Here is a 62554-nt window from a genome sequence, read left to right on the forward strand (position 1 = left end):
AACTTACTCTCCTTATAAATGGAAAGCCTATGAGTGAGCTTTGCCCGCTCGTTACATATAGTTCATGGCGAATTTATGATCGATTGTTTAAGTATGGAAGAGTTGCTTATTGCGTGAACTTTGGCATGAGTACATTCGTAAAAATAATCCCCGGGCTTGCCATGTCCCATTATTAGAAGTTAAACTGAAGTGATTGTGAGGTATGTTGTGGAGTTAAGGTCTTAAGGTCCGCCAGATTTTGCAAGTCTAGTCCCTTCTAAGCCAATCACACACGGATATACAAATTACGGGTTTTGGTTTAGCGCCGGTTTATTCACCAAACACCGAAACTTGTTCATCTATTGAAGAGACGATTCGTGTTTAAGATGCTATGACAACCTAAATTGATGAATCAATTTATTGAGCAGAATGTATTAGTGGAGGATCGCAAGAAAAGCTTACCTCTTCAAGACCGCATGAGAATTGTGCTATAAGAAGGCCACGGTTTTTCACTGAGGTAGCAACAGATCATACAACACACCCACTCTTGTTCGTTCCATTAGTCTTTATTATACTTCACACCTTGAAGCTCTTATTTACGCTGTCCATTAACATGGCTATCAAATACCTCGAAGAGCTCACCATCGACGGTATTCACGCCTCTTACCTGGAAAAGGCCTATACTGTCGAAGAACTCGTCGGCTCATATCTTGAGCGCATACAGAAGATAGATCGCGACGATAATGGTCCAAAGCTAAACGCGCTTGCTGCCATTAACAAGAATGCCATTGAGCAGGCAAAAGAAATTGATGCTGCCTTCGCAAAAGATGACAAGTTCGTTGGACCACTTCATGGAATTCCCATCATCATCAAAGACCATGTGATGACTCGAGGTCTTACCACGACTTTTGGCTCCGTTGTCGCAAAGGATTTCATACCCGAACAAGATGCGACTGTAGTGACAAGATTAAAGGAAGCTGGTGCAATCATTCTTGCCAAAGCATCGCTCCCTGGTGAGACATGTTTATATAAAACCTCTTGTACAAGGCGAATAAGCTAAGAAGTCAACTTCAGATTGGGGCACTGATTACTTCTCAAATTCATCCTTACTAGGAAGTGTTCGTAATCCATACGATCTTAAACGAGACGCCGGAGGATCCAGCGGTGGAACAGCGGCAGCTATTGCAGCGAATATGGCCGTTGTAGGCTTGGGCAGCGATTCCGCAGGATCGATACGTATTCCAGCTTCATTCTGCAATGTCGTTGGACTAAGACCAACAGTTGGCTTGATTAGTAAACATGGAACTTCTGCTGGTGTCTTGGGGCAGAGCACGCTAGGACCTTTGGGACGGACCGTCAAAGATGTGGCTTTGATGCTGGATGCTCTGGTTGGCTTCGATGAGAAAGACACACAAACAGGCATCCATACTCGAGCAAGTCCGATATTAGGAGGGAGCTACGCTGCAAATCTAGAGACACAACTTGAAAGCACCAATCCAAGAGTAGGGGCGATTCGATCAATTTTCGGCAGTCCAGAATCAGACGAAGGCAAAGCAGTGAACGAGGTCATCGAGGCGGCATTGAAGTCCTTTCAAACAGCAGGAGTAACGATCATCGATATCGAACTCCCAAAATTGAAAGAGTTTCTTGAAGGGTCTTCTCTCTTTCTATCACGATCCAAATTCGATCTTGATCAGTTCCTGACAGCTACGTTTGAAATCAGTGTGGCTGAACTAGTATCTAGTAGAAGGGTACCAAAGGGAAATGTTATGCTGCCGTTTGTTGCAAAGAATGGGTCTGTCAGCCCTTATGAGGACAAGGACTATGGAAAACAAGTCGATATCCGCGAGGAGTTTGAGCGGTCAGTGCTTTCCGAGATGTATAAGCATAATGTCTCGGCGCTCATATTCCCTTCGGTCAAGATCCCTCCCCCACGTTCCGCAGAAATTAACACAAGAATGTTGCGGGCATATTTGCCGTTAAACATAGGTATTGCTAGCCAGCTTCGTTGGCCAGCGATTTCCGTGCCTGCTGGATTTACTGAAGAGGATGTTCCGGTTGGATTGGAGATCGTGGGACCGCCATTGAAAGATCAAGCGTTGATAAAGTTGGCATACGCATTTGAGCAAGCGGTTAACGCCCGCCGAGCGCCAACATTTTGAAGGACCAGATAATTGAAGGCTTTGAAAAGTCAAGGTCTTTTACTAGATTACATCAAGCATATTGATTCGATATATCAGTTCGTTGAATGACAGAAATGAGGCTTACAGTCTCATGCTACAGTGCCTATGACAGATATTTGAGTTGATGTTTTCTTTTACTACTATAGTGCCCCATGGTATATGTTATGGGGGAAGGTTAATGTACTAGAAGGAAGTCGTGGAGACGATGTATGGGATATTCTCATCGAACGGTCCAGTGAGATGCCCAAAACCCATCGATGTTCAGCCGTCCAAGTTGGTCATGTTGCCAGTTGTTGTTATCAAAGGATATCTTAGTAGATCCAACTGTGAAATTCTCGATAATCAGACCCAGTCCGTCTGCAGAATTACTGCCAAGAGCAACAGCTTTGCCGCTCCCATCAGTGAAAATGCGAATGGTGCTTTCGCCAACTAGCAATGAGTGAAGCTTTTCAATCCTGATATTTTGGAAGAGCATCGTATCAATATTTTCAAGAGGGTTGAACGCCAAAATAGCAGGGCAAATTCCTTCACAGCGCCAATTAGTGAATTTGAAGTTCGATACACGCTGGGTAGTATCCGCAGTCTTGGTGGAATCCTGATCAACATAGGATGCGGCAGAGGCGACAAGCGCTCGAGGCCAGGGCGTTCCTTGAGAAATATAACGAGTATGAATTACATCAATTGCGTTGACAGTGAGATTGTCGATGGTCCGCGGATACCAACCGAATTGAACAATAGGGGCATTGTTAGTTTTCCAAATAGTCATTCTCTCACAGACTACGTTGCTGTAGTATGCCTTAATTCCATCATCTCCAACATGGTAGAAAGCATCCCGGACATATGATCCTGGATACATTTCCATGCCGTCTGTCTGCCCAAAAAAGGCGCCAACTTGTTTGTAGTCGGAAGCGTCTACACTGAAAGATGTGAGATCGGTGCCATAGAAGTCCATGCTGTTAAATGGCGGCGCATTAAGAGTCAACCCGTGAACAGTCCACTTTGCACCTTGAGAGGACTGCGCTCTCCACATTTTCACCGAGAAGTCGTCACTCTTGATGTTCTTGAAGCCTTGTTGAGTATTAGCTTGATAGACGTACTGTTCACCAGACAGTACACCGAAGCCTGTTGCTTGAAGTGTTCCGGAGTTGCTCATGTACTGAATAGCCCCTTTGACGTAAGCACCTGGAGCAATGTATACCCAGGTAGTTTTATCGCTAAGAATAGCTTGAGCAGAGCCTGTAAGCCAGTACACGCCTGGTGCAAAGTAGACGACAGAATCCTGAATCTGATCGAGACCACTGACTAAGCCTTGAGGAACAATGTAGGCGGAATTTAGATCCGGTATCTTATCGCTACTCGGAAAAGGGCTCATGAAAATCATGAGTGCATTGAGAGGTTCTACACCGACGATTGGGTTGTTTGTTGCATCATATGAAGGCACGTAATTGACGCCGCTTGGGTTTTTGTTCTGCACGTAATACGAGTCGGCATCTAGATTGGCCCTCCGGTATGCCCATAAATTATCTTGAAACTCAACAGAGAAGCGGTAGCCTCGGCTATTAAATGGCACGGTGACTAGCAATGCGTTATCACTAAGGCTCGTTTTGAATCCAAGGGAAGTTGGCCGGATGATGACATTTGAAGGGTCGACCAAGCCATTGTCACTACGAGTGATCCTCACGATGGTGTCTTTGCTAGTGAGATATTGAGTCCAGGCCATATCGGCCCCAATACTAGGCTCGATCGTGATTTGGTCGTCTGCGCTGCAGGGCGCGCCCTGTCCACAGAAATATCCTGGTTGATTAGGATCATAGAGGTTTCCGTTTCCGTTCCGTGGGATGGTCTCATATACAAATGAATCGTAATAATCATTCGGCGCCGAAGACGCTGCTATCTGCACATTGTACATGTGAGACTGGCGGACATTTCCGGGTTGCACAGCAGTTTCCGTGTTGATTTCTCCTGTCGAATGCCACCAAGTCTTCAGATCTGCTGAATCAGTCGTTTGATTGACCGCTTCACTAGTGTGAGTTATAACTGGTGGTATTACTCCGTGAGAGAAAACTAACCGCGCTTGAAGTAGAAGGAGTCAGAGTGCCCCTGAACTAATGACAGTCCAAAGAGTGAGAGGAGGCCAAAAGTTCGGCCAGATCTAGTAAACATGGTGGTTTGAAGACCGGTACGGCTATAGATCATGGAAAAAACGGGGCACTTCAGGGAAGGTCAGGAGACACGAGAACATAGAAACAGCCTCTCCTCAGTTATTACAAACATTCATCTCTAAATATCCAGGATCTCTACCCCATTCGATTATCTTCTTCCGAGCACAACTGCAACGGCCCATTGTCACCAGTTGGTCGGAGTTGGTGGTCACACAACTCCGTCATGGTCGACATATTAAACATATTGGCTTACCCCGCAATCTTCCCTCCAATCCTGTACTAAGCCTAGAGTAGTAATTGTCCATTCAATGTGAGGCGAATTGATGGGCTTGAAACATGCATGTGGCTCTGTCTCGACTAAGTGGGGACGTAATACAAGGCTTGGAGAAGTAGAGGCCACCTCTACTTCATCAAACTAGATGTACTACTCGCGCGCGCAGTCTCATATATCGAACGGAGGCAGTCGAAGCAAACAATGTCTTTTTCTTCATTCTTCCAATTTATCGTGAATATTTACAATCTTTTTAGGGTTCTTTTTTGCTCTCCTAAGTTTGCTTTCATCTGGGCCATTCTTTTTGGTTCATAGTCATGATGAGGACCTGCGCTGTGCACCCCTGTCGTATTTTCGGCCCGTTTGTCAACTGGCTTCCCATTTGCACACACCATCGCCCTGTTATAAATCACCGACATTGTGCCTAACCTGTGCTAGTAGGTACCTTCTCACATCAGCAAATGACTTCGATCCGAAGTCCGAGGCTTGGGGAAGACCTCTAAAAATACTATCGACCGACTGAAAAGGATAGCATCAAAGCAATGCCATCGAATATACCAATTGCTGTAGACTGGTATGAGCGTCACCGTCTGTCTATGGCTTAGATATAGGTTAAAGTGCTTCCTCCAGACACCTATGATTTTCCATCCCAGGGATTTTTGTGGTCGGCTGATAGCCATACGATCAGGCTTTGAGACATTCACATTTCACGCATACTGGTAAAGCATCACTATCACCTAAGAATCGTAGTCGTTTTGTATAAGTTTAATTAGCATTTGGTAGGTTTGTAGCTATCATGGAGATGCTAGCATTGGATTGTCTCATCTCTCCCAAGATGACATTAGACAGGTTTAGGAAGAAAAAGAACATTCGCAGCTCAGCTATCTCTTCCGACTGGAATTGCGGCACGAGCATATGACTAAGTCTTAGCCCAAGCGATGGTAGCTCCAAGTCGGTCACCCGCCTCGTAGAACAGATAGGTCTCTCCTCCGTACACAATAACATCTGGCGAGGCCACACGCCCTGTGTCATTACCAACTCCACTGGATTTGTGAAGCAAGATTGGCTTGGTGCCGACATTTCTCAGAGTCTTGTCGATAGTCCGAGCATAGCTCTTGCCGCTCGAGGCGTGGTACAGAACGTAGAGCTGTCCATCAAACTCCCACAAATTCGGACCGGATACATTGCCAGCTTCCTCAGATCCCGGCGCAACAACATATTTCGAATCCACTGTCCAATTTCTTCCATTCACCGATTCGGCAAGTCGTATACGGCGCTTGTTGTCCTTCTCATTTCCCATATATAACATGGCGTACTTGTAGTTTGAAGTGGTGTCGGGGTGGGTGAAAACACGCGCATAACTTGACTCTGTGACATTTACTCCTCCCATGGCATTAGTCACAGCTATGCCGCCGTATTCGAAATTCACGCCGTCATCAGTCTCTGCCCACCGTGTCTCAGCATTGGTGCCGTGGAAGTACACCCACAAACGGCCGGCTTCTGCATTCCAATAGGCGTCGGGGCTCGACACGTGTGGCACGCTATAGTATGGACTCCACACATTCTTGATGACTGGATTATTGGCGTACTCAGTCCAGGGGCCGTCGGGAGTACTAGCATACATGAGGGATATTCCACCAGGATTCTCATGCGGTGCGTAGTAAAGATACCACTTTCCCAAAGGCTTGGCTAACTTCCCCTCCGTGTGGAAGACGCTGGGAAAGATGAACTCGTCAGTCGGGTTGTATTTCAATTTAGTCTTGTCGGTGATGACACCCTGGTAATTGAACACTGGCCAGCCGCTCGGTGGACTAATTACCTGAGCGCTGGCGAGTGTTGCCATGATTGCGTATCCGAGTAGTCTGAACATCTTGTATGCTGTAGCTTTGATCACGAAATCCTAATGTAGAATATGCAATGTGAAGACTTCAAACCAATGTCTCTGGTGGACTTTAGGGTTCTGTGATATGATCAGTTCGGTGTGATGATTAAATATGTGAATAGGCTCCCACAAGCACTTCTGTTTCTGTGAGGAACATCGGTGATATTGACCAAAGAGACAATTTGATGAAGAGACGGGCCCAAACCGACACTCCCCGAAGATGCTTGTGGCTGAATACGCCCCCGCGTTATGTTGATCAACCGAGGATCCCCGCAGAATACCCCAGGTTTCGCCCAAGACGAACACATGGCTACGATTGTGGGGATGAATACGAAAGATTTGATATGACGAGAAGGCGGTGTGGGGGAGAGTAAAGATGTCCGCAGGACCAGGAACGAAAATCCCGCACCCATCACAATGACAGGTCGCAAGGTTTCCGAGATTTGACTCTCGTCCAACACAGATCACCAAGATTCAGACAGGAGCACTAGTTAAGTCTTGCTGTATATTCATCTCCGAACATTCTATGTATTTATTGTATCTAGCTTATACTTCTCGCCAAGTTTGGTAGCTCAACACCTCCGTGTTTAATATCCGGAGACATCTGGCCACGCTGTCTCGATTCCTTCACTAAGAAGCACATCATGAAATTTTGAAAACAACTGCGTATTCCCCTGAACCTCATGCGGCGTAAGCCCCGTCGTCAGACAATACGCCGCTAGCAAACCTGCTGCCTCTCCAATGTTCCATTCGACAGGATGCAATCTGTAACAGCCATTGGTGATGTGTGTAGTCCCAATATTCTTGCAACCTGCGAGCAGATTAGGACGACCAACTGGTATCAGGGCCCCGAGGGGGATCTGAAACGGGCAGCATGCAACATCAATGTAGTTGTCACCCCCGGTGGATGGATGCAAGTCGATGCGGTACATGCCTATGCCAACGCTGTCAGGATACCGCACTGCCCCTTTAGAGCCTCGGATTTCTAGGGATAGGTCCTGCTCAACGATTGTCGTGACAGCTTTGATACGTCGCGACTCGCGGATATAAGGCGCCATTGCCAGTCCATGTTCTGTCCCTGTGATATCACCCCGGAGTCTTAAGCCAGGATAACCTTTACCATTCCCATCTGCTCTTGGACACTCAGTCTGCAGATAGTACAACATGCTATACGATAGCGATGCTGCGGCGCTTAGGCGATCTTCAAGTTCGTGGTCTTCAACATCGATGATTGGCTTTTCAAAATAGTCAATCATTGGCCAATTGACAAGACAGATGTCGGATGGATACGCGTGAGGGGTGAAATTATCGCGGGCCGCAATGCGGCGGAAGGTCCACAGATTCATATCACCGCCCGATTTGCGTTGGTCCGCAATCACAAGCGCAGGGTCGTCATTTGGATTTGGTGTGAATTCTCGCTCGACAATCTCAAGTGTCCGAGGGTGCGGAGCTTTGAGGCCAAGGAGCGGCGCGCCCCAGAAATCTGGGTGACGACTACGCCAGAAATCGTAGCTTGCTGGCTTTGGAATGGTGTGATTCGCTCCCTCAATGTGATCTACCACGAAGCAGATAGACACGGCCTGAGAGTTCTGCGGCTGTGCTTCTTCTGGTGCACTTGGCTCTCCAGTAACCATTCGAGACTCGAAACCGGTCACATAAGGGGTGTTGCTGAGAGGCAAAAGGTCTCCTAGCTCGGTGGCATCAATAACGAAGCTGGCATGAACTGTAAAGTTCTCTCTTCCATCGTTACCCAGCTGGCGGAATTCGACGCTGCGAACAACTTGCTGCTCGTCCACCTGGCATGAGACCGGCTTCGTGCGCTTCTTCACTACGAGCTGCCCGCTTGCAAGATATGGCATAAGCATGCTGTCAATGACGGCGACAGCAACTCGAGGCTCGTGGCATAATTTGCTCACGTGGCCAGCGCCGGGATTGAGCTGAGGTCTCTGCCTGGCTTCTTCTGTCAGGGGGTAATGATCCCGGTAGTACTGGCGAATACCATCGCGCAAGGCCCGATATGAACGGGTAATTCCAAATTGCTCGACCCAGCAATGTTCGTCAGGAGGCACAGCTTGGCTTGTCAATTGGCCGCCGAGCCATTCGTATTCTTCAGTCATGAAGACACGATGGCCTCTGCGAAGCGCTCCTAACGCAGCACCCACTCCGCCTAGACCGCCACCTACAACCAAAATATCAGTCGTGAAAGTTCGAGGCAAGACCATCGAATGAGCCTGCTGCCATGAAGTTACATGGTTGTATCCATTGATGTGATTGTTGTTTGCAGCAGCTGCCATGTACGAATGAAGGCCCAAATCCCCCATGGTAACCAAGTGTCAAGAAGTCCTATCAGTACGAGACCTTTACAAATATGTTGAAAGACTCGAGTACGTGAAGTTGAAAAGAAACCGAACAGCGATTTGGGCAGAACTTAGGCATACCCCGTTTATGGTTATGCCAATTAGGCCACCCCGAGCTTCTATCTCCTTCGCGACATAACTGCTGCATGCTTTTTCCCGATGATCCCCGGGCACCACATTGAGGCGCAACGGCATTGATTCAATGCGAAGCTAGCGTCTATGAGACAGCCCAGTGAATTGCAAGCCAAGACTTTTAGTAAAAGGCGGAGTTCGTGTCGTCCCAGTCTTCAAGCTGGGGACTTGGGTCGAGACCAATCGTACCCCGCGTATTCAGCCGACCATCCCCGAACCCTGCTTCACCCATCACCTGAACATCACGTACTTGAGATTCATACTCACAGACTGTCCGCTGGCCCCGAGCATAATCTAACTCTAGTTTTGGTTCTCGAGAGATACCCGGGCCCGGGCGTAACGTAATCCCACTGCACCTGAATTTGTTGTCCCGCGCAGACTGCATGTCTCTGCAGACCAGAACGGCACCTGACGATGGGCCAGGGCCCCAGAAGCGACTTGCCAACTCGTCCTCGGAGGCGCGGTATCCCCGTAAGAGAAGCTCGAAGGCTTGCCACGTCTGCCGTGGGAGGAAGACGAAATGCGATAATGTACGGCCCACTTGTGGATTCTGTGCGTCCATCAACATCCATTGTTCGTATGACGATGTCGAGAAGGACCACTCTACGTAGGTTGCCTCAGACTATCACATTCAGGTATGCTTATGTCAGAGTCTCCACAGATTTGATCCTGCGACTCTCGAGATACTCCGGCAGTTAGGTCAAATAAGCAGCTCACAGAGTGACTTGCTCCGCATCGTGCTCTCTGTCGCCGAAGTCCAGTCACGAGGTACAACGACAACAATACTATCACCCTCTGCTACGACCCATCTAGACATACATACCACTGGTGAACCTTCTGGATTACCTTGCAATGGCAGCATACAGCAGCCCCAAGCCTTTACAGGCTATGACTGGGTAGGGCACCAGCAATCAGAGTCGGCATCTACATCTCCAGCCGCGTCTACGAGCGTTGCCGCTGCTCGATGGCTTGGGCTATTCGCTGGTGACACGTCGCGAGATTCTTATCTAGAAGCCGATGTGCCGCAAGGTATTGAGGGTGATCTGCTCGATTCATTCAACAAGGGCAAAGACGGAGAGATTGCGACGCCGCTGCAGCGTGCGACTGAAATCATCGATGGCCAACCCGTGAATGGTGCCTTAGCTCATGACAGTCTTCGTGAAGAAGACATGTGGCAGGCATCAGATAAGATCTCTTTACTCGATCAGGAGCAGGATTTGTTTGAGAACTTCTTGCGTCGGATATGCTCCTGGGTAGGCTTGCTAAAGCAACCAGATGATTCATGTGAAACAGTGGCTGACCAGATTTTATTGAAAGCTCGACCTCTTTGATCCAGCCCAGACCTTCTCAACCAGAGTACCTCATCTCGCTGCTAGAAATGCCGGTCTTCTCAACGCCATAATGGCACTTTCAAGCTATCACCAATCCCTTGACGAGAACACTCCCCTAGACGAACGGGCGAACCAGAACAGTGCCTTACAGTACTATTATCAGACCCTGCACTATGTCCAGAAGGCCATGCGCTACTCGACCTACCAGCACAGCCTGGAGTTGATGGCAACAACTCTCATCATATCTACCTATGAGATGCTTCGTGGGTCCCGTAATGATTGGCAGCAGCATTTGCAAGGAGTATTCTGGATCCTCCGGTCTCGTCAAATAGAGGTCGAGGCGTCCAGCCTTGAGAGCACCACCTGGTGGGCCTGGCTCCGGCAAGATATTTGGGCGGCATTCCGTGAGCGACGACGCACTTACAGCACCTGGATACCCAAAAAGACCTGTGCAGAACTCACCAGTTACGAGTTGGCGTCTCGGGCTGTCTGGATACTTGCACAGGTGGTGAACTTCTGCGCCATGGAGACGTCTGAAGAAGGGGAAATCACTATTTTACTGAGGAGACGTGAGTGGGCAAAGGCGCTCTGGAAAATGCTCCAAGAGTGGGAATCTCACTTGACCATGGAATTCTCCGAGCTGCCTACTAGAAGCTCGCAAAGTAGTGAAGTGTTCAGGCCGCGGCTAATCCATCCACAATGCTTCGGTACAACTCCATCCCAGCGTTTGCTCGCCCTCATTGAGCCCTGAGCTAACACCAGATCACAGGGCTCGCAATGCAGGTCTATCATGTCTCTAGGATTCTCATATATACCAACGAGCCCAACTCGGGTAGCATTGAGAGCTTTATCGATCGTCAGAAACAAATACAAGGCAGCATAGAGATCATTTGTGGTATCGGCTTGACGCTTATAGAGGATGTGTCAAGCATGCTTTCTTCGCAGTGTCTCTTCATTGGTGAGTCGTTCTATTTGTAACACCTATCAGCGCACCCTTGACAAGATGTCTATAGCTGGGATGTTCATGCAAGATCGCGCTCAAAGGAGTCTCGTTCTTGAAATGCTCGAGTCTTGTCGAAGCCGATGCAGGTGGCCGACGCCGTCCCTAGGGTCGGAGTTAGAGCAAATTTGGGCAAACTCGAAATAGTTGTTAAAGCCATCGCGGATGACGTTGTAATACATTGTAGTCACGCCGAATTGCACCAAGTAGTGTAGAAATAAAATTGTGACAAGCTTGATTAGAACGCCATGACTTAAAAAGTCATCAGGCCGAGCCATCGCTATGAGAACTCTAGCTTACGGCACGAAACACGGATGTTCGGTCAATATCAATCTCAGCTTCGGGAGGGTTGGCATAGTTTGAGAGCCATACCTGGTAAGCGAGGTGATATTGGCAACTGGGCCGATGCTCCCCGGCTAGCGTCTTGTCATTCAAAAATCGGTTATCAACCGACAGTCCCCGATGTCGCCTTACCCCAGACTTTCCCCACACATCCTCGGCTGGATGAGAGATGGGGTGATGGGGTTCCCGGCCCAACCACTTGGAACACTCAATTGCCCTGTCTTTTCGTTCATTCTTATATATACTCTGATTGAAGTCTGATTGAACCCCGTATCAGTCAAATGCCAACTCAATCTCGTCTTATTACTTGGAAACAAGGCACAAGATTGAACACCTCATCACATTGGCTCTTACTAACACTCAGTTGGCAATGACGATCCATGGACTTTTTCGGCGCATTGTACGCAACGATGCCATCCACATCGACCCTCCCGAAATCTATAACTGGCGTGTTCTTGCTTTGGCAGCCTCGGTACATTCAACAGCACCATCTCTAGCACAATTTTTTCTAATCGTCTCTTTTGTAGGCATGCTTCGCAGGCGCACTTTTCGGAGTAGACGCTGGCATTATTGGCGGCGTTCTTGCGATGCCCGATTTCAAGCGGTAATAACACTCTTCGATAATACCCAATATGTACCACCCAGAGACTGATCTCATTTTCTCATTCATAGAGAAATTGGACTCGACCATAAATCGGCCTCTGCTGCAGCCGACCTCTCTGGCAATCTGGTGACTACAATGCAAGCAGGAGCCGTCCTAGGAGCGATGCTTTCCAGCCCTCTTGCAGATCGGAAAGGAAGAAAGCCTGCTCTATTTGCTGTTGCTGTTACTGGGATTATTGGTGGCTTCATGCAAGCGTTCTTTTCAGGTCACTTGAGCGTCTTCTACATCGGAAGGTCAGCATCTTCAACCTTTGGTTTGAATCTGTGCAATTGCTGTGTCCGTCAAAGCTAAACTCAACGCCAGGTTTATCGAAGGTCTCGGTCTCGGCGGCGGAACCATGCTTGCACCAACTTATGTGTCTGAGAACTCGCCTCGAGCAATTCGTGGTTTTCTGGTCGGATTCTTCCAGCTTCTCCTCGTCATGGGTGGAATGATGGCGTACTTCATTAATTATGGATCTCTCCTACATCTCCCGGTAAGTAATCCAATCTGGGAAATTGGCAGTAGCTCATATTATTCTACTGTCAGGGTAAAACGTCATGGATGGTTCCATTGGGTTGCCAATGTATCTGCCCAGGCCTCTTACTGGTGAGCATGATTTTCTGTCCCGAATCCCCCCGATGGCTAGCTTCTCAAGATCGATGGGAGAAAGCTGCGGACGTATTGTCAGACGTAAGGCGTCTCCCGGTAGAGCATCCTTACGTCCAACAGGAGCTTCTTGAACTACGAACACAGCTTGATCAGGAGAAAGCTATCATGCAAGGGGCGGGCTTCTGGGCGTTGCAGAAGGAGTGTTGGACCGTTGCTTCAAATCGCAAGCGGGCACTTCTAAGCATTGGCATCATCACTTGTCAACAGTGGTCCGGGGTAAGTGGCGATTTGTGTTCTCGTGCATGCTCCAAATCTTTTCTTTACCCATGGCTGACACATATCATCAAAAAGACTGGTGCCATCAACTATTACGCCCCGCGAATTTTTGCAGATCTTGGCCTTTCAAGTACGACCACCGCCCTCTTTGCCCAAGGTGTCTACGGAATCGTTAAGGTGGTGACATGCGCGTTGTTCATGTTTTTCCTTGCCGACTCTCTGGGGCGCCGCATTTCTTTCATGTGGAGTGGCTTTTTGCAGTCGCTATGCATGTTCTATTTGGGTTTTGTAAGTCTATAAGATTCTCACGAAGCTATTGTGTAATGAGGCCGACTAATTGATATAGTACGTCCGCTTTGGACCCACGCCTGGAGAAAATAGCACACCTCCGCCCGCAGGCATTGCTGCCTTGGCTATGGTCTACATTTTCGCGGCAGCTTTCAACATGGGCTGGGGTCCTGTCTGTGAGTCTAACCTACTAAAGAAAGCCCCAACATGATACTACTTGACTTCTATGCTCCATACTGGACTGGTTTTATATACTAAATTGTCTTGTTAGCATGGGTCTATGTTTCTGAAATACCGTCGAATCGACTGAGAGCCTATAATGTGGCATTAGCCGCCTTCACGCATTGGGTTCAAAATCTAGCTGTGTCAAAAGCGACTCCAGTTATGCTGGTATCGGTACCATACGGTGTATATTTCATATTTGCATCTGTCAACTTCGTTATGGCAATCCTCGCATTTTGGATACCCGAGACTAAAGGTGTAAGTGAAGAAATGTCTCATAGCACTATCTATTTATGCACTCATTAACTTTTATCCCCATGAGTAGATTTCATTGGAGCGTATGGATGAACTTTTTGGAGGTGCCGACTTGTCTCACATAGAGGACGTTGGTGTCGTTGCGCAAAAAGCCGATGTTGAGGCGGACCTGGAGAAAAGCGAGACCGTCTATGCTTCCAAGCACTAACGAGTTCGTGGCGGGCACAAACTGCAAAGGAGTTTTGGCAACCTGAATATGCATCATTATTTCAAAGCACTATCAACATGTATATCGAACGAATTGTAGTGTAAAATCCCACACTGTACTTACAGAAAGATAGCGTTCGCCAATAGCTCAAGTCCTTCTATCGTCCACGGGAACAAAGGTCGCAAAGCATGCTTTTCATCCGTTTCCCGCCGATGACTTGTCTGGCTTACGCAAAATCTCAACGCTGCTTACATCAGACTAACTGAGAAACATTGTCTCAAAATAGGTGAAATCCTTTGAGGTAAGACAAATAGGAGAGGTGGAAACATTTATCTTCATCAGGCCACGCCCAATGGCGTGTCTAGATTTTAGATACTTTCCGTTTTTCGAGTGCTCCCCTTCTCAATCAAGAAGCAAGGCTGTCGATCTTGGGAAGATTGCTCTGCAAATAATGCTGGTGGTCACATTTCCCTACAGTAAACATGATTATTTTATTTGTTCGCCTTATAGAACGCTGTAATCGCCCAATTTCGTGGTCGGTGGAATGCTACACCTTTGCAATTTGCAGTGACTTGACACATACAGAGAGGGATTGGCATATGAGATGCCGATGCCAGGTCTGACGACTTAAATATTTCGTTTATCGCGATGTTCAACTGTCCACTAAGCAAACTTTTCCGTCTCGAGTTATACGATTGCTCTTAAGAAGACCACATGCCTCCATTGCACAGCAAGGCGACAGAGCTGAGAAGTTTTGGCCAACTTGTTGGTGCGAGGGGCCGCGCCTGACCGCCGGAACACGGTGGGCTATTTACCGTTGCGCATAACCGCGACTGGGCTCTTTTCCGCTAGTGACTTGGAGTATGTCCAATTGCTCATCATTATGACAGTGAAAAGAGTGAGAATAACTGGGATGTCTAAGACAATGACCTCCCAACCTAGTGAAAATGCAGCCTCGCTGGTCCCGTGGTCGACAACAAGGGATGTAGATGTAGGATTGAAGCTGAGCCTGCTAAGATCCTGCGAGTGGGTAGGTGGAGTCTTAAAGATGAAGAGGTAGCAGTAAAATGAGCGAGGTTGGGGCTGCACGGTCATCCCTCCGCGTTCTCGTCGTCTCGAGATGCCACAGATGGGACCATGAATGTGGGCAGAATGTGCCATGTCAACGTCATGTATACTTAGCTTCAGTGGACCTAAGGCTTATAAAGAGGGTCCTTGCAGCTGTAGATATGTTTCACGATGGTGAAAAGCAAGCGGCGAGAGGTCAGGCTCCTCAGGGGTGGTAGCTCCCGTTTTGTCAACTGGGGCCGTTCCGCCACACGGAAAAGCTATCCAGGCGGCCCGAGAATTCTGGTTGGGATACTACTGTTGGCTTTTGTAAGCCATAACTCAACAGCTCTGCCTGTTTGGATTTCAAAAGGGACTCACATTTAGTGCTGATCATGATTGATCGCCCTATCACATTCCAGTCACCCTTGATGGAAGTGGCTCAACCTCATTGGTGCCCCAATCATTTTAAAGATCCATATATCATTCCAGAGTACAAAGTATGAGGACATCTAGATAATCAGTGAATATATTTGAAGAACATGCCTGCTATATCAAATCTCAGGCTTCATCATCAGCATATATATGTCCAAATCGAATTGGCAGCTTTATAAACATCTCTATTATCCAAAATGGAAGATTATACCTCCACTGACTTGCCGAAAAAGCCGCCTGTCTCTCATCGTTTTTCAATGTTTGAGCGTTGGCAAGATAAAGGCCCTCACTCTTATGTACTTGGAAATAACCTCCGTTCTCTTTGCAGAAGGAGCATCGAACTTGTGATCGTCGATCCACAATTTGACCCGGAACGTTACTATCAACATAACATTATGGATCGACCAGCTAGAGATGAGAAAAATCCTAGCTATGTGTTTGAGAAATTCAGAGAGCCGTCCCTTAGTGAACAATCAGATACTATCAGCCCTCTCGAAGAGCGTTCCGAGATGACGCAAAATCCATTTGATGATTCGAATTCGCAGAAAACCCAGCAGAATGTTGACTCCAAAGAACCATACCATATATTTACGAAAGCACAAAAGTGGCCTGTGGTGATTATGATCGGTGTTGCTGGGCTCTTCTCTGGCTTATCATCAAACATCTACAATCCGGCCCTGAACTCGATCGCACAGGTACACTCCTTCGAATTATCCACTCAGATGGCTACCATGTCTGACACTATATAGGATCTTGACATCAGCCTCAGTTCAGTCTATTTGACTATCACATCCTACCTGATTGTTCAGGGGATTAGCCCCTTTATATGGGGTGCATTCTCAGATGCCCGCGGTCGACGGCCAATTTATATGGCCTGTTTCACTGTTTATATCATCGCTAATATTGGTCTTTCCCTTTCACCCAACTTTGCTGTGTTGTTAATATTCCGCGGCTTGCAAGCCGCTGGCAGCGCTTCAACTCCTAGCCTTGGTAGGGTTGTCATCTTCACATGTGTGGTAGAAATCCGGCTAATCCAGCATTTAGGGAATGGCGTCATTCAAGATATAGCGCCGTCTGCTGATAGAGCTTCTTTTATTGGCTTCTACCAAGCAAGTAGGTATGACCCAATGCAGAATCCGGGGCAAAAATTGACACATCCTGACTAGTTCGGAATTTCAGCATCGCCATTGGCCCCGTCCTGGGTGGCATCATCTCCGACTTTCTAGGATTTCGAGCCATATTCGTATTCCTCTTGATTCTATCGTCGGTTGTTGTTTCGGCTATCATTATCTTCCTCCCAGAAACCATGCGAGAGATTGCAGGCAATGGAACCTTGAGACAAAAAGGAGTCTACAAACCTCTGATCTACAAGTTGACAAAAGAGCCAAGCTACTGGCAGGATCCTAAAGAACCCATTAGGACAAAGAAGATCACTATTCAAACATTTGTGGCCCCTTTGAGGCTCTTTACCCGGAAGGAGATTCTTGTTAACCTGATATTTGGTGGCGTCATATCTGCGGTCGGTAGTATGGTCACTTGCAGTACAACTAGTCTGTTTCAGTCTAATTTTCAACTGAACGACACGCTGCTTGGTCTTGCTTTCCTACCAACTGGTTCGTGCTTCCATAACAATGTCACCACAATCTCACAGACTGGTGATCAGTCTTCAAGATCCGTTCGCTGATAATTATGAATAGGATTTGGCACAATTGTTGGTTCTAGCATCATTGGGAAGATCATGACGCGAAATTTCAAAGCTGCTGAGATAGCATACAAGATGTCCCATCGACTCCCTCCTGATTATAGATTTCCGGTCGAGAACTTACCTCTTGACTTTCCTATTGCACGAGCACGCCAACGCAGCCTACCTTGGCTTGCCACATTGTTCGTATTTTGTACAACTATATATGGCTTCTCGATGTCTTCCCAGACACTTACATCCAAGCCGGGTTGGATCGCAGTCCCACTTGTGCTACAATTCCTGATCGCAGCCAGTGGTAACTCTGTATTTGCGATGAACCAGACACTTATATCGGATTTGTGTCCAGGCAAGGGTGCAAGTGGAACAGGGGTCAACAATTTAGTTCGGTGCGGCTTGGGAGCGATTGGAGTCGCGTTCTTGCAAAAGTTGATTCTAGCAATTGGACCCGGTCTTACATTTTTAGGACTGTCGCTGGTGGTCGTCATTACCTCGCCATTGGCTGTCATGAGTTGGGTCTGGGGGATGAAATGGAGGGCGGAAAGGGCGCAACAGGAAGGACAGATCACTGAGAAGGTATGAGACTGGTGCTATCGCCCAGTCGAGTTCTTCATGATGGCGCAATGATGCGGTTCAGGGTGTACGGTAGGTGGGTGAGAAGCGATGTGTTGATAGAAAGTCTTGCATCGTACATTTGCAGCACACGATTGACGACGAAATTGGGGTCGGGGCTGGCGAGCTGAGATTCAAATTGTACTTTTACGTGTACAAGTCGTTACATATTTCATATTTAGGGTATTCAGGCGTCAAAAAAATAATCACCACCAGCATGAAAACCAGCAATTCTATCCCATATTGGTAAATATTGTCCAGGCACATATGGCACTTAAAAATAACACCGCGGTAAACAGGATACTAGTCAAATAGAAGTAAAAACACTCTCTTCATCTATACTAGCTTACGCAACATCAAGGCCCTTCCAGGGGTGCAAAATTAGGTGTGGGAACTATTTTGATGGCATTATAGGGGACCATGACACTATGTTAACTCGTCTAAACTCTCGTGTGGTACAACAACCACAGGGTTTTTCCCTCATCAACTTCGCAACCTAACTAAGGGTGTTGATCATCTCGCTTTGAAGTCACGTCGCTTCATTTCCATACGACATATTCGACTGAGCCAAAAGGAATTCTAGGATCCGTATTCGATACCCTCAACTCAATCACAACTCTAATAAGCCTCTACACCGGCAAGTCTTAACAGTTTCTTCGTGAGGATCGGTTTCTCACGCGGCTCCGATCTACGGGTATCGACTGTGCCATCCGGCAATAACGGCTGATTTTGCCTCAGCAAAATGTTGTCATGAGGCCAATGCGTGGTTGCCAACCACTGCTCGAAGGCCTTCCTTTTTGCATCTAGTGCCTCCTCTGTGGCAAAAGACACCGGTGCATATGATACATACACTACCGTTCGAATTACCGAACTCCGCTCAGTTGGCTCAGCGCCGAAATGAACCAGCCGAGAGTCCCAAATGATTAAGTCGCCCGGCTCAGCCTCTACCTTGTGTTCTTTATATCCCTGCTCCGTGAACCATGCTATCTCCTCATCTGAATAACGGTAAAAGTCTCTTCTTGTCCACGTTGACTTGTCAGTGTGCTCACGGAAGAACTCTTCTGTGATTTTGTGAGTGCCTGGCAGCACGGTAAGACCGCCATCGTCTGGGCCGGCCTTTGACAGGTTCACGATGCCCTGCACGCATTCTTGGCCCTTCCTATACGGCGACTGGTCCACGTGCGGCCATTTCTTTCTTGGAACATGGCCTGGGCGACGGGGAAGGGTGATGTTCAGAGCATCAAACGACACGAGAAGCTCGTCGGTCTTCCACAGTTTGGAGAAGACTTCAATGACACGCGGTTCGAGCCTGATGTCCCACATGAAACGTTCGTGGACAACGCCATAGTGGTTGCAGGTGTTGATCTCAGAAATGAATGGCAGATTCGACGGAGTCCACGTCGATGGGTCAGATAAGTCGAGTTCCGGGTTATCGAATGACTTCAACCAGTCCAGGGCTGCCTGCTGGTATTTCTCGGCTTCCTCTCTGGCTATGACAGACGGGATGACAGCATAGCCGTTGTCCAAAAAGTCTTCGTGCCAGCCCATCGTTTGATTGCCTTCGGGGACGAAGCAAATGTGATTTTCCGTATCGATGGAGATTCAGGCACCTGGGCAGAGATTATTCCAGATAAGAGGGGCATGCGAGTGGGTTCAAGCGCGACTTCGGAGCCTATCAGTGGAGACCCCATCACGCTCGCGCTATCGAGATCCAGTACACACATGTCGCAACTGCTCGTACCGATTTGTAAGATAAGACGGAATCCACGTGGTGGGCTTCTATTTACCGTCCCGGTTCTTGAGCGCCCTCGCTGGGGTTGTCATGCAGAATTAGGCTTGTGAAGACTATTGAGGAGACATTCGCCACGTCAATGCAGAGAATTTACTTACGATCCGATTGAACCACGCACAGCGTGTCAAGGGCCACACATGACTTATTACGGGAGTATGCAACTAAACTGCCTCCTTTTCAACTTCGGTTCTCGAATGGGTGTTTGCTCTATGCATTATAGCCCAGTCGGTCATATCACTTACACCTGTGATCTGCTACCCGATTGGCCGTCCACGATGACAAGGCTGCCCGGCTAGCTTACTATATCATTCGATGTCCGGGTAAGGCCATTAAGGCCATCCCGAACAGATGCCCGCCTCCCCTTTCTCTATTCTTTGACGCTGTCAGGGCTATCTGTGCTAGACTCTACTGCACCAGCATCATCTTTCAAGTTGAGGCCGATAGTTCGGACAACAAAGTACGTTGGAACTACTGCAAGTCCCCAGAGCCCGAAGTTCACGCCAAGCGCGGCAATCAGCTATTTCCAGTTATTAGCTTCAACGCATCATCAGCTATTGCAATCGGGCAAACTTACAGGTGCTTTAGTCGAGCTAATTCCAGACGCGACCGCGCCTCCAGCTGCTTCGACGGCGCGGACCGTCGAGGTGAGTCGGACTATCTCTGCCGGATCCCTAGCCATGTAACCAGCGAGCCAGTAGCCATAATTGTAAGACAGCGCGCTGCGAACAGTTAGTCACAATCAGTCCCGGGATGGCAGACAGGTGACTGCTTACAAATTCACCTGCATCATAATATAGAACGCCCAGCCGCGACCGAACCCGTGGTCGGACCAGTCCAAGGCGGGCTTATGATGCCAGTAGTCGCGTTGTACGACAGTGCCCCAGATCCAAGTTCCACCGAACAACGCCATGATGAATATATATGAGAAGCGTGCGCGCTGATTAAGGGTAAATCGCTTCCAGTCGAGGAAGCTGCCGAAGAAGATATTGGCAGTGATTTGCGCAAGCGCAGACACGAGAGACGCGAGCGCTCTGGAGCGGACGCTGAAGTAGAGCGACAAATATGATCCAGCATAGGAGAGAAGATATGTAGCGTAGAAAAAGAAGGGGATGCTGTAGCGGCAACGTTAGAATGCTTGCGGATAGTGAGCAGTGCAGGCCCAACTTACACCAGGAGAAAGTCCTTGCGAACAAGAATCTTAGCCACCTCCTTGAGCTCAGTAAGGGTGGAAACCCTCTCGGCTGACTTCACACGTTGTCCGTCGGCTCGCTGTACTTTGCCAGGCGGCGATAGCAACATGGCTACAAACGGCGCGATACACTCTGTTTGTGGTCAGCTTCCAAAATGACTCATTTTCGATGATAAACTCACGCAAGGATACGAAAACAATATATGTCTTCCAGTTGAGTTTGCCAGTGGTTTTGCCAGAGTAGTCTATATCGACGTCAGATATATTCTGCTTCCTGGTGTGTCAGAGCACTTACTGAGAGCGAGGTTAATGGCACCGCCAACAATCGAACCACCCTTTTTGAAATGTCAAATGAGATCTCCGCAATATGTAGGAACAACCTCTTACGTTTCGGTACGCTAGCCAATATGCGAGATACCTTCCTCGCTGAGAGTCTTCCGGGTCTGTCCAAGTCAGTTGAGGGAGATGCCGGACAGAAGGTGACACGTACAGCCGATCATGATAGCACCCTCAGCCGCCCAGAAAACACCTGCAGTAATACCACAAGCCGTCGCTCCGAGATACACGAACCATACCGTGCCGTATCGATTGTTCGCGTACAAAGATGCGGCGTAGATACAGCTATACAAGCGGTCAATCTCCTGTTTTAGCATGATAATCAGAGGCCTGTTCTACTTACTATCCAGTAGTTCCAAAGATCAGAGCGTTCTTCAAGCCAAGTCTATTGGCAAATACACTTCCCAAAGAGCAAGTCACGACCATCATAACTCCCAGAACGGCGTTGGCGGACCTGGTTACACATTTAGTATCATCCGCAGCGCGTGACTTCAAAACTTACATCACCAAGTATGGAGTTTGCTGGCCACCGGCTCCAGTACTTTGCATTGCGTTGTAGAGCCCGGGGGCTCTTTCATGCGTTCGTCAGCTCAAATCTGGACTCAATTTTGCAGACGGACGTACAGAAAAGCGCAAGCACCGACTACTGTGGCCTGGAACATCACTCTTCGGTACCATGTTCTCTTTTCTGGCGGAACAGCGACCTCCATGACTGCCTCTTGCGGTAAATCGGTTTCTCCCATCCTGGCCTATGTTGCATATATTTCAGATAATAAGTCGAGGCGATGCACAGCGTTGTCCAACAGCGGCAGGCAATAACAGACGAGAGTCGAAAAGTAGCAAGTCTTCTAAATTTGTAAAACTACGGAATTCCCTTCCAGTTTTGCATATATACGCGCTGACTCGTGTCCCACGAGGACTCCATCCAGAGCCACCGATGGATGGCGCCTGGTGAGTGGAAACAACTTAAGCGACCATGGGTAGACCACATAGCTCTCATCCGGCAGTCAAGCTAAGATCCTTACGAAGCCGGCAGATAAGGCTAGGGAGAGATAGGCTAATGCGGCTCTAAATTGTTTGCAAGCGAGCTTTTGTATGAAGCCCGCCAGACAGATGTCAGTTTGGAGGATTTCTCCGCCAGGGCAATGAATGATGTTCCTCGGGGATAAATCAATATATGACAAAAGTCACGATACTTGTTAGGACCTCGAAAGTAGGAAATTTTTCCTTGAGGAGGTTATGATGCTCTTACTGAATCAATAATTATTATTCTGATGAGCTCAGCGCAGAGAGATATTTACAGAAACAGTGGAGAAATAGCTAACTCAATCACGACATCTCGGGTTTCTGTCACCCTAGCGTTGATATCCCTGATCAAAATTTGTGCGTTTTCATGGTTTGTATATTAACTCTGCAATTCTGGCTCAAATGGCGTGCCCGCAGAACGTTACAATTGCGGCGAAACCCTACCAGCTAGGCACAATTTTGGACGCACTCCCTGACGCTAGATCTAGAGTTCCATTTTGGTCGATTTTCAGCTACAATATCTCTCAAAGCCACGATTCTCTCTACTGGTATGAAGCCAAATCCTGTCCATTGCTTGCTGTCGGTTATCTCGTTACAGGATGATGTCGTAAATGGTGTCCACAGTGGCGCCATAAGACGATCCACTCTTAGAACTCGATGAAATGGAGCCACACAAAGTAAGCCTCCACGTACTGAGTTGCCAGAGAGCAGCGCGGAGCAAGAACTGTAAGTGTCTCTGTAAGGCGATCGAACGCTGCTTCTGAACCTACCCGATCTGGGTCAAAATATGGGTCAAGTCGAAGAGTTTCGCGAACCAGTGCCTTTACGGCATCATAATCGTTCCAGTCGGTCTCATTATTGCCGACGTAAGTCTCTAAGTAGGGTTCCTCCATGGGGGACTTGTCGTCTAGAAAATCCGGGTAACCGTCGGACATCTCCAGCGCAAGGAAAGCAGTCTTCCACTTGTCGTCTTCCACATCGTCTTGCACATCGTCTTGCACATCGTCTTCCACATCGTCTTGCACATCGTCCTGCACATCGTCTTCATCATCGTCTTGCACATCGTCTTCATCATCGTCTTCATCATCGTCCTCCTCCGTGGGTTCCGCCTGCTTCACCTTGATCTCGAAGATGACGTGTATGTAGCTGATAGACGCAAGATAGCCGCGCTCAACCGCAGCGTGGAACATGGCAAGGACACCTGGCCACCTGTCTTCAGATGCGGGCAAGTGGATCCAAAACGTGTTCATGCTGTAGTAGAGATGAGTTGCCTCAGCACGGATCTGTTTGTTGACTCTCAGGAGAGGCGGCGAAGCGAGAGTCTCAATCTGCTGGTCGGTGGGAATTGCGGCGCGGTAGATCATACTCCGGATCTCAGCGGGTAGGGCCATGAGGGTGGGCGGCTATATACGACGCGGTATTAGCACTATTCGAAGCAGAATCATCAATGAATTACTCACCTTGCCTCCTCCATGAGAAGACGAGGCATCCATGTTGACGGGGGCCATCGATACCGCCTGGTTGGAAATCTTTTCTCAAGTGGGCGGACTCAGTACAAAGCCGTAGGAGAAGATCAGTGCTGGTCTGAGAAAAGATGTTGAAGTAGGGAACGGAACTCAGGCGTAAGGATGGGAGACTGGGAGAGCTGATTTCAGGTCAACAGAGGCTGAGGTTTAGGACAGTACGAAGAAAGGAAAAGAAATAAGCAGAGGTACGTATTGGCTCGAACTTGGTATTGGCGTCTGACGCACAAACGAACCCAGCAGCCCATGGAAACCAATGCTCCGAAATGTTTGGTGTGCTTAAGCAGGTCCTACCAATTCGGTACGGGCTCGGTATCAAACAATTGCTTCCGTCTCAGGATCTTGCAAGCCGCCCTCGACACGTTCCCGAATCCAAATTTGGTTACGCTAGGGTCAGGTAATTTTGGGAAGGAAATAGAGAAACTAACTTGTGCTCTCAAGATGAATTTATTACATCTACTACATGAATCTAAAGCAACCGCAGCCGACAACGCCATCCAAATGCTATTATCGCTGCTAGCAACATACAGCTGATCTTCGCCGAAATCCCCTAACTCCCAATATGCTGATGACGGTGATTGTTGACACATGACAAGGAAATATGTACAGAATCAGCGTAGCACCGCATGACGGTACTACTCTTAGTTGCCCTTCGCCCGCAGTCGCCAGCTCGAAAGCGTACTTAAATACGGCCATGGTTTGCTACCGGCGGAACGATCGAAACGATACGCTTAGTGATGCTCGTTTCCGTCATTATTAGCCCGAGCATCTTCCCGAGACCACTGTCTCCTGACCGTCTCGTTGTACCGGACCATATCCGCGACCTCCTTGGCAATATATTGGATGGCGCGTTGCGACAGCGCAAAGGATGTGTAGAAGAGATGGTCGTTCGGCTCGGGACAGACTCGTCCTACGGCAGATTGGCTCTGCAGTTCTTTGTTCTCTGTTGTCTCGACTTCGTCGCCTCCTATCGGCACTGAGTCTCTGCGTTGCTTGTGGCCAGATGATGCTTCCTGTCTGCCTTCATCCTTCTTCTCACCAGGTAAATCCTCTTTTTTATCTGACCCCTTGCTTTTGTTCTTGTCATCAGACTTCTCCTTAGGCTTCTTGTCAACTTCTTCCTTCTTTGACTCGTCCTTTGATTTAGGCTTGTCCATTTTCGGCTTGTCGTGCTTGACATTAATAGTGATGTCTGAAGGATTTACTCTGTGGATGGGTACGGGATGCGCTGGCTGAATGCAGGGCGTCCACACCTCGAGGAAGCTGTCCTCGACTGGTGACTCCCCCATGCCGTTCGAGTCTTTGAGGTCGGAATTGCGCATCTGTCTGTCTGCCATAACAGCAAGGACATAGTCGGGCATGTCGTACGCAATGCCATCTCGGAGCGCATCCCGAGACTTCGCCAGTGCAGCTGCTGACGCTTCGCTTTTCGGGGCTGATATTGTCGCTGCTCGCCGCCGTTTCTCTTCGATAGGCTCCTTCTCGGAGCCAGACTTCTGTGAATTTCCATTGGTTTTCTCACCCTCCGCCTTCTCCTTCTCCATATTCTGTGTTGCCGTTAAAATCCACTGTGCCAAGCCATTATGAAGATTGTTGTTCCAGTACTCGGTCAGCTCAGCAGCATGTTTCATCTGCTCTGCCTTTGAGTGGATCGAAGCAATAGGCGGACGCGAGTCCCACCAGCCGGGAAGGGCAGAAGGATCGAAGACCTTGGGAATAATGATTCGGAACGGCTCGACAGTAGGTCTGACATTAGGATACTCCGCCCTGTTTTGGATGGTAGCATCTGTGTTGTTTACAGATGTTCCATTGGCTAAGGCTGCCACTACAGTCTCGTCAAAGTAATTGGAGTATGCAATCGAGTTTTCATCTCTTGATGCCGTATAGAGTCTCTCGACATGGGTGAATATGTCGGTGGTGATCGTGTCCGTGATTGACTTGCCTACAGAAATCGGTAAGGTCGCAAGGGACCATATATCCCAAGGCCCAAAAGAGAACACCCATATTGTCTCCGTGGGTGGTTTTTCTGGTTTCTCCATACTCAGAAAGTTTGAGACTTGCATTGCCAAATCGGGGATGTCCCATTTGATAGGAAACAGATCCGGCACGAATGTATAGTCGAGCGCTGGCATTGTGCTATCGGCAGTCTCGTTGAGTACTCGCTCGACTGCAGCCGCGTAGAACGAGTTGGATGTCATCGGGGACTCTAGTGGATCGGCGCGGGGAACAAATGATAGATGCTTTGAGCAACCCAACTACGATGGGTCAGCATTCGATTTCAAGTTATTGCAAGACCGAGAATGCCACGCCGTAGCAGAATACGAACCTCTGCACACAGGGACTCTGTCCAAGTTAGCAACTCGCCGTCCATTTCACTGCCTGTCAAGCTTGGAGTTGCAATGTCGCTCTCGCCAAACACCACAATTCTTAGACCACCACCAACATCTTGTTTCTCGCTTGGCCCCTTTCCGGTCTTAGAGTCATCGTGCCATATACTCCCATATGTTGGGCCGAATGCAATGTCAGTCATCCGACTTGGTAATAATTTTGTGATGATAATGAGAGCGACCAGGCATGTGGCCAGGTTGAGCAGGATCTTTGGTCCACCGCGCAGTACCCTGTTGGAGAAGAAGGCTAATATTGTGTGCAGCCCGAACCGGTCTCCCAGGCCGGGTCGGCCCAGGAGGCTGTATTGCGGCCCGTTTGCGATCATTGCGAAATGAAGTGCGGCTTCGATTGCCGGCCTTGTTGCGTTTGTCAGTTAGTCCGTAGGTCTGATCGCCAAACACCACCGTCGTTGTCAGCACTGACTGTGCCGTCCGCGTTGCACGTGGTCGTCCAACCCGCAGGATCAGGCCGTTTGGTGATGCTGGAAATGTATAATGGTCATAGGAATTTTAGGGTGCTTCAGCACGTCGCCATGGATGGAGGCGAGTCCGAAGGGAATTGCGCCGCGGAGTCGTGGGCAGTGGATCTCGAGAGGAGAGGACGCGACCAACAAAAAGCGCAAACCACCCTGGTGGTAAGATGTCTTTGGTATGTGATCTAAGCTGGCTCAATTAGGCAATTTGAGACGTCACGATGGCGTCCTAATTGGCTGGAATGTGGCGATTGGATGGCCGCTTCGAGCCAAGACGATGCCAAGACTCGGACGTATGAAGGAGGGAAAAGAGTGTGCGGGCGGGTGCCAAGAGGTAGCACTTCCAACTGCCGCTGTCAAGCCAGGCCTGTCTCTGGTGCGGCAGAAAAGGTGGGCGTTGGGTGTTGGGCGTCGCTAAAGTGGTGGTGGGATATGTGACAAGTGCCCGACAGCCGACAGCCGTGTCTGTCGTATGTGTGGTCAAAGGCGAGTTAGCAGGTCCGATGTTCGTTCGACGAGATGGGAAGGGGAAAAAGGAGAAAAAAGATAAGTCAGGAAAGGGAAAGAGCCAGCAATGGGTATTTGCAACAATGGAAAGAGCAAAATCACATTCAATTCCAATTCGAGGGAAGGAATGATGGAGGGTTAGTCGGGTAGTTAGATGCGTGGATGAGTGGCAGAGTGGCAGAGTGGCAGAGTGGGTAGCTGGGGGAGGGCCGAAAAGAAAAGAGGAACCACCTCCATACCGCAATGTCGTACGTACACCTTGTATCATTGCATTGTACCTCTTCGACTTGATCTTCAAGGGTATTGCAAGGGAGTAAACAAAGGTACTTGCATGCTACGAGGCTACGAGTATCTACTGTACTTCCTTGACCTTCACATCCACACATCCACACATCCACAAGGCTTGCAGCTTAGCTGAAAGACAAGCGACCGGACACTGTCTGGTCAAACCTTGACCTTGAACCGCCATCGCACTTCGACGTGTAGTGCGAACTCTGCTGACAGCCATCCTACAACCTGAGAGGCTCGTTGTGACGGTACTACACACGCCGCTGCACGCTGGTGTGATACAATCTCGGCTCAAGATGAAGCATGTTTGCTCCAGATAGAGAAGGTATCACGCGCACGGCGCAGCCGCCCTTCTCATCCGTTTGTCTGTGACGGTGAGAGACTACGTGGGCCTTGTTTTTCATTAGGTGCTAGCCACAGCCAGCTACGACTTGCTAGTGAGTACGAGTACATCTTCCGCGCCGTCGCAAGGGACTGGAACTTGGCCAGGGACTGTGTGCGACCGAGGCTAGGATCTCTTCATCACCTGAAGACGGAGCGTACAGACAAACGCTGCGGTTCACAGCGCAATACTCCAGTGTTATTAGCTATGATGGGCAAAGAGCGAGGGTTTGAGAATGCGGGCGTCGTCAGCATGTGGAGTCGACGACAAGAAAACCCCTGGACTGGACACATCCGACTTACCCAGGCTCGCCAGACCAAGCATGGATTGGCCCCCGGCCTGCAGACCAACGGTGCAAATTGACAGGACAGACACGGGAAAGGCTTGCCGTTTCCCCCACATCCCAAGAATGGGTGGCTTCTCTATGGCTTCTCTCCGATGCCCTATTTCCATACACTACGCCGTAAGTGTGTTACTTTGTCTTCGGTTTTCGCGCCCGGATGTCTTGTCTTAGGTCGCGTGTCACGAATCCGTTTCCTGCGTGCCTGTCGAGTCATGAGTAGTTAAGTCAGTGGCCAAGCCATCAACGTTCTGTGTCCCGTCCGTTCGCCAGTAGGCGACATGCGGATGCAGTGATGCTTCTTACTCCCCCCCACTCTCTCTCTCGCGAGGGCCTTCCAAGACAACGAGCTCTCGGTGCCGGTTTCATCTCTCTCCGTAACACCAACGGAGACATGCATACCGTACGTACCGCGTACATAGAGGACAATACAGCCCCTCTTCTGCCCTCGCCAAACGAAAGGGTGCACGCTTTTCTGCGCAGATGCAAGGCTCTCAGGCCAATTGCTTGTTCCCATACGGCAGCCCTCAACCGTCTGACTGTCGATCACCTGCCGACTTCCTGTAGCCAAGGCTGGTAAACTACGGGTATGCTAATCATAGTTGGTCTGCGCCGCATCTCTGTCAGCCTCCTGCTTGACCTTTTCTCTGCTTTGTGATCCAATTGGACTCCTCGGATCCTCGATTCATGGTCGAAACGGGCATCATGTGCCACAGTGCAATCAACGCGAGGCTCCAGGATCTGAAAATGCGAAGCGCGGAGCCGCTGAGTAGCGTCTAATTCTCGGGCGGCTTGGCGATGACGGCAATCCCTCACTAGGCACTTGCGTGGCCCGACCGTGGGGCAGCCATGAGACCCATTCAGGGGTCGTTTCATCCCAAGAATAGCCAGAATCCAGAGGTACCTCTCCTGTTGAAAAGGAGCAGCACTGGCCATGCAGAAACCAAGATGCGCTTGTTTGCATCTCATCAGTGCCTGTTCATCCCTTTCCTACAGCGCCAGCCCTTGTCGCTACGTTGATGCTTGTTAACCCTCCCCAACTCTAATGCTCGCCAGGGTCCTCTCCGGGAAGAGGGAGTTTCGGCCAGGGTTAGGCTTTGTGGATCAGCCAACGTCATCCGCTGTTCCAGCCTTTCTGACGGCTACAACGCCGTCACGGGCCGCGAGTCGTACGAGCAAAGATTCCTGGATGCGTGTCGCCGCATGTTCTCTGGAACCAAAGTTTTCAGAACACTGACAATAGAACAGACGCGTTCGTGGTTGAGTTGAGTCAATAGACAATACGGGGAAGAACCTCCGGGTCGTTTACTGTGTTGCGACACTGGCGAATTGAATGCCCGTTGCAGTTACTAATGTCTTACGGCTCTCGACAAAGAGTGCCTCTACCCTCGACCCTGTCCCTTGCGCGGAGCGATGGCCGTGATCGCGAGAACGTGTTTTGCCAAGACCTGAAAAGAATGCGATTTCGTCGTGGACACTAACTAGCTAAAGCTGAGTGAGCTACGGGCAATTTAGACTCAGCTAACTCAGCATCTCATTCACAGCGACCTCTCATCCCTTCGCGAAGACCCCCGCTATGTGACCTCCATCTACAATAGACCCCTCGATATCCCTGACTTCACTTGTACCTGCATTCAGACTCATCCCTTGCTCCACAACATAATTTACTTGCAGATCTATGCGCAGATCAAGGCCGGCATACAGACCCAAGAACCTGGCTCTCCCGCCCTTGCGGACAGTCACTGCCGATGTGTCCAACCTATAGATGCTGTCTGACAGCGGCACATGTTGCTTTCGAATACCGGCATGTGCTATCAAAACGTCTCAATTGCAACGCCGACAAGTCCTAAACCCATGAAGGCCGTGAACAGCGGCCGCTGGGGAAAGCCCGGGCCGCCGAACTCGGGATCCAGCCCGTCCGTGCCGGGGTAGTAGATGGCCGCCAGCCCGGCGAGCCAGTAGACGGAGCCCGTGAAGGCCGCCGCATACAGCGACTGTCGCGCGATCTCGGGTGTTGTCGAACGGAAGAGGTAGGGACGCCAGGTGAGGAACATAGTCGCGAGGCCGAGGAGCACGGACAACGTGATGGTCTGGCCGGTGTGGAACCTGTAGACGAGGTCTGTCAGCTCTTGGGCCCTTGGACGAGAATTCTCGCAGAGCAGGTAGGTCGGTGATGCTGCGACTTACTTTGCATGTGGCGGCCAGCGTGGGTTAAAAATGTGCGTGTGGTTGTAGTCTGCGATCGGGGCTCCCAGCAACAACCCGATGCCGTCAAGCGTTATGAGAATACGCCCGAGCATTGTCTCTATTCCCTTTGATCGGTGGCTGTTGTTCTATGCGGCCAATACCTGAAAAAACTCTTGTCAAAGCCAAGTTTCTAGAGAACTCGACGATGCTATTTCTTCTGGCGGAAAAGTCAACTTCCCCGGCTCTAAATATATTTGCTTTGTTTGAGCATGACGGACTTCCGAGCCCGGCGGCCAACGAAGAATCCGTCCATAGGGCTGAGGATGCGGCGTCGCGAGAGCCAACGAAAAGAGCTTCCGCGCTCACCGGCGAATGATCTCACGCCGTTGGATGCAGGTGCTCCCGAGTGGCGTCTTGCGCAAAGCCGATCAGCGAGGGGTAGCTGCTCAGGCTTGACCACACTGCAGGTTGTGATTATTCAGTTCGCGTCGCTCTTAATTCGGCGGCCGAAGGATCGCAGCCTTGTGTCCAGTCCCCTCAGGAACTGACAAGTCGTGCTGTCATCTGTCAAGGAGGCAGTTCGGGCTCGGGTCTCTTCGAGGAGCCGGGCCGATGTAGCGGTCCATTGATTCGAAGATTGCTGATACACTGAACTACGAGGTGATCACCACATCACATATGGCTTTAGGTAAGGGCCGGTTACTTAAGTTAGTTGCGGAATGTCTCATTGGGTATCCTGAGCTCTATTAGAACTATAGTATTAATCATTGTGAATATCCTCCATTGCTAACGGCGTTTCGAAGGTGGTGATCAGCCGAGTTCAAACGATATGACTGTAACCCGCAATGCAGGCTGCTCCTAACTCAACACGCTTTCCAAAATCAAGATGATAGCTAGTCACATAATTGTGCTCCTAGGCATGACTGGTCTTCTATTGTCTTCTGAGAACAATTGCAAGGTGTATCCATCAGTGTATCTAACTAATTAAGAGAATTCAACAAACAATCAAAAGCTAGCATCACTTATCAGTCTCATCATATCTTAAACCACGCTAAAGGAAGCCTCTCCAACCTTGGAAAAGCCCAAACCAGGAACCAAACTGTACCGGCAGGTGCCCCGCGAAAGCAACCTACAAGCGACGGCCATCAAACATGAAAATGCAACATTGTCCTGACTTCACCACCTAACGTTACCTAGGTACATACAGCAGAGGAGAGAGTTTGCACGCATGATTGAGAAGATCAGTTTGCCCTTTTCACTTGCTTGAAAAGCCACGTGCGTGCCACCATCCTTTCTTGGTTCATTGACCAAGCGCGCGCAAACTTGAACCTGTTTTGCCCCATTCGTCGTCGTCGTTGTTGATTTTCCCCCACAATCCACACCTACTACCTACTACTAGGTACTACCTACTTACTGCCTTATGCAGCAGCCAGCGCATTCGCCTCACTTCATCTCATCCCCCACTCAGCCCAGAAAATCACCCCATTACACCCACCACCATCTGCGCAGTGCTGGGCTCACCTTCACGACATGATGTGCGACGACGCCATCTACTTCATATCACTTGCTGCTTTCAACCCCGACACACAACCAAAGAGGGCACCCTTTCTAGGCTTAAGTGGCGTAGCTCAGCTCAGCTCAGCTCAGCTCAGCTGGGCGCATCGCATCGCATCGCATCGCATACGACGACAGCCATCCCCAACCAGCTTACATCGCCTGCCCACCTGCCAATACCGAGGATAATGGAGAGAACACGGGACTTCTCATCTCTCACGAGTTGAGCGACTGACGCCGTACCCAACTCGACCATGATAGCATGGCGGAACCAGCTGCAGCCCCTCTGCGATATCGAGAGCTATCAAGGTTTGCGACAGCTCTCTCCACTGAGTTGCGTGCGAATCAGTCAGGATGGGCTCATGGTCGAGGAATCACGTTTGCAAGGCAGGCAGGCATTCATTCATCTCACTTCAGCACGAAGAACGTCTGGTGGCTAATAGGGAGGAGACACAGGTCATTTCGCCTCGAACCGGCTGAGGCTGTGAAGCTCGAGGCTCAAGACAGGCCGTCATGAGCCACCCCATACGCCACCACACCCGCCGAGATACCGGCTCGAACAGGGAGATGCCGCCAAATCACACAACATCAGCCAGGACACATGACAATCACGAGCACGACGCGAGGACACACGCGAGTAAGAGGAATTACTTGATATTTCCTCTGACATCTACTCCCACAAGGCATCATCTACCGATCTCTGCCTGCTATTTGCTAGCCCTTTCCGACCAGTCCATCATCACTGAAGTCCCCTCCTATAATCAACGCGAAGCCACGCACGCAGACGTGGACGCACGCGCGCGCAACTCCGCCGGCACAGCAACGAAATGCAAGCAAGAAGAAGCTTTTGCCGACCCGATTTCCGTTTCAATGCGTTCCAGTCTCGCCCCTTTTGTTCTCGGGAATAGGACACCCCCTTTCTCCGCCTTGCTGTTGGGCGGGGGGGAAGAGCACGGTGTAAAGTAATATACAACACAATAAATCTACACGAATAAGAAAGAGACGGGCTGTTGGGGGTCGGCTCCTCCGGTAGCACTGCACTGTGGCGTCCGGGAGCACCATCACTCCAAACAAGAGCCTACATCAAGCTCCAGCATAAGCTCGAAGCCCGAAGACTTCATTCTTGCCTGGAGAATGAAGGCAGAGCAGACGTGGCAGTGCTTCCAGAGAAATGAATGATGAAGCTGGCAGCCAGTATTAAGCTAAGGCCAGTGAGAGGCACTCGCATGATTGACTCAGACACGCAGACTTTGCTGCAAGATATTCAGACAACGTACTTGGCAAAAGAATTGCCACAACCGGGAAAGATCGTTCGTCAGCAGGTCGAGGCCACAAATTATGCGACGATGTCGCTGACCGACCTTAATGAGAGAAGTCGGGAGGCGGTCTACTCTTCCTCAGAGGAAGAATCCTCGTCGCTTTCATGGTGGTGATCACTAGCCTCATGGCCACCATTCTCGACCGAAGGCAGAGGCTCCTGGCTTCCGCTTCCGTTTCGAGCGTACTGTGCCTTCAACTCTCGGAGCTGCTCAAGCTTGCGCTCCTGCTCCTGCTTGCCCATGGGCTTGTTCTTCTTCGGCTTGGACGACTTTGGCAGCGCCGATCGATTGGGGTGCTCCTCTGCCTTTCTTTGCTCCCGCTTCTTCTTAAGCTCATCCTTGTATTGAGGAAAGGCCTTCATCACTATGTCGAAGAGTTTCAGTAGCACAGGCTCGCTGAGTTGCTCCATATCGAGCTCAAGTTCAGCTTCATCATTGTCCTGAAGAGCATCATTAGTCGCCACTCACCGGAAACTGCAGCGATGGGAAGCATTAAACTTACCGGAATGTTGGTGTCCTTCCTGATTATGTCAATAGCCTGATCAAGCGCGGGACCATCCAGATTTCCAATGCCCAGAGACACGATCTCCCGCTCGTCAACATCCAGCTTCCTGGTCTTGGGCGGTTTCTTCGCGCTTCCTCCACTCTTCTTGGCAGCTGTTGCGGTGGCCGCGGCCTTCTTCGACGCGCCACTGGTGGCGCCGCCAGCTGCCTTCTTGCTCTTGGAGGCTTTAGGCTTCGCCGCAGGCTTCTTGTTATTCGTCTGCTCTTGCAGCTTAATTTTCTCCGTCACTATCTGGTTCTGGATCATTTGAATCATGGACTGCTGCAGACTGATGAAAGTGGGATCGAGCTTCGATGCCTGCAAGGCATCATCCAGCTTCTTCTGCTCCTCATGCAGCCTAGCAGTGAGAGTGTCCAAAGCCTGGGTTGACACGGGTTCGTCCTCGGGCTCTACGTCACTGGCATCGGCTTCGTCGTCCGAGTCATCCTTGCCATGAGGACTTGCACCCGATGCGGCAGGGGCGGAGGCAGCTGGAGCATGCTTGGCCATCCAAGCATCCTTCTCGGCCCACTTCTCCTTGAAGAGCTTCTCCAGTTCAATGCCTGCAGAATGCACAAGATGACCCTCGGGGTTGAACTTGAAGCAGTTCTTCAACATCAGATTGAAATCCCCTTCGAAGGCCTTTGGCGACTCGTACTCTCCGCTATGAAGTTTTTCTGTGATAGTCTGCAAGTCCATCGGCTGCTTTATCACCTTGTGGTAATTGGGAATGTTGAGAGCAACGGGATCCACAGGCTCCAGGAAGTACTGGTTCCACATATAGTACTTCTGCTTCTTGATCTCGGTAAGAACGTCGTCGCAGAACTTGAAGTCCGGCTGAAGTTTCTTCTTCTTGAGGTTTTTGGCTTGGAAGCCTAGGTCCTTGCTCTTCGGTGGGTGAATTGGTCGTTTCGGTCGGTCGCCATCATTCTTTGTCGAATCACGACGGATGATGGGAACGCCAGAAGGAGGGACGGCGAAGACTGGCGAGTCGGAAACCTTCTCTGTGGGCGAAGTTGCGGCACCACGAGACTCACGACGAGGTGGAGCAGCGGCGCGAGGCTCGGCATGACGGGTGGGAATGTTCTTGGCCTCCTTGGCCTCGGGCTTCGCTGGTTGCTCAGCAGGAACATCACCTAGCCTCTCGAAGATCTGCCGAACAACGAGATTCGCGGACGCGGTCACGTTATGATCATTGCCGTTGAAGGTGACGGAGTTCTCAGAGATGAGGCGCACGTCGTTCTTGAACGCACCCAGGGTTTTGTAATCGTCCTGGCGGAGTTTGTGCTCAATGGAGCCGATGTCGATCGGGTTCTTAATCCTCTCGATGTAGCTTTCCCACAAAGCTGGCCACATGACCTGGACAGACAGCTTGAATTGGCCGCCAGCCTTTGTCTTCTTGATGCCGCCCAACACTCTGCGAATCTCGCGATTCATGAAGCCAGTAATGGGGTTGTTGTCGAGTGCGGGGTCATTCAGACGTCTGGGCTCACCATTTACCGTTAAAGGGACCAAGTCCCCGGCAGGTTGATCGACGTCCATGGGCTGAGGTATGGGGCCAGTCATCACCTTGACAGTATCCTGCACCACATCATCCGCATCCAAAGTCCGGGCACGTTTGGCAGCCGGTTCGTCCGCTACATCATCCTCGCGTTCTCGGGCAACCTTGACAGATGGTTGAGATGGCGCATCAGTCATACTGGTGTTCGCAGTGATGCTGGTCGGATCGTCCTGAGTATCAATGTTCAACTGTGATACGCTGATGGGCTCAGAAGTAATGTCGGCTGAAGCAGCAACGGACGTCTCTTCCACGGTTGAAGTCTGTGTATTCTCGAGATTCTCGGCACCTGGCGACACGTCGACCTCGGGTTGTGCATCCGTCATCTTGACATCATCACTAGTCTCGGGCTGCGTTATCACCTCCTCTTCGACTGCCGCCTTAGGAGCCTCCTCAGTGGTGGGCTCGACAATCTCTGAGGGCTGTACGGGCTCCGGTGCCGCAGCTACAGGAGCCTCTTCAGCCTTCTCAACAAGCGGCACAGCCTCCTCCGCAGGCTTCGGCGCATCCGTCATCTCGGTGTCCTTAGGCTGATCTGTCACAGGCTCCGCAACTTTCTCCGCCTCTTTGGGCAAGTCTTCAGCCAGCGCGCTGTCTTTCTTCTCGGGCTCCTCGGCCTGCTCTACGGAAACTGTCTGGTTCGCGGCAAACGCGTCATTGTTTTGAGTTACGGTCTCGTTGGACTCAGGAACTTCGTCCTTGGGCTTCGGTGATTGCGGCGCCAAAGCGCTCTTAGTATTGAGCTCTGGCTCGGAGGTAGTCTCAGGGTGTATCTCGACGGGGGAGACGTGTCTACACAATAACGTCAGCATGGCGGAGGTCAAAGTTTACAGGTGCACAAGATAATCGAGAAGCGCGATAGCGCTCGGCGTGCGTTAACGCCTTGCGCAAAAGTACAAACAAACAGCACATAATAAAACGCGGCGCGCAAGACTCAGGAAATGATAGGCAAGATAGCGGGGACGCGACTCACCCGTTGACACCATTGGGCTCGTCGCCCACTGAAGCAGTCATCTTGAGTGACTCGGATTTCTGGTCGAGCAGAACGGCATCGCCGTCGGGTTGATGCGACGTCATAACTGCCATTCGGGAAGGGGAAGGGAAGGCGCGCAGATCTAGATGATGTGATGCGACATCAATGAAGTTTACGGGTGGGTGATGCGCGCGCGATACGACGAATTAATTCGAGTTGCAGGAGGAGAAAACAGCAAGATGCGGCTCGAAGCTGCGATATGCGATCTCTCTCGCAAAAATGCGCGCGGCGTGATGGCGGGATGGCGGGATGGCGCAAACGACGATGAGTGGCGGGAGTGGTTGATGATGATGGTTGGAAGGCGAGTGTGTGTGGATGGATGAATGGGGGATGGATCGCCTCTCCAGTAGTGAAGGTAGGTGAGGTAGGCCTAGTGGGCGGGGGGCGAATCAGAAGCTCGGGTGGAGGTGAGCTCGAATCGAATCGCACGAAAGCGGCGGCGCGGCAGGTGGGCAGGGCGGTGGGTGGGAAGAAAATAAAAGAAGGCTGAGAATTAAAATAAATAGTTTGGGGGGAAAGACGCGAAAGGTGTGAGAATTTGAGTTGGAGAAAGAGAGAAAGGCCAGCCTCGTGCCGAAATTTGCTGCTGCTTGCGGGTGGAGCCTTCCCTTTCCTTCGACGAGTGATTAGCTTGCGCTAGAGGTAGGTGCGTTGCTGCTCGCTTTGAGTTTAGCGTGCCTTCACCTTTCCCTCGGAAATTCGGTGGCTGGGATTTTCCAGGTTTTGCGGTCAAGGGCTGGAAAGGCGCGATCGGCGGTTGCAGGTGGCAGAATCCGGATGCGACGCGCTGTGGTTGGTCGGATTCGTTGGGTACGTCTTCCTTCCCAAATTTTCTGATTGAAAGCGCATGTGTCAGTCCCGGTCGGCAGTCCGGAGGTATTTATTCGAGCCCAGAGCTTTCTGGGCCTCCGTTTATCAGCGCCTTATCGCCGCTTTTGGTTGGGCAGACTCTGGACGGTGCAGGGGGGCGATGGTGGCCAGTGCGCGATCTGCGACAGGGGTGGTCCCAGCTTCTTCTTTTTTTTCTTCTACTTTTTCTTTTTCTTTTGCTCTTATAGACTTGCTGGCTTCTTCTCGCCGTGCTGCCACATGAACAACCTCGAACCCGTGACCTTGTTCTTCTTCTTGACCAAGATAGGTAGGACAGATAAGTGCGAGTATCATTGCAGCAACTTTGCATGGCATCTCAATGAAGCAGCGACAAGGGCCTTGCACAACAGCATCATTCTCAACTCCCGCACTAGTATTGCATTGCATCCACTTCTCATCAATACATCTATGACACACACACAAGACGGAGCACATGAGGGCCATGATGGCAATGAAAGAGACTCGGGGGCGATTCAAGTGAAAACAAGGATTGCGTGACTCAGCAAAAGCCTCGTAGGAGCAAGAGGCCCGATAAAGGACGGAACGAGATTGACAAACACGGCTGGTAGAAACGAGCAAACGAATAACGGAAATGGTTTATGGTACCTCGGTGTTCTACAACCACGACACCAACTAGCTGCGTCAAGCGGGAGACGGTGAGGCAATCAATGTTCTCGAGTCGACCCAGACTAGGCTTTGAAGGCGATGTAGGTATCTGCCTGAAGTGCTGTACACAGAGCTTGTGTTGGTGTTGAGCGAATTTGACCTGGCCAAAGCTTAATTCAATTGGGGACCCTGCCGTTCACCTCTCTGCGTATGGCAGTCGCGTCGCGATGCAATGCGATGCGACCCGACCCTGGTACGCGACTGACTTTGGGTGAGATGAGGTAATGCCTGAGGCGCAAACATTCAAGTTGCACTTCCACGAAAAAAAATTACCCAAATTTCTGATATCGGGGCGACTCCTTATTTGTAGCGTGACCTCAAGCCGTGTCTGTCCGAGCTTTTCATTCACGGTTCGCTCAGAAGAGGCACGCCGCTAGCAGGGATTACGGCTGCATGAATCTAATTACTGTCCAACCAAATAGAAGGAAGTGGATCTCTTGTGAGACAGCCATGGACAAGGGAGTCAGGATCAGGGGAGGAGCGACTGACTTTTGAACACCGAGCAGTGCGAGTGGAAGTGACCCTGGCAGGTCCCCAAAATGGAAGTTGCAGCCCAATCATACACAATCGTAAATTCATCGTGGCAGAGTAGGTAGGCAGGTAGTCAACAAGAGTGAGTGACAGAAAGACACTGGCACCGAAAGCAACAGCAGGAGCAAGCTGGAAGTCTGTCTGGTGCAACCTAGACCTGGAACATCTCGTGTCCAATCATACCGTTTGCGCAAAGATATTTAGGCTGCAGGTTGGCGTCCCGAGCCAATAGACTGCACGGGATGCGACTGTATCACAAGCCTGGGGATGCCATGGGCACAGCCACAATTTTCCAGACTTTCCGGGAATGAGGTTACATCGAAAGGCAAAGGCAAGTCCAGGTTGACTGAGTTTGCATGAGTCACATGCAGGGTCATATGATCTGATAACGTAATACTTGGACAGTCCCATGACATATCACGAGACCCATCTTATCAGCACGGGCCATCTCTGATAGAGAGTTGGCGTGGGGAGCGCCAGCAAAAAAAAATTGGGAGAGGTTAGTACTCTAAAAAAAAGTTCCAGAGGTGAACGTCCGTCAAGGAAAAGTCCATACCAACCCAAACTTGTTCACTGCGGGCAGCAAACACAACACTGAACCCTGTATTCCTCACCAATCTGTCAACACCAATAATGGTAGCTTGAGAATTCAAGGCAACATCGCGGATCAATTGGTCTTATGCTCTGGCGGCAAACTGCTCTCTACCCGAATCCACCAACTGTCCCTCGTGCCTACCTGGCACCTCTGATTATTCAGAATGTCCTCCAAAAGAAAGACGCCGATAAAACTGGCGGCGCCGGCAGTGAAACAGAGCGCGAAGACCCCTTCCAGAACAAGGATAGACGAGACCAGGACGACGGTGGCTCTTTCAGATGCTCTCCAGACCGCATCACCAGGCACTGCCGAGACGATAGAAATATCGAGCGATTCAGAGAGCGACTACGATGACTTATCAGACGCCGAGGGGGAGAAGACGTCTGCGAAGGCCGCACAGCCAAAACACCTCTCACAACGGACGCAGCAGCCCACCCCCGACGACACGGCGAGGTCGATACCCAAAAGCCGTGATGTCGACATGCTTGACCCCTCACAGGCCGAAGACTCAGACGAGGAGCCTTCTGCACCCACGTTTGGCGATCTCATTCGCAATCACGAGACGATAGATGTCACATCCCAAACGGTCGATGTGTCGTCCCATACTCCTGTCGCCAGCGGCGCACTGACGATTGCTACGCCGAAATCACTTGCACCACCATCCCTAGCCTCTCTTGGTACCGTTCTCTCCCAGGCTCTGCGGACGGACGACATAGACCTACTAGAGTCCTGTCTGCACACCACCGATCTCAATACCGTCCGCAGCACCATCCAGCGACTCGATTCGAACCTAGCAGGAGTTCTACTCACCAAGCTCGCCTCGCGCATGCACAGGAGGCCGGGACGAGCACACACGTTAATGAGCTGGGTGCAGTGGACGCTTGTAGCCCATGGCGGAGCGCTGGCTTCCCAGCCCGATATCCAGAAGCGGCTTAGCGAGCTGAACAGGGTCCTGGAGGAGCGGTCAAGGGGGCTCACAAGCCTTCTCGCGCTCAAGGGAAAGCTGGACATGCTGGAGGCACAAATGACGCTACGTCGGACTAATAGGACACGCCGGTCACATGGCCGTGGAGCCATCGACAGCGACGAAGACGACTTAGACGAGGATGATGAGGATGGCGTCATCTACGTGGAAGGTGAGGAGGACGACGCAAATCGGACAAACGGCATCTTCTCGGGCAGGAGAGATTTCGAAGATGATGAATTCCCTGCCGTGAACGGCGCTGGTGCTAACTCGGAAGATGACTCGGAGGATGAGGACGAGGACGACATGGATGTCGATCTAGACCTGGCAGAGGAGTCGCTGGACGAGGATGAGGTCGACCACGACGATGTGGAAGAGTCAGGGGAGGAGGACGAGAGCGAACCAGAGGCTGCAGCACCTCCGGCCAAGGTGCAGAAGAAGGCAGCGGCCGCGTTTTCGAAGCGCAGATGAACCACGACTAATTATAAATGCATGTCCAACTAGATATGTCGATAGAAGAATGCGGCTGTTGTACTGCCGTTCTGATGTGCTCTTTTGGACTAGACGTGATTTCATTGAATCATCAATGCTGTGTAGTATATTTAAAATGCATCGGTGGTTCCAGGGAAGCATGGTAGAAGAGTAGTCACAGCATCATGAGATTGTTGAAGAAACCTGAGATCATGAAGGAGAGCAATAAACTCTAATATAAACTAGTCCCGGCATAACAACTTTCTTCGACTCTACAAAGACACGATAGATGCGAGTTCGAGTTGTACCACAATTTAACCGCGATTCTTTGCTATTTGAGCTAATCATTTTGGAAGAACATGACTCTTTTTGATTCCCAAATGCCAGGGGGCGGGGGCTATACACGAAACTTGAACAATTAATTTAGCTGTGAAATATCAAAGTATGCTGACTATGATCACTTGTCATAGGTGGTAATTAACATTTACTGATAGGACTTGATTTACCCCGTGCACTTAAGAGAGAACGGCAGTGGATGGTTTGTATTCAACTTCAAGTCGCTATTGAGAGCAAGAAGTAATCTTTTGGGTTTTACCTTACTGTCAGAACTCATATCCAAATCGCCTATTCTCACGATATGTCTTGATCAAGAAACCCCGTCGAATTGCTTTATCCCACGCGGGATGGCCCTCCCGATCTAACAAACAAACGTTTAGCTCATCTCGCATTCTATGCGCGGAACAAGACCCCGACGAGTAAAGCGAAGTCAAATCAGATGTTGTAGTGATTAAGGCCACGTCCCGCGAATGTATAACCCTCCATTGCTCAGCGATGTCTTACATCGATGCGCCACCAATCGGTCGTAGTACAAAGGTCGAGCCCTAGGTGCTACTTGTATTAGTTTTCAATCCTCCCTTCTCTGGCTCTTCACGCGTTGATTCTGACTCATAAGCCACACCCGAGACGTTTTGAGCTTGACCGGCGGCATCAACCTCTTTATTTCCTCTTATGACCTGCCATATTTGTGCGAGACCACCATCGAATAAAGGATAGAAGTTTGCAACCACAAGAGTGAACCACAGATATATCAGTGACACGACAATCCAAGCCGTAAAAAGCTTTCACCAGGAGTTAGCCAATCGAGTTGCTAAGGCTGAGAGTTTCGATATTCCAAACTTACCGGCTTCGAAAATACTATCTTCGCCCCGTACATCGGAAGTGGCCACAAGAGAACGTGGCCGAGAAGGGTGAAAACGGACCAAAAAGCCGCCCATCGGCTCATCCTCTTCATGTACCGTAGACGCTCAGGCGTAAACCACTGCTCCTCGGTTTCTTCTTGCTGCGCTGTTCTCCCATGTTTGGATTTGACGCTCTTTATCTGGTTAAATACAGCCCAGTCGAAAGCAGAGGGCTTCGCAAGAGATATAATGATTGTGAGCGGAAGGGGAACGAAGAATGACGTGACACAGCCAAACAGACAGGGCATTGTGGACCCAGTAGATGTTATAGATATCTCGCCGTAATATCCGTATGCAGTGGATAACCACACCGATAAGCCACATATCATCCCGACTATGGGCGAGACAATGGCGGCAAGCTTAGTCTGCCTCTTCCAAAAGAGGGCAAAGCATGTTGGGAATACACCGGGATTGATGACATTACCAATCATGTACAGGAGCCAGGTCATGTTAACTCCGCCTTCATGGAAAGCAGTTGCGAGTGTGGAAATGAAAAGAGCAGTAACAACGACTCCAATGTGCGACCACCTGATCAGCTCCTTGTCAGTCGCATTCTTGTTGATGTAGGTGCCGTAGATATCGAAAGAAATAATAGAGCTGGTCGCAATCATTTGAGCTGAAGCGATCGAAGTGCAGGCCTAGTTGACAGTTAGGGTATCCAGCAGACAGTTTCATCATACAAGTGTTGATTTAACTGACCATGAAGATTGTTAGAAGGAGAGCGCCAGCCCCAGCTTTGCCTGCCACTGCTTGTGTGACATAAGGAAGTACCAATCCTGCATCGACCTCTTCCGCAGTCATCAACTGTGTGCTCGATTAGATCCAGTCTATTCCAATGGCAGTCGTTTGCTCTTACCCTTGGGTAGATGGGGAATGCAGGCGTCCTCTCCAGCGCAAGACCAGCAAGACCGACGATAGTGCCAACCGTCCATGGTACTGAGAATGAAGCGACGCCCCCAAGCACATATCCAGGAACAGCAGCTGCAACATCGGCCGAGAACCCCTGTATAAAGCAAAACACGTTAACCGCTTTCTTTGCAGGGACTCTGATTTGGAGATTCTCGGCCTACTTTTTGCCAGAACCCGGTGTCCATAATTACCGCGCCGAAGTTAGATCTGCCACAATCTTAGCTGTGTCGTCAAGAAACAACGTCGTTTCTGCCCACTAACATGACATGAAGAATACCGAAGTACAGGCATCCTTCGCTTCTCATAGTCAAATGGGAGCCCTCGTAATTTCCAGCAACCGGATTCTCCTTGTCTGCAGCGATGACGGCATCATATAGAGCCCCAATCGAACCGATCTCCTTAACAACAATCACCTTGATGGTGAGCCACGCTAATATAATCATGATGATAAACGTGTGCACGTAGTCCGTGAGGAATGTCGCTCTAAGTCCCCCAAAGTATGTGTATATCGCTACACCAAGCTGCGGCAATGATTTCAGTAAATGACTCTTGAAACGTCGCTCAGTTGACCATGACCGATCACGTTTGATGTTCCACATGATGATAGCATAGCATCTACCAAAATTGGACACCTGGAAATTATGGGAGACGCGAGGCACGGCTTACAGGTAGAAGATAAGTGCTGGCTATAACAGACATCCCAGTCAAAGAAGTCACGGCTGTGCTTGCGCCAAGGAGCATCCCAGAAAAGACCAAGATGTTGTTTACAAGACAGAGGAAGATCCATAGCTTATGGGTCAAGCTTCCATAGCGAACCTTGATCAACTCAAGGAGGGTGTGGGCATGAGGCGCTCGACGTTTGGCTTCGATAGAAATGAGAGACAAAAAGCAGACCATTGTACTCGCTGATGCACCCCACCAGACACCAAGTGCTAAACCATACTTGTACGTTAGTAGGGAGGCACCGAGAAGCGCCGTACTGTAAAGCCAGGACGAGACAACGGCTGCTGCTGTCAAGCCGGTTCCCACGGTTCGGTTAGCAACCATAAATCTTCAATAATATCAGCTGCCTGCCTGGGATAATTATCTTGTTTATTAGTACATACGTCTCCGTCGAGTGGTTGTCCTCGTTGAGAGTCTTCTTCATCGCCCTTGTGACCCATATCATACCTGCTAACGATTAGCGGGATAAGGAGGTTCTTAGGCAGGCTTCTTACCTAGAGCGAATGCGACGCCCAGTCCAACCACAACTCCATACCCAGCTCCTTGGGGCAAAGGAGGTAGGGGTTGATCAGCCATTTGCTGCTATCTGAGTACCAAGATGTTCGTGTATGATGTTCGTGTGGAAAAGAGCATTTCTAATTGATTGAGATGTAAATAGATATACTTTTCTTGATCTTCATTGATTGTGCAAACCCTAACTTCCATTGAGCACACCTTTGCAGGGTCTGATTGCGAAGGAGGATTGATGGGGCCACTTATGCACGGCTAAGACGGAGTATAGTGAGTGCATATAATATATTGTCCTTGCTTTGGTTCTAAAGTAGTAAGGTCTTTGATAGATCGGCATTGATATGGTATTAGAGGCTATGGAGCAACATATGGCGGATGTAGGTATCAGACACTTTAGGTCATGTCGTGATTTGCCGAGAGCTCCACATCTAATCAGCTCTCTGTGAACAATGTGAGTCTGTTGGAAGATAACGCGGCACTACTCCTCCGCCAGGGTAATAAATGTTAGTTCGGCAAGGGTGCCACTACCTCCTCAACAAGGGTTTACTACCTTTGTAGAAGTTGATAGACCTATGGTAATAAACAGAATATTCGAGAACTTGATGAGTATTGCAACTCTTGACATTGAGTATCCTCACCCTTCAACAATTAACATTTATTACCCCGGCGGAGGAGTAAGGTTGTGCGTGTGCGTAGGCATGAATCCTGCATGTTAGTTTCATCTGTCACAGGTACTCCTTCAACGGTCGGCCACTAGATTCGGAATTAAGAGAATGCAAGGCTACGGTATCTGTGCTGACACTTCTCAATACCACGACAAGCGCTGCCGAATAAGGAAATTGAGATCCTACAACGCATCTAGCACAATATTAATTCAGTCTGAGTGCCATCTTTTGCTTTGACTCATCGGTTTTTAGGGAACAATATTATGTTGAATAGCCACCGATAGCCTTGGACCTATCTTTCATTCATTTGGAGGATATATTCCATAACATGAATCCACTCTAAACTGTGAAGGATTCACTATATCTCATCGCGCAATGGTGTTATCCAGCACTAAATGACGCGAGCGTACCAAGCCGTAGCATTAGCCCGATCTATCTCCGCAATTAACGTCACATTCTGGATTAGCAGAAAAGAGCTCAAACATATTCATCAATTGTGCGTGTGTTAAGGGGCCGCCGTCTGTTTTCCAAACATATTTGTGTAAGAGCATATCCTACTTTTCAAAATTTCCAGTTGGCCAAGTTAGCTTCGCGACCTGTGACCCAAGCCAGTTAGCCAAAATGACTTCAAATCCCCCAGCCCGCAAACAATGGATTTTAAATGCTTTTGCTATGAGCACCCCTAGTCATTTGTCACCTGGTGAGGCGAGAATTTCTATAATGAAAGGATGTATGGCCATTGACAGCTACGTCTCTAGGGCTATGGAGGCACCCGCGTAATCGTGTCTCACAATATACTGACATAGAATACTGGACTGATCTGGCAAGAATTTTGGAAGAGGGAAAGTTCCATGGTCTTTTTATTGCTGATGTTTTGAGTCACTACGGCGTCTACAAGGGACCTGGAAATATTGACCCGAGCCTTCCATCTGCCGCGCAATTCCCCATCACCGACCCTATGTAAGCGCATATGATATGAGTCCTGCTATCTATATGGAAATGAAATTTGCTGAAGTTGGATTAGATTGCCTGTAACGGCTATGGCAGCAGTAACCAAGCATCTGTCCTTCGGAGTTACGGCATCTACGACGTATGAGAATCCATTTTTACTCGCTAGGCGATACGCCACATTGGATCATTTAACAAAAGGTCGCGTTGCTTGGAACGTCGTGACGAGTCACCTGGAGACCGCAGCAAAGAATCTCGGACTAGACAAAGAGGTCGTACATGATGAGCGTTATCAAATCGCGGAAGAATTCATCACACTCACATATAAGCTATGGGAGAGCTCATGGCGAGACGACGCTGTCGTAAAGGATGGTAAGCAGTATACCGTGCCGGGTCGGGTTCGACACATTCACCATGAGGGGTAAGCGCAATGGCACCAGTTTCTAGATCCCTCGTGCATGTGTTGTAGAGGGTGCTAAAGCAGACATTCTGTACAGAAAGTATTTTAAGTCCGCTGGGCCTTTGACTACAGAGCCGAGTATTCAACGAACCCCGTTCATCTTCCAAGCCGGTGCCAGCACTGCCGGGAAAGGTTTCGCCACAAAGCACGCCGAGTGCATGTTCATTCCTGGCATGACTCCAGAGGCAGTAAGGAAGTCAGCAACTGATATTCGGCAGCTGGCGGTTTCCCAGGGTCGCGATGTATCAACGATCAAACTGATTGCTGGAATTCTAGTAATTGTTGACGAGACTGATGAAAAGGCACAAGCAAAATACAACGACTATCTATCTTATGCGGATACCGAAGGAACATTAGCGCTCTTCGGCGGCTGGACCGGGACCGACCTTGATAAATGGAGTGACGACGAAGACTTCAAGTTCTCAGGGCTTGCCGGGATTCAGAGCATGATCACGTCCTGGACAGCAACAGTGCCTGGCACAGAAGGAGTGAAGTGGACAAAAAGACGAATTGCACAGGAACTTGCATTGGGCGGTCCCCATCCTAGAGCGATAGGTTCTCCGAAGACAGTCGCAGACTTCTTGCAAAATTGGATTGACGAGTCAACCATTGACGGATTCAATATCTCGTATGCTGTTAGCCCTGGAGACTTTGAGGACATTATAAAATGGTTATTACCGGAGCTCAGAGCCCGAGGCGTTTTCTGGGATGATTATGCGGCTTCTACAACGAGAGAGAATTATTTTCAAGATGGTCGTGGGCCGAGGCTAAGGGAAGATCATCCAGGAAGCAAGTACAGATGGCGTGCAACGGATAAATAATACATACGTTTCCCACTAGCGAGCTGTATATCTACTAAGACCCCTACTTATCTCAGGATTCTGCAGATACTAACCATGGTACCTACCTGTTTAAATAAGAACTGGATAGCTTTAGCGATGCTCGTTTGTCTATTGAAGAGAGCATTAGTGAAGGTGGTCTGTGTGTCGTCAATATGTCGCCGCCTGCCTGGGTAGGAAGGTAGTAGCCCGAAATCGAAACAGGATGCAATGCCGGCAATACGAGAAATGTGGATAATCACAAGACTGACTAGTCCATGCTTATGAGTACTTAAAGTGGCCGTTTCGACGATCCGTATTATATTCAAAATCAACTTCTTTGCATCTAAAGGCAAAAGACGACTTTCAATGATTGTCAGGCTGGCATTTCTAGCGACTGTAGCCGGGGCAGTGTGGAGTTTAGATACAGCAATTCCTCAAACTAGAGGATGCTTAGTTTCCGACGAAGCTTCTCTGCAAGATGCGGCCATTCCACTGTTTGTCCGTCTCGATGAGCCTAACCGCCGACAAAACCTTCCTAGCAACATTACTGTGGATGTGAATTTTCACATCGCAAGCACGGAAGAAGACAAGGATCTGATCACCGACGAGATTGTAGGGGCTCAATGGAACATCCTTCACGATTCATTCGCCAAGTATAAGATTGAGCTTGTGTTGAATTCGACAGAGCGCCTCGTCGATAATCGGACTGGCAGCGCTTTTCTCGTATATGAAGGCGCTGACAAAGGCTGGGTTTACTACGAAGAAGAAAGAAACGAGTACCTGAGGAGTACACGCAAGGGCGGCTATGACGCGTTGAATCTGTACTTCTTCAGCAAATACTCTCCAGGTGCTACAGGGTACTGTAACTGGCCTACAATTATTGCGGAAGGTGATGACGAGACGTTTGGCTTGGACTCGTGCCAGATTAGCGCCATGACAATGCCGGGGTTCACAGTCGAACAAGGTGGATTTGAAGATTGGAATATGGGTCACATTGCAGTCCATGAAACAGGGCATTGGTTCGGGCTCAACCATACGTTTGCTGGTGGTTGCTCTCAGCCCGGCGATTTTGTCGATGACACTCCGGCACAGGGCGATCAAGTCTTTGGATGCCCTACGGGATCAGACAGCTGTCCGAATAATCCAGGCCTCGATCCCATTCACAATTTCATGGGGTATACTGACGATAACTGGTTAGTTCTTCCTCGTATCTTGCAATTGATGCATGCAAATTCCAATGTCCGTTCTGAAGAGCCATGAGCTAACTGTCTCGGCTATCAGCACCTACGAGTTTACTCCTGGACAGCAGAAACGCATGTTTGATACGTTTTTTACCTATAGAAGACAGGTGTAGCACTGCACCTTGATCTGGAATGGAGTTTAAATCACATATACACTGGTGACTGTTGATACCAGTACCCAGTACCTGTTCTGTTGGTACGGTACGAATGTACTCCTTCTCCGCCGTAGTAGCAAACAGCTTTGAGAATCTTGCTCTGTTGCTATGAATAGCTATAATCTTGTGGCTATGCAAACGGGATAGATCCCAGTAGTAAATAGAAATGAAAATTAGAATGAATGAAAATGAGTGACCCTTGTGTTGAAAGTCTGCTCCTATGCTCGCTCGTCCATCTGTATGAAGAGACTCATGCTCTCCTTTGCACCTTAGTGTTATCTTGTTGAAAGTACACCAGCCACTTTTACCAATCTGTGACCCATTCTCAGTGACTATGTATGGATCATGTCTCTTAAAACCTGGATACTTGTAGGTATGTGATTTGCCATGCGAGATCCCGTCAGCTTCGATCTCGCACATCGAAACTTGTGAACTTCGGGGCTTCCCGCCCCTTCGTAGTCAATCTTGTTTCTGGAACTCTGCTACAGAGTTATTCTGAAGATCCTCTTTACCAGATAGATAGTCCGCAAATGCTCGTTGCTCAATATCCATGTCCTTCCAAACATGGCCGAGTTGCTTCTTCGATCGATGCCTGAAGAAAACTCTCTTGCCGAACTTCCATGTTTCAACTCCCAAGAAGAACAAGGTCGCCGCAATGAAGACAATTGCCCACTCCCAGCTAATGCCAACGTGCTTGAAAACTTTGACATTGACCACTGGAATATACAGTGCAGGGAACAAAGTGATGAAGCCGATAATGACAGCCCAGAATAGAAATTTGTTCCGCCAAACATCAAACATCCATTGAGTGAGATACTTCTTGGAGCCGGGCTGCATGCGGAAGAAAGATCGTCGCATATCAATCATTTCCCAAGCCAGGAACAAGGCGAACCAGGTGAGACACGCGAAAGTTGTGGCTCGAGCGCGAAAGACAACGTCACAAGACTCGGAGTATGCCTCGTTGCAGCTGTTTCCAAGATCGCCATTTCCGAAACCGAACACAACTAGTGAGAAACTCGCGAGACACAGAGCTGTAATCCACAAGCCATAGACGACCATATCAACTAGGAACTCCATTGTGAAGATGCCGGTCTTGAGGCTTTGTGGTGGTCGCGACATGATATCCGGAACCGCACGTTCGAACCCAAGACCCATATCCGGCATACCAGAAGTGATCATGATAATCCAAACTATTTCAACCGGTGCTAGTGGGAACACAGATAGACCTCTATCATCTTTGAAAGCAAGTCCGACAAGGAGAGTTCCTGCTTGGGCGATATTCTCAGCAAGAACGTGAAGAACAAACTTTTGGATGTTATCGAAAATGCGGCGGCCTTCTTCGATTGCTGCAACAATAGATGCAAAATTGTCATCTGTGAGCACAATATCTGAAGCATCCTTAGCAACGTCAGAGCCTGACTGTCCCATGGCTATTCCTACGTCAGCTCTGCGCAAGGAAGGCGAATCGTTCACACCATCGCCAGTCTATCGAACATAACATTAGTTATGGCCAACAAGCTTCCAAACTGGATACATACCATGGCACAAAACTTGTTCCTTCGGTGCAAAGCCTCAATCATCCGAACTTTGGTGCTTGGAGCACATCGGGCAATCACAAGCGGTAAGACGGGCAATGCGTCCACCTGATCATCATCTAGGGAATCGAACTGTGACGCAGTCATGACCATGATATCGGCAATTTCTCGACTGACACGTTCAATATGAGGAGGCAGAATTCCAACTTCGATGGCGATAGCCTTTGCGGTTTCCGGATGGTCACCTGTGAGCATGTGAACCGAAATACCGGCATCGTGACACTGTCGAACGGCTGCAGCTGATTCTGGCCGGGGAGGGTCATATAAGCCAATGAGCCCGCGAAAGGTAAGATCTACTTCAATCAATCTCCGGTCAATTTCCTGATCGCGCGGAAGCTCATCATTATACTTCCGGCTTGCCAGACAGAGAACTCGTAAACCGAGAGCTGCAAACGCTTCCATATTGTTCAGGATCTCTCGGCGAAAGTCCTCTGTCATGGCAACTTCCAGATTCTCTTCATCCTGTAGGCAATAATATTTGCAGTCTTGAATGACGCGCTCGACGGCCCCTTTAGTGAAGACGAAATGATCCTCTGTGCTCTTGTTCTTCATGATGACGCTCATGCGCTTCACGTCGCTGTCAAAAGGCAGCTCAGCAACGTCAATCCATTGGGAACTATCGCCTTGGGTTAAGTCAAGACGGTTCCACGAAAAACGCGTTGAGAAGACTTGTATCGCAATTTCCGTCGGATCACCCCTTGCAAACCACTGACCATCCTTCTCATGAACGGTGGCTAAATTTGCTAGGGCTGCCACGTTGAGGAAGTTTTGCAGAAGGTAGTTGCTTCCACTAAGTAACTCTGTAGCACCCACAGGAGTGTCCTGTGTCTCTGAGCCTTCTTTGCTTTGATTGAAGTTAATGTTCTTGGGCATGCGGCTGTCAAATCGAAGTTCGCCATTTGTTGGATCGGTCGCTCTGGTGGCATTGCCGACTGTATATGTACCCAAACCCGGTATCCATACTCCACGAGCAATCATTTTACCTTGAGTCAAAGTGCCGGTTTTATCGCTGCAGATATCGGTCACTGCCCCGAGAGCTTCGAGTGACTTCAAGTTTCTCACAATCACATTTCGTTGCACCATGCGCTTCGTTCCAGCCGCCATCGTGATGGTGAGAACGACCACCAACGAGGCTGGTATCATGGATAGGCCGGTAGCGACTGCGTAGATAACAACTTCTTGTCTGGAGTCAAATTTGTTTGATCCGAGAACAACAATGGCACACACAATCGCAATACCAAACAACAGTATAGCCAGTTTGCTCAACTTGCGCTGAAGCGGCGTACCCACGTTCACACCTAAGAAACGACCAATTGCATCGGAGAGGGTGAGCGTGTATGCCTCGAGGTAGCGGTGGGGACCAGCGTGCCCATCTGGTTTTCGTTTGACGGGACGTACTTTGGACTCCTTGGCATGAAGTGCGACTGCGATGGCACCAATCTCGGTGAATGCTCCAGTTGCGAACACAACGCCTTTGGCACGTCCCTTGGTCACAGTTGAGCTGCTATAGGCGATGTTGAGGCGGTCTCCTGGACCTGTATCGTCCGGAAACACGGCATCAGTGACTTTACGAACAGGGAGGGACTCTCCAGTAAGGAGGGCTTCATCCGTTTCAAAGTTTTTAACCTCGATCAACCTTAATTGGGGTCAGCACGACTGCTAAATTGCCGCTAACCGCAACTTACCTAACATCGGCAGGTATTGTGTCGCCCATTTTCATCTCGACTAGGTCGCCGGGAACAATTTCTCCCGAAGGAACGACCATAGCTTCGCCTCCACGAACCACTGCGGCAGTAGGAGAGCTGAGAGACCGTAGCGAATCCATTGTCTTTTCTGCCGAATATTCCTGGAAGAAGCCCACAATAACATTGAGGAGAATCACCGCAGTGACGACCCCACCCTCAATGTATGAGCCTATTCCATAGCTCACAGACATAGCCAAGATGAGCACCTATCTCCACGTGAGCGCAGAAGAAATGAATCAGTTGCATGCGTGCTTATACCAAGGTCATGGCATTCGCCACTTGGGCAATGACAATTTTGATGGGCTGAATACCCTCAGCCTCACCGAGATCATTGCTGCCAAACTTTTCGAGGCGGCCTTTTGCTTCAATAGTAGACAATCCACCAAGAGTGTCGGCACCGAGCTCGTCGATGACCTGAGCGCTGGTCAAAGCATGAGCCGGACGCGACATGGGCTCGTTAGATTGCCCGGTGACATGGCGATCAACTTCTTTGCCCTTTTCCTTTTGCTTACGCATGGCTATTCGATATTTGAGTCGGAGGTGGATCGCTTGACGGAGTCTGAGTTGTACAAAGATTCCAAGACGTGTGTTGCTCTTGGAAAATACAAAGTGTGGACAGAGAAGAAGTGTGAGATCTGGGCAGGCAAGTAGGTAGCCTTATAGTAGTGGAGTTCAGACGCGAAGACAAGGTATGCGTCACTGGAAGATAAGAAGGGTTGAATTTTCACTGGAGCCTCGAACGATGTACGGACCTTGGGAACTTAGTATAGGTTGACCAAGACCTTCGCCTTTGCCGAACAACCGTCAGAAACCACAACATGCGGATGGGCATCTTGGTAGTCTGTCTTGGCCCCTTGGCTACGGACTTGGCGACTTTATGGTAGTGGGACCATGAAGCTTGCGTCATCGCAGTCGACTCCAATCAAAGTCAAATAAGAATTGGCACAATGAAGATGTTTAAAAAGAGATATAGGCCCAATCGTATTATCCATTTGTCGTCTAATCAGTAAAGTCATTTTTCCAGGATTTCGGAGCAGTGATGGTTGATCGGTGTTGTTGAACCCGGTCGCCGCATGTGGGTCGTCTACGCTGACCATGCGGAGCGCCAGAACCTGGTTGGGTCACCGAGTGGCGACCGGACCCAATTTTTATGTGCCAGTGCCAACAAATAACAACTACAGAGTTGATGATGTCTATGATCTAACTCTTTGCAGATAGTTCTGTCACTAACAAGCGCTTGGCATGTCGTCTTCCTCCATATCCCAAGCAACAAAGCAGCAAACGAAGGTGGAGCACAAGACACCGTGATCAACACAGGTCAACTATATCAATTCTCTCTTTATCAAAGATAATAAAACACCTATCGACGCTGCGAATCACTTGAATGCCACTCCAACAGGCAAATACTAGATGTATAAATATAGGCGATAGATAGTCTTCGTGACCTATGAATAGCTGATATCCAGACGTCAAGCACTCTTATTAGCATAAAATGGTAATGCATTGAAGACGTGCATGAAGGCGTGCTGCAGTCTGTTCTACTGGCGATCTGTTCTGTTGATAAAATGGTAGGTTGGGTGAAAGGGCATCCATCCATAGGACAGTGTCACTAGTGTAATCATAATGACTAATTATTTTAGTCGCAGGGGGTAGAGATGCTTATGCTGAGCATATGCTCAATATGGCCACTATAAATACAGTAGCTTATAGTGGCTAAGTCTTACTTTTTTTATAGCTTTTCTTAAAGTTTTTTAAATTGTGAACCGTGGAGTGGACAGGAGAGAGTAATCTGCTTTGATACTTGCCGTGATAATGCGTGCTCTGTTCCCTAAATTGATATTCACTGGAGAGGCGTGCCGCCAGCCAGTTAGGCCGTGGCGAAGGCATGTATTGCTACGCACCAATCTAGACATCGATCCGGGATAGGCGCAACGGCCAATAAGATGCGAAAGAGTGGAAAGAAGATGATGACAATAATGGAAGTCTATTGTTCCGAGAGGCATGGCGCCAAAATGGAGGCGGACCGGCCAAGTGATCAGCGCTTTGAGATTGCATCGTCTGCTCTGGTGCACGGATGCTAGCGGTTCCAAAGCTCGGGAGAGCATGGGAACTCTGATGGAATCCGTAAAATCAGGTAAATGTAAAGGGCCTCATTGAAGACTATCGAAGAAGTGAATGTAAACCAGTTATCTGGACGGCGGAAGTCGAATGTTGACCGCTGGTATTATTCGATGTTACAAGTCCCAAGATAATGAAGTCAAGCCAGCCTCACAGTAGTCTCCCGTTATCCTTCAGTCACGGTCGAAGGGCCTTCTGAATCGTGTTCATCCAGAAACCGACTCAATTTATCGAGGGCATGCAGCTTTTACATCATGTCTTTTCCCCAAGGCTGTTGTACAATGTTATTGCTCATTCGCTCATTAAGCACCATCCCCGCGAGCTGAATGAGTATGGGTGCTTCTCATCGATGTCGGGGATGAAAACCCGATGGCTGTTCCTGGAGATATCTGTTAAGCGCTGCTGATGTACAGGGAAACAACAGCATTTAAGAGCTCGAGTCCTAAAATTGTGGCTGGCGTTGACAGATTGACAGACAATGCTCGCCATTCTCACAGTCCGTCAGAGCACTAAAATTAGCACAATTGAACAGCAGCCAATTTCAATTCATAGGAAGCGCGAGTGAATCTTAGCCTACGATCTGCTAAACTCGTTCCGTTTCCTGCTGCTCACCTTGATTCTGGCGGGATCTAGAAAACGACAAGACAGAAATTCCCGTCTCTGGGCAGCTCGTATGGACATTGACAGCAAACTTTACAGCTGTTTTACATTTCACGATCAGGCAGCGACGAAGGGACTTTTAGCAGCAGGTGCTCATCATAGAAGCGAGTATCAGAACCTGGGAATTGATGCCACAATACCGTGGTTGGATGGAGCACTTCAGCATCTGGATGACTATTCGTCATCGTTATCCCGACGGGCTGTTGTTCCGTCTTATGAGCAAGCATTTGCAGCTCGAACAACAGTAATCATATCACGGGGCCCAATACTGTGCTGTCACCGGGATCGGTACCAGTGATTCTTGACACATTTGTGCGTTTATGCAATCTCATCTGTCTTCGTTGAGCTAATCTAAACATCTACCTGGTCTTATGTCGGCCAAGATGAGCACAGTCCAGTCCAGTCCAGTCCGGGAGCGATTCTCCAGTTCTATGTCCGTCTACAGACAAAGGGCACAAGCATACGCCGCTAGTATACGTCTATCCATCTGCGCAGCCATTTCGTGCGGTCATGTTCTCCATCATACATGTTCCCGTCCGATCGATCATTATCGTCTTCACTAAGAGTACAACGCGACCACATCCTCCACGACCCCCGCGGCGTGGCGGCCCTCGCCCCATGCGTGGATGGCGTTGATGAAGCGTGCGAGCTCGGTGACGTCGGCCCGTATCGTCGTGCGCCCGCCCAGCAGATACGACATAGTGCATCCGTCCCAGCCCAGGCCGTGGAGTCTCTTGTCGTGGTATTTCTGCTGGCGCTCCTGGCGGTGCGCTGTGTCACTGGCTTCAGCTCTGGGTTTGCCTTCAGACTCGACTTGTTTCTGTCGCAGTCTGGAACCCATCGAAAACATACCTTGGCTCGTCGCAGGCATTGCCATGGGATTCGCAGTCTTCGCCACAAGAGAGGCGGTGCCGGCGTCGGCGCGAGAATATGTCCCGGCGTCTAAGGAACCTCCCTTTTGATCTCCCTTGCCAGTGTTTGTCTCATCCTTGTTCTTGACATCATGTCTCTTGTCGTGCTCCTGGGTGCCCCTCGTAGTACTCTCCCTGCCTGCCGTATCGGAATGAGCAGCAGCAGCGCCGCGATCGAAATCAAAACCCTCCCGGCGGCTCCCCTTTCTCGACGGCTGCGACAAGGCCTTCTCGATAGACCGACGGCTGATGATTCCCGTCGGCGAGTTAGGCGTGAAACGCCAGAGCGTGAAGGACCTCCAGCCCAGCACGACCGCAAAGTGCACCACGTCGGCTGTCTCGATCTCGAACTGCTCCTGCACATACGCCACCTCCTCACGGAGCAGGTACCGGTTGTACAGGCCGGCCTCGCCCGCCCTAGCCAGTCCGGCAACGCCACTACACTCGTCCGTCGTGTGGTGGCTGCAGTGCTCGCGGATGCAGTAGTTGACCGAGAGGTATGGCGTCGTTGCACTCTGGTAGAATGTGCCGGTCGTCTTGGAGATGATGTCTGTCATAGACGGGTGGAGGTTGGTATTGGCGATGAGCAGCCAGAACGAGATATGAGCACCAGGGGCGGGCGGTGTGGTGGTCTTGGCTCCTTCGACGCCAATGTCGCCGCTGCGGCGGCGATTCTGCGAACCGGCCCGGGAAGAATGGCGCCAGAGGCTGGTAGACTCATCTTGAATGCCGGGGTTTGCGCCGAGGATGCGGATCGCCGCCGGTATCTTGTCGTAGACCACCGTTGTGGTAGAAGATGACTTGTCGTCGGCAGACGAGATCAGTGATGCGACAGGAGCACGGAAGAGGGTGCTTTGAACGGCGTCGTTAAGCTCATACAGGGTGTCGAAGCCTGGCAGAGACAACGGTCGTTTGATAGCGACCAGGAAGGCACTGATTCCGCTGATGCTTATATGATGAGGGGCGGCATCGTCAGTGAGAGGCTTTAGGAGATCCCGGTCGGCGACTTCATCGCCGAAGATATTATGCAGCGATATGCGTCTGGGGCGTGCCTGAAGGACAAGCTGAGGGGCTCGTTTGGGCCCCATGGAGGCGGAGTCATATGAGGTGACGGGCATGCTGGCTGTGATCTGGCGGTTGCAAAGGAAGACAGTCTCCCAGAGGCGGCGTATCTGATCTGGATCAGTGTCTGGCTCGAGAGTTGTGGCAGACTCTGAGAGCTGAGATCCGTGACCGTAAGGGTCGTGGTCGTTGGGGAGGATACAAGGAGAAGGAGGGGGAAGTTGGGAATTAGTAGAGGTAGGAGAAAAGGCTCGTCGGAATTCTACTCCCTCCTTCTCTAAGAGCTGCTGCTGCTCATTGCTACTGTTTCCGTGGCTGCCTTGGCTCCAATCTTTGTGGTGGCAATGGCGAGGCCTTGATGCCAATGACGCTTTTTGGCTGTTTCTTTCGATACCCAGATCCAACCCCAAATCTAAATCCGAGCCGAGGACATCGGTATTGATGTTCCTGTTGACTGCTGTGAAAGAAGCTGCTCCAGACTTGTAGACGGTGTCTTGCTTTTCACCTTCATTGTTGACGGCCAATAAAGCAGTGCCTAAGATCAAGGTTGTCAGTGAGCCGGCTGGTCATCATTGCACTTTAATTTTCCTCTTCGTGCTTACGCTTGTTCTGCTGTGTTTGGTGTTTCTGCTTGTTCTGGTGGTCGTCACCATCTTCTTCCAAAGACAACCAGCACTGCCTCTTTTTAGTTCTAAGACTAAAGAGGTTGGTGATGTCCCCTAGCATCGGCCTGCTCTTCTGAGCGGTACGATCAGGTGGGAACATGATGGGAGGAAAGAAAGAAAGAAGGCGGCAAAGACGCAATACTGTGAATGGTTACGATGTGTGAAGCATTCTTGTGCGACAGATAATCACCTTTGTCTGTCGTGTGGTTGTTTGTTTTCATCTTTCATCGCGCCTGAAGTTCATATGCATAGACACGTGCCTTGCCTTGGGCACGTGCACCCTTTTCCAGCACCCTTTTCCATGACCCCGCCATGAATTATCAAGTTGCATGTCATGACATGTGGCACTGATGATCTTCAGAGCTCAAGCGAGGTGAGAGGGCAAAGCTTGCCGCTTTCATTCCGCTGCTGCGACGGTACATCCCATTTATTCGATCTGCGGCTTCTGCGACCCCAACTCTTTCCATCTCTTGTTCGCCGGAGACTGCCCGCTGCTGAACTTCCATACTCTGCGAGTCTTCTCGTCGCCAACATGAATCTCCAGGCCAGGTGCTACGGCAGATCTCATCTCTTCCCAAGCACATGCAGCAGGACTCGGACCTTTCTCATGCCTTACTTCTCTTTGATAGATGGCTGTCTTAGTGAATAGCTGAGTAAGAAGTCAGAAGTGAGGAGGAACATGTTAAGAAGATTGAGACTCTCAGAAGGGGAAATGAATGAATGAATGTTGCCGAAGTTGGCCTTGCTCGGGAGAGTCTTGGAGATGGCGATAATCAAACCACAAAGGAGCATTGTTGAGGTTGAGGTTCCGGTAGAGTAAAGTAACCCCGGCATCCATCCCACCGTCATTGTCCGATGCATGTCGTCAATCAACATCACCGGTACATATACATCATGTACAAGTCCCATCCTCTCTCTAACTTCTTCAAACGCTGTCTGTCCGTCGGTCTGTCTGTTTGTCTACTTTCCAAGCCCTCAGACCCGAACAATGCCTCTGAGGTTCTAAACCCACAGTCCATCGTTAGGTCAGCGATGCTAGCAAACGACCGATCTCAACGTCAGTCAGTCCGTACCGTGGCATAGTCAGGTAGCTCCGAGGCTGGCTTCCATACCCTCGGCTCGGTGCCGCCATGCCCTACACACGAACTCGCACTCCTCCAGCCCGGGCATGCGGATGCCCGTCCGTGGGCCCCGCGTGAGAGCTACGGGAGATGGGCCACCGTGGTATTGGCCGCAACACTGCGCAGTCCCGAGGCTGCGGAAGGCCGGCCAGACTACTCACTGGCCCGTGTGCAGCCGAGGGGGGGGGGGAGCCATCTTGACTTCTTGGATGGCGTTATGGAGTAGGTGGAGTTGCCGATGGGGCAGATATCTCCTGCTGCTGCTCGCTGTTGTTGCTGCTGTAGGTATTTTGTGTGCCAGCTTTGTTCCGTGCACGCCGCCATCGCAGCCGGCTATGTCACCGTGGCGGCAAATGGCAGACGACTGGCTGGCGACCTGTTCACTGACAAGCGACAGGTCTCTACTTGCGGATACTGACGTTGTGGCCGCTCAGCCCTAAGCCGCCGCCAGTTGGGGTGCGCGCCTGATGAGGTACGTGGTACATACTGAGAGGATGTTCGTCATTTCCCACCAACTTTAAGAGTGACTTGAAACTTTTGTCAAACCTGTGGCACAGATATGCACTTCCACTGGGTGTACACGGCTTGGTTGGACCTTGAGGCCCAATTCTGACAATCTCGCCATATGCGACTGAAGACTTGTGAGAGGCCAAATCGGAGAGATAGCCAACGCCAGGGGCAAGCCGGCGGCATCCCGCATCCCAGTCAGGTACAAGGACTTCTTTCAAGAACGGATCCTGGATTTGGTCTCTCGTTACTTCTCAAAATTGCCCAATGGTTTGTTTTTGCGCTTCACTACCTCCGGGCAATAATGGGAAGACAGGACTGCCGTTGCTTTGCACTTGTCTTCTGTACTACATATGCTCCGTGGGGTCCTTTAGGAATTTTAACTTTTCTGACTCGTCCGAATTCTGTATGTTCGAATCCAGGCAAACAATGCGAGTAATCCAGGAAGGTTCACGAATAAAGATGACGATGGGTGAAACGGCGGGGAGGGTCTGTACGCTGGAGGAATTATACAGAGGTTAGTCCACACAATTTTCCTTTTTGGAACGTCTTGGGCGGCAGTGAACTACCCGTTGCCAATGAGGGCAACTTTCCTCTCCGTCAAATCGAAACTGGGGTTTTAGTTCGCTGAATGCAGTTTAGATCCCTTGAAGATCTCAGGCCTGATGAGCTGGCCATCTCCTGGCATTCGGAATTTCTGCAGCATTGACGAGCATGTCAGCCGTGTTTCGTAGCGACTTCGACTTGTCATCTCAAATGACCGCATTCCAAACTGCGGCAGTCCCCGCGATGTCAAACTAGGTGTGTCGGTTGAGATCACACCTGGGCGTAAAGTCGACGATGTCCTGTTGGGTTCGGGAGATGTGGCCAAAGTCCGTATATCTACGGGAAAGAGCCACAGACGGTACCGAGCAGAACAGCAAAGGGGTCGGATTGAACATACCTGTGAGCAGGGTATCTATGCAGTCAGCCACGAGGTGCCCAACCGTTCAGGGATGCTCTTGTTTTCAGGCCCTGTTCCCCTAAAGCCTGACTTTGAATATATATCCCTACACACGATCCTGAAGTGAATACTCATACAAATACGTTTCCCACTCCGGGCCAGCGAGGTCCGCACACTGGTGCAGTGTTCAAAGCCGAAGCCGCAGCTGAGCCCGACCTTGCGAACGACTGCAAGCAGCTACTGCAAATAACGATGGCACGTGGTTGTATGCCGAGCACCTAGGCCAACTATTCTGCACCGACTGCAGTAAAGTTTGGCCCACTGCTGCCATTTGTGATGGAGGTCTAGGTATATACGAGAGAAGGGGGGCATGCACGATATGGATGGATGCAGGTAGCCCACCTGGACCGTCCCAGAAGGGAACGAATCGACAACGATAGCCGCAATTAGAATTGTCATGATCCGATTAGAATTCAGCATTATCCGGAGCGACCCGGGTCAATTTATGCTAAGATCTACACACGTACCGTTATCAGAAAGCGTCAGGATGCCCTTTACTATATCCGGCCCGGATTCCACGCATGATCCGTACACCTCAATGCAATGAGTTCGTAGTGACATACTGAGAGATCAGAAGTGGTACTGCAACATACGCCTTTCTGTCTTTCCTTGCATTCCTCTACACCATTCCGGAGTGCAACCAATGACAGCTTGGTGGTCGTTGGACGAATCAGATGAACCCCGATGAGCCCCATGAGCCTCCACCGGACCGGGAGACATCATGACATCATCACCATAATAGTCGTCGAGAGCGATTGTGGCCTGACTTTGTTTAGAAAGGTTCCGTATTGCGCATCAAATGCATTGGACAATGTGTGGGAAGCGTTGGAATTTTGTCAAGGATACGTACATACGATTCGGGATTCGCATCGAACATCGTTTGCACGACTTGATACATTGAGGTCTCGGCTTTTACAATTGTGCCCTTTCTGGTGAGTGTCTGTGGAGGCGGACCAGTACTCTACAGAGACGAGTCTCCCTACCGAGTCCGACATGAAGACGTATACGTCCTGTCCAAAGCGTGTGCCAACCCATCGAGACATACAGGCTCCTCAGGGCCAACGTGCGTATCATGACCGTATTCTAGCCCCTCCGTTATTGGGGCTCTAGCTGATCGTACTGTACTGAACTGCCTTAGTCGCCAAGATCTGCCTGCAGTTCCCTCCCCAGGACTTCTAGCAACATCTCCGGCGGGCGCAGCGGAATGCTCCGAGCTTCGATACGTAGGGGCGGTGCGGGCGAGAAGACCGACGGGGTGTCGAGCTTCGCGAGGAACTGCGCGGGAACATTGGCGGTGTATAGGTACATGTCGTCGTTTCCGTCGATGCTGGTGACAATAAGCTGGACCTGATGAGGCAGATATTGGTTAGTGAGCCGCCTGACTGGGAGAACATATGGGCAAAGCAGAATCTGGAGCTTGACGACACACACCTTGAATGAGACTGGCGGGGACGACGTCGATGGTGGCATTGCCGCCTCGGTGCTAGGAGGCTGCCTCGGTGTATGGGAATCGGCCTGACCGCCCGCATCTAGTCGCAAAGCATCCTCCCTGTCATTGTCATTGTCCTTGTCCTTGCCATCGGGTAATACCACCGTCGCCAGACGCTGGCCATGTGATTGCGGTGCCTGGTCCTGAGTCTGAGCCTGCGCCGCCCGAGTATGGGCCTGGGCCAGAGTAATCAACACCGCCACGAGATAGGGATCCTGGCTGGGCGACGGGGGCTGCAGACGTCGAAGTCGCTTCTGATTCAGTGACCAGACCTGGGTACTGGAACAGCGACGACGGTGGGGGCGGCGGGGGCAAAGAAGGAGGGACAGCGAGTCCAGCCTCAGCTCATTGAGTGTTGTCGAGTCCAGGTAGGCAAGCGCCGGACCGCGGTTGTGGCCTCGTCGGTATAGGCGGCCGACGGGTAGGGAGTCGACACGCTGGCGATCAAAGTAGAAGGGTAAGGTGTTGCTGTAGATGATGGACCTATTGCCACGAGAAAAAGTATGTCAGTGTCGGCTCTACCGAGTACTGGCCTTATAAGCAAAGCCACGCTATCAGGGATAGGCCATAGACCTGTAAGAGAATCCCCAATCGTGCAGAACATCCGACAGAGTCAATGTCTTCTCTATGATATTGTTCCGGCTTTGTAGTAAACTTAAGGTAGCATACCGCTGGGCTGCAGTGACATGGACCCGAATCTGGCTGCTGCTGTGGTGGTTTGGTGACGGAAGGCCTTTGTGGAGGCCCGGGATGGTCGGAGTAGAGGGGGAGGAAGACAGATGGAGCTCGGTCTGGGTTTCGGCTGGGGTCTTGGTCGGAATCTGGACGATGCAGCACTGCAGCAAGTCCAGCTGGAGCGAGGTCCAGTGTATCGGCCGGACGTAGACCCTAGAATTGGGGAAGCGACGGAGGATCTCATTGACGGAGTTTGGTTGTGCCGAAGGCTTTGTCTGCCACGCAGGAGGGAGACATGCTGCCACTGCTTGTGGGCTTGAAGATGACGATGCCGATGATGGTACGGATAATGAGGTAGAGTTGGATGCGCTGCGGAAGAGCTGGGACTTGGGTGAGGGCGAGGACTCTTGCTGTAGTGTAATGTGTTTCCTCTTTCTCGGGCTTGACTCGATGCTTGTTGTGGCCGTCGCCATGGCCGTCGTAACGGAGTAAGCTCGCTTCATTCCCGCGGTGTCTGTCATATCAACATATCGTGTACTATGTAGTATAAGGGGATGCGCTGCGATACGATGTATCAAGGATCAGATCTGTTGCGCAGAGTATGTTCCGGTTTCGGGCTAGGGAATTGCCCGCAGGTCAATGTCCAATTGGGGAGACGGTACCAAAGACCAAGATGAAGCTGACCTCATGTTAAAGAAAGAAAACAGACAAACGTGTAACGCGACTGGACTGTGGCGCTTCCATGGTCCTGGTCTGTGTGTGTACGTGCAATCTTATCGCCCTCCCACCAGCCATAGCCCACTAAGTTAACATTAGCCACCAGTCATCAATCAGCTTTTTAGTTCTCTGGTGCCGGGGAAAA

At 50.1% G+C, this 62554-nt stretch overlaps 11 protein-coding genes across 11 annotated transcripts; 2 read left to right on the forward strand and 9 right to left on the reverse strand.

The window, feature by feature from the left end:
- Window positions 1-5514: 5514 nt before the first annotated feature.
- On the reverse strand, window positions 5515-6465 carry UCRPA7_4244 (putative secreted protein; the record flags this gene model as incomplete). Its single annotated transcript, XM_007916767.1, has 1 exon — window positions 5515-6465. The coding sequence occupies one exon, from the start codon at window positions 6463-6465 to the stop codon at window positions 5515-5517; it is 951 nt and encodes a 316-aa protein (XP_007914958.1).
- A 7377-nt stretch (window positions 6466-13842) lies between these two features.
- UCRPA7_4245 (putative mfs quinate protein) lies at window positions 13843-14143 on the forward strand (the record flags this gene model as incomplete). Its single annotated transcript, XM_007916808.1, has 2 exons — window positions 13843-13938; window positions 14006-14143. The coding sequence occupies 2 exons, from the start codon at window positions 13843-13845 to the stop codon at window positions 14141-14143; spliced, it is 234 nt and encodes a 77-aa protein (XP_007914999.1).
- Window positions 14144-18554: 4411 nt separating this feature from the next.
- Window positions 18555-19484, reverse strand: UCRPA7_4246 (putative phytanoyl- dioxygenase protein; the record flags this gene model as incomplete). The annotated part of the gene is made up of 1 exon (XM_007916755.1): window positions 18555-19484. The coding sequence occupies one exon, from the start codon at window positions 19482-19484 to the stop codon at window positions 18555-18557; it is 930 nt and encodes a 309-aa protein (XP_007914946.1).
- Window positions 19485-20095: 611 nt separating this feature from the next.
- On the reverse strand, window positions 20096-21802 carry UCRPA7_4247 (putative duf895 domain membrane protein; the record flags this gene model as incomplete). Its single annotated transcript, XM_007916787.1, has 10 exons — window positions 20096-20245; window positions 20303-20447; window positions 20502-20840; window positions 20897-21050; window positions 21100-21162; window positions 21213-21252; window positions 21305-21360; window positions 21408-21538; window positions 21597-21707; window positions 21756-21802. 10 exons carry the CDS (start codon window positions 21800-21802, stop codon window positions 20096-20098), a joined length of 1236 nt encoding a protein of 411 aa, XP_007914978.1.
- A 1124-nt stretch (window positions 21803-22926) lies between these two features.
- UCRPA7_4248 (hypothetical protein) lies at window positions 22927-23772 on the reverse strand (the record flags this gene model as incomplete). Its single annotated transcript, XM_007916752.1, has 3 exons — window positions 22927-22971; window positions 23050-23682; window positions 23740-23772. 3 exons carry the CDS (start codon window positions 23770-23772, stop codon window positions 22927-22929), a joined length of 711 nt encoding a protein of 236 aa, XP_007914943.1.
- A 761-nt stretch (window positions 23773-24533) lies between these two features.
- UCRPA7_4249 (hypothetical protein) lies at window positions 24534-26515 on the reverse strand (the record flags this gene model as incomplete). Its single annotated transcript, XM_007916807.1, has 2 exons — window positions 24534-26057; window positions 26129-26515. 2 exons carry the CDS (start codon window positions 26513-26515, stop codon window positions 24534-24536), a joined length of 1911 nt encoding a protein of 636 aa, XP_007914998.1.
- A 6792-nt stretch (window positions 26516-33307) lies between these two features.
- Window positions 33308-36427, reverse strand: UCRPA7_4250 (putative transcription regulator protein; the record flags this gene model as incomplete). Its single annotated transcript, XM_007916743.1, has 3 exons — window positions 33308-33679; window positions 33742-36133; window positions 36315-36427. The coding sequence occupies 3 exons, from the start codon at window positions 36425-36427 to the stop codon at window positions 33308-33310; spliced, it is 2877 nt and encodes a 958-aa protein (XP_007914934.1).
- A 2772-nt stretch (window positions 36428-39199) lies between these two features.
- UCRPA7_4251 (putative small nucleolar ribonucleoprotein complex component protein) lies at window positions 39200-40471 on the forward strand (the record flags this gene model as incomplete). The annotated part of the gene is made up of 1 exon (XM_007916756.1): window positions 39200-40471. The coding sequence occupies one exon, from the start codon at window positions 39200-39202 to the stop codon at window positions 40469-40471; it is 1272 nt and encodes a 423-aa protein (XP_007914947.1).
- Window positions 40472-42399: 1928 nt separating this feature from the next.
- On the reverse strand, window positions 42400-43786 carry UCRPA7_4252 (putative urea active transporter protein; the record flags this gene model as incomplete). The annotated part of the gene is made up of 5 exons (XM_007916746.1): window positions 42400-42513; window positions 42566-42712; window positions 42780-42825; window positions 42880-43101; window positions 43725-43786. The coding sequence occupies 5 exons, from the start codon at window positions 43784-43786 to the stop codon at window positions 42400-42402; spliced, it is 591 nt and encodes a 196-aa protein (XP_007914937.1).
- A 4814-nt stretch (window positions 43787-48600) lies between these two features.
- On the reverse strand, window positions 48601-51450 carry UCRPA7_4253 (putative sodium p-type atpase protein; the record flags this gene model as incomplete). The annotated part of the gene is made up of 4 exons (XM_007916798.1): window positions 48601-49626; window positions 49680-50668; window positions 50720-51372; window positions 51422-51450. The coding sequence occupies 4 exons, from the start codon at window positions 51448-51450 to the stop codon at window positions 48601-48603; spliced, it is 2697 nt and encodes an 898-aa protein (XP_007914989.1).
- A 3368-nt stretch (window positions 51451-54818) lies between these two features.
- UCRPA7_4254 (hypothetical protein) lies at window positions 54819-56288 on the reverse strand (the record flags this gene model as incomplete). Its single annotated transcript, XM_007916796.1, has 1 exon — window positions 54819-56288. One exon carries the CDS (start codon window positions 56286-56288, stop codon window positions 54819-54821), a length of 1470 nt encoding a protein of 489 aa, XP_007914987.1.
- Window positions 56289-62554: the final 6266 nt, after the last annotated feature.

The sequence above is a fragment of the Phaeoacremonium minimum genome (genome assembly GCF_000392275.1).
Source record: "Phaeoacremonium minimum UCRPA7 unplaced genomic scaffold PA7_03_scaffold_330, whole genome shotgun sequence".
NCBI classification, from domain to species: domain Eukaryota; kingdom Fungi; phylum Ascomycota; class Sordariomycetes; order Togniniales; family Togniniaceae; genus Phaeoacremonium; species Phaeoacremonium minimum.